We start from the raw sequence: 72,089 nt of genomic DNA, 5'->3' as shown, positions 1-72,089 counted from the left end.
CTACTTATAAATCCACAAATGATTAGAAAGGACTTTTCAGGCGCGTAATGTAGGCCAAGGCTCGCGATTATGAAATAAAGGGATAAACATGGCCAAATAAGTTTTTAAGGGTGATCGAACCAATGATCAATTTGTTCTAATGCCTTCAATCTTTCCTTGCCTGATTTGAATATGCTTGCAATTTGTCTTTTATTTTCTTTCTCTCTTTTTTGGATCACTCTAGACTGCCCATTTTTGGGTCTTCACCCTATAGTTCATTTCCATTTTTTTTATACCTTTGGTATTTCTCGATCTTCTCATTGAATCTGAAACTTTAAATTTATTTTACTTGATCAAACTTGTAGCTTGAGGATCATTAAGTTATTTTATTTTGAGGGACTTATTGTTTGTACTTCTCATCCTCTTTATTGATGTACTTTTGAACTTCACTTTGAATGCATTACTTGTTCTCTTTATTTGAAGAAATCAAAACTTCTATGAGCACAATTTACTTATTGTATTTGGAGCATCTTTTGTTATTCTTGACTTGATTTCATCTCCGTGCACTTTTTATTTGGTCCACCTTGAGGTACCTCATTATTTCTCACTTTATTCCACATAGACTTATCCTTGTAAAGAAATCTAGATTGATAGTCTTCATTCATGTGAGCAGATTCCTTTAATCTTGTCCCCTAAGTGTGGAGGGTGATCTCTGGTTAGGGTTGAATTAGAAGAAAATATTCTAGGCTCAAATAGAGATAACAAGGGATATATTTTATGTTTTTGTGAAGTGATAATAAAATAAGGTCGTTCATCATTTCATACCCAGAAGTCCTTACAAAAGAGGTATCCCTAGGGGGATGAATATTCATGATTAACTTTTATTCACATGAAAACAATGTAATTAATGCATGATATAATTATTTCAATTATTCTCTTTATTTATTATTCTTCTCTTCACTTCTGGTATGCACCAATTATTTAGACTTATCTTCGGAAACTTGATCTAGAATGCCCCATCTCATTTTTTCTTGCAGGAATGATTCGCATACAAACATAATTCTTGTACTCAATGTCTTTAGGTTTTATTGAGGTTCAAAAATGTTTGTTTTGAATCTAAGAAGGCGAGGGTGTGAATTTAAAGTAATATATTTGAAGAAACGTAATGTTATGAAAAGGTCGACTCTACCTGAGAAAGTAAAAGTATGAATTTTGTACCTCGAAAAGGATAAAGATATCACTTTGATGTCTCAAAGGGAGTTATTTTCAAGGTTCAGCCTTTTGGTTGTAACTATAAATTATTTTGGGTAAAGAATCGAGTGATGGTACTTTTGGCTTTGGATGGAATAAGGAAGGTCTAATCTTACCACTTGTTAAATATCTATAATTCTTGAAAAATTAAAAGAACTTTCAATTCATTTGATATTCAAAGAAATACAATATTAAATTTTGATCATTACTCATAACCTTAGAAGATAGCACAAGTTCAAGAATCAAACTATTTACAAACTATTTATGAAAACAAGAAAGAACAAAAACAAGTTCAAACAAGACAATGCAAGTGAAACAAGTCTTCATGATGGATGGAATAACTTCTACTTAATTTATATTAGAATGCCCCATTACTCATCAGATATCTAGGTACTCAATTGGATTTGATCCGGGTTCCTACCCTCTAACACCCCATTTGCTTCTAAAAAGTCTGAAATTGGTGTCTAAGATGCCTTGAGGGTTATATTTAACCAATTTGTTCTTAGAAGCATAGGCTAATCTTGAACTACCTCTCCCTCAACCATCTTGCATCGATCTTTATTCTTTTTTTCATTAGTAAAATGGGCTTTCTTTGGTTCAATTATTCTAATCTCCAATGGGCAAGGTATTTCTAAATTTAAGATCTCAATACCCTTGTTCTTCGCCTTATTCCCTTCAACTTTAAAATTAGAGGGATCTAGAATTACATTCTTACTACTATAACCTTTAATGGGACACCCTAAGGATTCATCATGATTTTTTACATAAACCTTATCATAAGACTATTATTAATATGTAAATAACAATGGCAGAACATAATGTAGCGCTACAAATCTAGCTCCAAACATTTCAGAATGTAATTTCTCATATGAAAATTGGGATGAGCAAAACTAGAAACTCTAAGGAACTATCTTCTCATTTATATTTCCTTGCAATTAGGGATCGCCTATGATTAAAGGGATTCTTGATCTTCTATCTCCTTAGGTCCATTAGTAAATCTCAAGCTTCATGGGATTTCAGGCTTTCCATCTTTAAAGAACAATAGCCCATTCGAAATGAGTTCCTAAACCTTCAATCTTAAAGGTCAACAATTCTTTGTGGCATGACCAAACAAAATAAGATAATATTCACACAAGTCTTTGGTACCCTGCCAACCTGGTTGTTGATATACACAGGATCTTGGTTGAGTTACTGCTAAAAGGTGATTTTTATGAGAAAATGTGACAAATCCGAGTATGAACCAAAGAGTAGAAAAAATGGTGTCTTTTTTCTTTTTCTTTGTTATTCTTTGTGGCTCTCTTGATTTGTACTTGAACTTTTTTATGCCCCTTTTCTTCGAATGAAGCTCATCTTTTATAAGAAAACTCTTGTATTTCATTGTTTCCTCACTCACCATCATTTTACCAGTGTCTTTCAAGAACACGTCTGATTTCTGAAACTAACTTTAGCTACTTTACTCCTTAATAGTCTCTTGATCAATTGCTAATGTCGTCTAGGCCTTACAACTAACATCTAGATCCTTATTCAAAATCTTGGATTTTTCTTGTACCATAGGTTCCTCTAACGACTTCTCTCCAGAGATCACACCATTTATCATCTTCAATAGTTTGGGCATATGATCTCTTGACTCCACTTGAAACTTCTTTGCCTCATCGATCATTTCTTGTTGAGTCTTGAAAAGTTGCTCCTAGATTCTCTCGATCCTAGTAACATGTTCTAATATCTCATTTATTGCTTTCAATCTTTCTTCAGATACGATCAGGGTGACCTCAACTCACTTTCAAGGTTTCTATCACAAAATCCTCCACGAGTTACTTCCATATTTTCATGATTAATATATATGTAAATTCTTGAATAATATCATGAAGGTAGAGATACGAATGCACAAATGTAAATATTCGAATGTAAAGATGCAAAAAATGCAAAGGTAATGATCCAAAAAATAAATGTTCATAGAACAATTCTTGAAGAACTGACAATGTCTCGATACCATAGGAAAGCGAAAATCAAAGATTACGGATGAAATCTATCTCTATCTCCCAGTTGTTCAACTCCTACATGTAGCTGGATGATGCATTGTCTTTCGTCAGATTCTAGCACTTCAAATATCTTCATATTTTATACTTCCTCTCCCATAGCGAAGATTTGTCGAGCCAGTTTGTGACCTCTAACAATTTCCTTTAGTGTTGAATCTTCTTGATTCCAACTTGTCTCCTTAGTAGGTGGGTTGTTACGTTGCTTGTACTCTGTACACGAAGAAATCTTTGAAATTCTTTCTAACCCAACGAAAAACATTTTCATTTGAAGAACCTTCTAAATGACCAATTATTTCAAAGATCAATACCTTTGATGAGATGTCATCTTTATGCAAAAAACAAAGCATGAAAAAAATACACTACAAGACAAAAGACAATCCAAGTTAGTAGAAACAATAATTGAAGGAATGTGACTCATTAAATACAAATGAATAATTGAATATGACTCATAGATGAGTAATCAAATAAGTACTATGAATAAAACACACAAAGGGATTTAAAAATCCTAACCGCATACATTCTAGTTCTCTTAAGGTATTCACATGGCTCTAAAGGGGTAGACTTGCTAAACTCTCTATATGAAGTTTAGTTCTAAGAAAGGTTCCCAAACTTTCCGTATAACCTGCTAAGGTATATAGAGACTTCGATTCTAGCCCATTATAGACTTTGTGAATTGAATTCAGTCTAGGGGATCAAATCACTAAATGAGTGTCAAAGAAACTAGTATTCGGGAAAACACTTATAATACATTCCAAAGTTACTTTGTCAGACCTACACGAGGAAAACCATTACTCTTCAATGATGCGACATTTTCCCTTACTTGTGGCTTGACTCTTTATTTTTCTTTAGAAAATAAAAATCCCTAGTAGAGTTGCAATCTGTAACAACCGACCCATTGGGGGAAAGTTGACTAGTTGCAAAGATGGGGGTTTTAAAGTTATTTTTAAATAAAATGTTGGGAGTCACCACCATTTATTTTTAATGTGCGATTAGAACATGATGACAAAAATTAAAAAATACTTGGAAAAGGTTAGAGCTGCCATCGACCTTTGGGATTAGGTAGGTCGAATACCTAGGAAATTGCCATTTTAAGTAATTTTAATAAAAAAAATTAAAAGGACGTGAGTGGTATGCGTTTAAGAGATTCTGGTTCCATAAGTTAATTACGCTCGGGGAAGGATTAGTAACCCCTCAATGGCCAAAATCGGTACTATTAATTACATTATTGTCTATATTATTATACATTTAAGAATTTGAATTTATAATCCCTTAATCATCAAAATATTTTAAAAATATTTTTAGAGAAAAATATCATTATTATTTATTTCTAATTAAGGAATAAAGTAACTCCCTAGTTGTGTTGAGAGAATTATTTCTTATGTTTTAATCATAATATTAGAGGTTTTTTCGTTTTCTAAGTAGTTAAAAAAATCAAAAATGTCTATTATTATTTCTAATTAATGAAAAAAGTAACTCCCTAGTTGTGTTAAGGAAATTATTTCTTATGTTTTAATTGAAATAATATTGACATTTTCGATATTTTTTAGAAAATTAAGAAAAGTACAACATAATTTTTTTTAAATTAATGAAGAAAGTAACTCGCTAGTTGTGTTTAGGGAATCATTACTTGTAATTGAATTAAAAATGTTTTAAAAAGATATCATTTGAGTTTTGATAAAAAAAAATAATCCCAGCAAAGACTAAGAACTAAATACTTAATCTAATTAAAATTTATTTATTAATCAATGGGACCTAATTTAATTTTGATCACTTGAAAATTATTTATTTATTTATTAATATTAAAATTGAACATCCAGTTATGTTATGAGCATTCTTTTCAATTTTAGAAAACAAATAAATATTTTTAATTAATCTCAATTATGTATTTTAAATGAGTTTCTATTATTTTTAAGGATACTAAACTTAATGGTTTATTTCAATTGAATTGAATATTGAAAACACATGAATTGCAATTTGATAGTGACCAAAATAAAAAACAAACAAAATGCCACATCTTGTACTAGAAACATACATGAAATAGAGGATTTATGAAACAATTTACCCAACCATTTCCTTCTAATATAAAAGCCAAAATTTTAGAACAATGTTCATTTTCTTCCAAAAAATTCTCCTCCCGTTCTCAATTCTCTCAACTGAAAATATCTCCCTCCCATGTTCTTCTTATGTTCATCCTTATTCATCCCAAAACTCATCCTAGAACCTCATTTGATCTATCACCAACACCCAAATACTTCCAAAACATGTTTCTTTAAGATTAAACACACAAAATACCTAAAAACATGACCTTGTTCATCCCATTTTTACTGTTCGATCTGAAACACAAACCAATATAGTACCCAAATTTTTTTTTAAGTTCTACAACCCAAAATCCCAAGAACACCTCCAAAAATCCTAAAGTGTTCTTCCTCTATCCTAACATTAAACATGGTTTCAAGAGAAATCACCCATATTAAATATCCTAACTACCCAAAATCATTACCAAACCTCCAATAGACATCGGCCACCGACCTTCATCAGGCCACCACATCACCACCAAAAACCACCAACCGTCGGCCACCCAAATTCGAAGATCGCCCCTTCTACTTGAAATAAATAAAGGACCAAAGCAACAAACAAAACTTACCTTCAATGGAAGTCTTCAAGCAAATCCCAAACCTCCGACGATATTTCGATAAGACTCCATCGAGGGTATATTCCTTCCTATTTATTCTTTCTTATTTTCTTGAGTGTAGTCGATGCTTTTTTAACCTGTGATGACTATAGTGTGATTAGTGCTCATTTCTACTAATAAATGATCTTGATTTGTTACTAATCTCACTAAAAGTTTGTTACAACCGATTCTTCCAATAAATTTCATTCTTGAGATGCTAGAAGCTTCATGAAAGACAACGATGAAGACCAAAAATCGGTGCCTGAAAGACGATGGCACGTTAACTACATGCGCCGGTGGTGATAATAACGCGCCGATGAGGCTCCGACGATACTTCGATGCTAACGTGGCACTCTTCTAGCCTTTGGATCTAGATTTAATCAATGGTCCACACTAATTTGTGCTTTTTTTCACTTGGATGGATGACATGGCATATTCTTGAAAATATCAATGTCATTCATTTTTATGGACCCCACCATTAATACTTGTATCTTCCCAAAGCACCAAACAATCAAAAGTCCCTCCAAAACACAAGCAATGGGTGACAAAGCAAGAGCAAAATCAGGGTTTATATATTTTTGAAGTAAAGTGGGCTTAAAATAAATGGGCCTTGAATATTTTTTGTAAATTGGGTATTTATTTTGTAAATGGACTCATATGTAAATGGATTCATTTATTTATTGACTCTATTTATGTAATATATTGGGTTTATTATTTATAAAATGAAATGGGCTAACATAGTTGACTTTATTATATTAATATATTATATTCTAATATACAAATTATATTGTAATTAATATGAATACTACATGCACATCAAATTAATACAAAACACATTGACAAATATGTACATCAATAGTATGTAATATGAAAACCTTATATCATATAATATGTATTTAATATGTAATAATAATGAAACAAACTATACATTTAACACAAAAACTATACATCACTATTATATTTTCAAAAACTACATGATAATACTAATATCATATTTAAAAGCTAAAACGATACTTATTCTGTAATAAATATATTAATATTATATTTAACCAAAAAAATTTATTTAAAACTATATACTATATATTTATTTATAAAACCATAAGGCCTATTTTTTAAAAAATTTGCTACCACAACCAGGATAAAATGGGTAATGACAGTTGCCCCTCTTTGCTCATTATTGTGAAACGGGAATGAAGCAAAGATAAAAAGTACCAATTTTACCCGGTTAACCATTATCACCATTCTCCAAGTTCTTTTCCACATAAAACCTTCAAACTCTGATAACATTCAACTCTAAACCCTAAGTGAACCCTTCTACAAACTCTTCTCATTCTTTAATTGAATTGGACAAAATAGATGAGATCTCCTATATGAACCGTCCATTCTTCCATAAAAATAAAAATAAGGTCAAACGAGCCCTTTTTTAAAACATGTTCTTATTCTATAACTATCTTGAACAAAACCGATGGAACCTTCTATAATAACATCTATTCTTTCATAAAACCAAACAAGGTCGAACATGTTGATTCACCTCATTCTGTGATAAAAGCAAGCAAAATGATAATGTCGGCCCACCTTATGTTGTGATGGTATAAGACAAATGCTAATGTTGACCTACCTCATTTTGTGATGGACTCTAGCAAAATGGAGTACTGATTTAACTCCTCTGTGATGGAATCAAGTACAAGGATTATATTGTTCCACCTCCTTCAGTGACAGAAATGAAAAAAATATTGATGTCGATCTACCTCGTGCTGTGATAGAATCTAAAGTGACGAGGATGTTGATCTACCTCCTATTGTGATAGAATCGAGCAAAATGACCATATTGATCCACCTCATACTGTGATGAATCGAACAAAATGTCAACGCTAAGCAACCTCCTACTATGATGGAGTCGAGAAAAAAAGTGTTTATCTAACTCCTACTGTGATAAAATCAAGAGCATTGGTATTGTTGTTTTACCTCATTTTGTGATGAAAACGAACAAACAATTGACTCTGATCTACCTCTTACTTGCTAGAATCGATCGCAACAAAGGTGTTGATCTACCTCTTACTGTGATGGAATCAAGAAAAATGACTACAATGATCCAACCCTTTCTTTGATAGACAAGCAAAACCACCATATTGATTCATCTCCTTCGATGATGGAAAAACAAAGGATTACACTAATCTAACTATTGTTGTGTTGGACAATTGGAATGGGTATGTTGATACACCTCATTCTGGGATGGATAAACAAAAAGGTGCCTATCCAACTCATTTTGTGATGGATACAAGCATTGAAAGTTGATGTTGAAACCGTATTAGTTCTCCTTTGTGAACATCTCCAACTTCAAACAAATTCATGGCTAGTTTAATAATTCCAAGGTATTGAGTTCATTGTTGCACTCTAACTTTCGCTGGGGAATGTATTCTTTGAAACCATGTTATTCACGTAAAAAATATGAAATGTTTGAATGAACATGCATGCTCTTATTTATAGATTCCTAAATATGAATGCATGAAAACAATTATATCAGGACAACTATTTCTGTCATCTTGGAAGACTTTGCCTCTTTGCTTCTTCATTGCTTAATCTCCATCTTCACGATCTTTTAGGGTTTTAACCCACGATTTTCATTTCATGACTTCATCTCATGTTCAAGATAAAACCCTTTTATGCCTTCCCATTAGGTTTCTTCCTCAATCTTTCTAAAGCGTCCTTTCGGGTTTTCACTTTAGATTCTCTTTTCTCAAAGCGTCCTTTCGGGTTTTCACTTTGGCTTCACTTCTTTTTCTTTTCTTTTTTCTTTCTATTTTTTCTTTTTCTTTTTCAACAGAGATTATCAGGCTTTCCACAAATAGAAAAAACTCTATAAAACTTATTTTGGGGAGAATTAAAATGTCAGCTTCTTGGACTCTACTTCAAATCTCAGGCTTTCAAAACTTCTTCTTTTAATAAGTTCAACAGTCACTTTTTATCAATAAACACAAGTGTTAATATCATGACCATAGTTCATATCTTATATGCTTAAAAGATTAGCTCAAAGTAATGCTAATAAATCTTATGTTTTTATGTGTATACCATTTTGAGTCACTCCTAAGATGCTTAAAAAAGCTCAAAATGAAGAGAAACCAATTTATTGATGAAAATTTGGAATTTTACAAAACCATGGAAATCATTGAAAAAGGTAAAAAAAATCAAGAAACAAAGTACAAATTCCTCCAACGATTATTAACATGAAAGTTCCTACACTAATCAACTCTAGAGCGTTGAGGTGAGCCTATGTCTAGAAGATCTTGAACGTTGCCAAAATGTTTGCAGATGTGAAGATTCTCCCAAAATATTAGACTCTCAATAGGATTTAATTGCCAGATGCCTAGTATCAAATGCATTTGAGTCGTCATTTTGAGTTTTCAACTCAAACCCTTCAATTGGTTTCAAGACGTCCTTTACAGATTTTCATCTTGAACCCTCCTTTTCTTTTTTTTATTTATTTTTCTAATTTTTATTTTCTTCAAGCATAATATTTCTTGAGAGAATATGAGTTTATGGGATTTCTCAGCACACCTCCATTTATTTCTTCCATAATCAATGCTCCTCCGGAAAAAGGCCTTTTTGACAACATATAACCCTTCCCAATTAGGCATCCAATTCTCATAGAAGTCTTTTTGAATTGGTAAGATCTTTTTAAGCACTAGATCACCCTCTCGGAACTCTCTTGGATGAACCTTTTTACCATGAGCTCACATCATTCACTTTTGTTACATCTGACTATGAAAGATAGCTTTTAGTCTCTTTTCCTCAATAAAGTTTAATTGATCATATCAAGCTTGATCCGACTAAGCCTCATCTAAATTTAACTCTTTCAAAATTTGAAGTGATGGAATCTCCACTTCAATAAGTAGCACTGTCTCTATCTCGTAAACTAAAGAATACGGTGTTGCCCCTGTTGAAGTTCGCACTGGAGTACGATATGCAAACAAAGCGAATGGTAACTTCTCATGCCAGTCTTTATAAGTGTCATTAGTCTTTGAGATAATTTTCTTAATGTTCTTGTTAGTCGCCTTTACTACCTCATTTATCAACAGATAGTAGGTTACAGAATTATGGTGCCTTATCTTGAACTGCGCACATAACTCTATCATCATGTCATTGTTAAGATTAGTGGCGTTATCTGAAATAATCCTCTCCGACAACCCATATCGACATATTATCTCATTCTTTATGAACTTGAAAATTGTTAACTTCATGATATTGGCGTATGAAGCAATCTCTACCCACTTAGTGAAATAATCGATAGCCACTAGAATGAAACGATGACCATTAGAAGCCTTTAGTGAAATTGCTCCAATGACATCGATGCCCCACATAGGAAATGGCCACGGTGCAGTCATTACATTCAATGGTAATGGATGCATATGAATCCTATCGCATAGATATGACATTTATGACACATTTTCACATGCTCAATACAATATGTTTTCATTGTGGACCAATAATACCCACATCTCATTATTCTTCTGGCCATAGAAAGGCCATTCACGTGTGTTCCACATATCCCACCAAGCACTTCCTTAAAAATACTTCGTGCCTCTCGAGAGTTAACACATCTAAACAATATTTGATCCCTACCCCTTCGGTACAAAATTTCACCATCAAAGACATATCATGCAACCATTCTTCTTACCGTCCTCTTATCAATCTCATATGCCTACTACGGATAAGTTTGATACTTAATATATTGTAAAATATCATAATACCATGGGCAATCGTCTGCTTATTCTTCTAGACAATAACAATATGATGGAGTTTTATACACTTACATCAAAATTGGCATCGGATATACTCTTTTTGTGGTTTGAAACATTGTAGCCAATGTAGCCAAGACATCCACCATTTGATTTTCCTCTTTGGGAAGATAAACAAAAGTGGTTTCTTCAAATTCTTTTACAAACTCAAGGATCAAATTTTAATATTCAACCAATTTGGAATCCTTTGTTTCCCATTCACCCGCAACTGATATACCACTAACGAGAAAACTACATATACTTTTAGCACTTTTATTTTTCTTTCCAAGGCTGATCTTAACCCCATAACACATGCCTCATATTCTGCCATATTATTTGTGCAAAAAAAACTCCAATCTAATTGTAAACGGATAGTAACCATTTTTTGGGGAAATTAATAAGGCCTCAATTCCTCGTCCTAATACATTGGATGATCCATCAAAATACATCTTCCATGATTCATTGCTTTTAACATATTCTTCCTCGACAATGATACACAAAATATATTCGACAGGAAATTAAAGTTTAGGGGATCATAATCATCCAAGGCATGACTCGCAGGCAAATTTGATATAACACTTCCTTTTATTGATTTTTGACTCTCATAAAAAATGTCAAATGCTTACAACAACATTTTCCATCGAGCCATTCTTCCAGTTAACATTGGTGATTCCATCAAGAACTTTAAAAAATCAAGTTTTGAAATTTACCATGTGGTATCATACAACATATACTACCTTAGCCTCCGGGTCACCAACACCAAAGCACAACACAATTTTTAAATTAGCGGGTACCTCAACTCACAATCAATAATTTTTTTGATGAAATAATAAATCACTCTTTCTTTCTTCCCAGACTCATCATGTTGCCCCAACACACAACCCATTGAATTCTCAAACACTGATAAGTAGAGAATTAACGGTCTGTCAGGAATTGGAGTCATTAATATTGGAGCATTTCAGAAATACTTCTTGATTACTTCTAAAATTTCTTAGCACTCAGGATTCCAATACCCAGGATTATTCTTCCAAAGTAACTTGAAAACTAGATCGCACTTATTAGTCAACTGAGAAATGAACCGAGAAATATAGTTTAACCTTCCCAAGAAACCTCAGACTTTTTTTTTTGCGACAAGGAGGTGATAGATTTTGAATTGATTTTACTTTATCTAGGTCGATTTCAATCCCCTTTCTACTGACCACGAAGCCTAAAAGCTTATCTAACGTTACTCCAAAAGTACATTTTGCAGCGTTGAGCCTCAATTGATAATTTCTCAACCTTTGGAATAATTTCCTCAAATTTTGAGTATGATATTCTTTTGTCTCAGATTTAGCAATCATATCATCCACGTACACCTCAATTCCCTGATGCATCATATCTTGGAAAAGGGTCACCATAGCCCTCTGATATGTTGCTCCGACTCTTTTGAGCCCAAACGACATTACATTGTAACAAAACGTTCCACACATGGTCATGAATATTATTTTATTCATATCTTCTAGATTCATCTTGATTTGATTATACCCCGAGTAACCATCCATGAATGAGAACCATGAATGTCCAACGATATTGTCCACCAACATATCAATATACGGTAAAGGAAAATTATCTTTAGGACTTGCTTTATTCAGATCTCTATAATCCACACACATGTGCACTTTTCCATCATTCTTACGTACAGGGACTATATTAGCTACCACTCGGGATATTTAGCTGCCTGGAGGAATCCAGCTTCAATTTGTTACCTCACTTCTTCCTTAATCTTCAATAACATTTTTGGCTTCATTCTTCTAAGTTTTTGCTGAAATGACTTGCACTTGGTCTTTATTGGAAGTCGGTGCATCACCATATATGTATCCAACCATGGCATATTTTGATAAGACCAGGAAAAGATGTCCTAAATTCATATAACAACTCTATCAAAGCTTGCTTCGTCTTTGGTGACATTGTAGTGCCAATCTTCACTTCTCTCTTATCTTCATTAGTCCCTAAATTAAGAGTCTTAATTTCTTCTTTATGAAGAATGATTTGCTTATCTTCATTTTCCACCAGACTTAATAATTCGGTAGGCACTTTACATTGTACCTCATTTTCACACTTGTTAATCTCTTCTAAACATAAAAGTCTGTCTAGATCAATCTCACGATTAGTTTTATAAACATTTGTGCTATTAATATTGGAACACCTGTGAAGGAAATATGGAAAGAATATATACTTTGGCAGAGAAATGAAACAAACAAAAGAAATGAAATGATAGAACTCATAGATAGTGTTGAATTGGATCAAACTTGGGATAGTGTAGAATTTCGTGCCCTACTTCTCGATGGAACTCACAGAAAATTTCATTTTCAACTCGATTACACATTAAACCCTGACTGATCAGCCCTACCTCTGTTAACTATTTGAAAACCCAACTCAATGAGGATTTATCAGACACACATCTTTTCAATCTCTTGTCATTCTCTTCATGGACGACATTAACTCCTCGACCCCCATGATTTGGCAATGGGATTATTCCACATATGGGATATCGTTGAATTTTATCATCTTTGTATCAATCAAATTCTGGACAAACTTCTTTAAGACAAAGTAATTTTGATCGAATGCCCCATAACATCAGCGTGGTACTCACAATGATCATTTGCATCATACCACGGGGGATAAGGTAGCTAAAGTGGTTTAATAGGATAAGGGCGCACCAAGTCCACCTTTAGAAATGCGGTGTAAATCTCAGAATATGGTGCTTGTACTGGTGTTAATGCCACTCTTTATGATTCTCTTCTCTACCTTTGATACTCATTATTATTAGAATCAAACTCCACTATAGTAACCCTCAACTGATTAATCATCATATTCTTAGCATAGCCCTTATTATAAGTACTTATAGTATTGACTTCATTCTCCTTTTTTTAATGTTCTTTTCTCACCCCCGTCTATTTTGCCATTTTTGATGGCGGCCTCTATTAATTCTTCAAAAATTACCATGTCAGCAAAACTTTTGGAGGTACTACCAAACATGCAATCCAAGAACGAGCCTTTTAGAGTGAGGAGGAATAAAATTGTAATTTCCTTGTCCATCAAAGGTGGTTGGACTTAGACAACCATATTATGCCACCTCTAGGCGTACTGGTGAAAAGTCTCATTAGGCTTCTTTTCCATGTTCATCAGAGCCACTCTATCAGGAATCATATCATTAACATGTTTGTATTGTTTAAAAAATGCCCTTGATAAATCCTTCCATGATCTAATGTTGATACGACTCAACTAAGCATACCATCTCACTGTAGAACCAATGAGACTATCTTGAAAATAGTGGATAACTAATTTTCATCCTTTAGAAACCCAACCATCTTCCTCAATACATGGTCAGATGAGCATATGGACAACTAGTACGGTCACACTTTTCGAACTCAGGGGATTTAAACTTGTAGGGCAAAATCAAATCTGGCACAAGACTCTATTCTTGAGAATCCATGCCATATACCTTATTTGATTCTATTGCATTCACTTTTTCCTCCAGTTTCTTGTAACGATCCTTGTATTGTTTGGCTAACTCAGTCTTGTCCTTATCAACTTCATTCATAGCTTTAAAATTTGAAATTTCATCTTCATTGAATTTAGAGCTTTCATTCAATTGAGCAGGATATTTTGTAGATACTCTAACATGATTTAATTGAATTCCCCCTCCGACTAACACTTTTTTTGTTGTTTCTTCATATAAGATTAGGGCATTTTGTATTTGGCCATGTTCGATACCCTTTCAGAACCCTTCTCCTTAGGGTCAAGGACACCTAACATAGCAATAATTTAGCTTACTATATCTTTTTGAGCTTTAGCCACTTGTTCTTTCAGGTAATTTTGTATATCTTATAGGCGATCCTCTAAATTATTTTGAGCTTTCTCCATATATTCCATTATTTTTTCCATTGTTTCATTGAATTTACTTCATGTATTATATGAATCTGATGGTTTTGAGCTAGTATTCCTTCAAATAACGATTTTTATTTAGTGTTAATGTATGTAAAAAATGTAACAACGCAATACAAATAAAATATAAAATGCATGAATACAAAGGTATCAATCCAAAAGGTTAACTATCATAGAATACTTCAATTCAGAAAGCAAGGTTTAAGTACAATATGATTTGACTCTACAAGTATGGCCTGGCTCTCTTGATCATATCCAAAATCTTTTCAACTAACGTGAGGACAATTTTACTCCATTTCGAGATCGAGTCAAAGTGTGAATCGATGACTTTAGCCCTGATAGCCAACTCTCCTAGATATTCAGCTACTTCACTCATCTATATCAATGCTTTTAAAACCAGATAACTCCTCACTACAATTCGATCCTCATATGTATCGATCATATTCTATCAACCCTCTTTTTTTTTTTTGCTAAATTCATGCTCTAAGTTGATCACCTGCTCCTAGAAAATTCTTAATTCTTTTTCAAAATCATCTCACCGACTCTGTAGTAAGTCAACCAACTCATTGAGATCTTCATGCCTTCTTTGAGTGTTGTCATAGAATAAAGACTACTCTAATTGTGTGAAGTTTCGGAGAAACTTGACATTCTTTATTTGATACCAAGCCCTAATCTCCTTACCCTGGGTTTTTTCTTTTTGTAACTTTCACTCCAAGACTACAACCTGATCAGTCTGATTATGGTACCTCTAAATCCAATCTTGAGTGAAATCCTACTGGACCTCAAGCGCGGTGTCCCTATGTTTTCTTTTCAATTCTTATATTTTTCTCTCGATCTTAAGTCGCTTAAGCCTCTTCCAAGAAATCCCTAGTTGGGTGAGCAAGTGATTTAACTCAGCCACAAAGTTGGCCACTGAAACAGCTTTGTCAGCCTCTATCTTAACCACACTATTTTCCTCTTATTTCAGATCCCTCTTTAGATCCTAAATCTAATTATCAACATCTTTAGCTCAAATTATTGCTCGACTCTTGTTAGTCTATAAATCTTCTATCTTTCTTTGTTGACGATCATTCTCAGCCACTAACTGTTGGACTCATTGTTTCTCTACATTTAGCTCCTGAGTCCACTGGGCAGTGGTTTTACTAGGCTTGGGCACTCTTCTATTCTTTTGGAGATTTTGATAACATTTTTTCAGCTCATTCAATTCAGTTTTGACTGCCTCTTTACTTTTATTCACCATTTAGAATTAAGCAGTGTAGATTTCAACCTCAAGGCCATTCAGATACTCAGCATTCTCAATTTCTCTAGTTCACCAACTAGAGTATTTTTCTCGGCTTCAAATTTGTTTATAAGAATCTCAACCTGGGATGGAACCACCTGAATTACTTCTTCCATTTGGACAAGCTCACTCTGATCTAGGAGCTGATCTAGTAGGGGGACATTTTCATTCTTTCGGGTATGCCTCAAAATATCATAATTAGGGGTTATCATATCTTTGTCGGCTCAACTTGAGTGCATAAAATATCTTTCCAAGTACCAAATACTTCCTTAAGGCATTTCTTATAGTTGTCACTAGAAAAAACTAAATCGGATGTATGAATTCCCACGGTATTTGAGATAAACTGTCGTCCACCAAACTGTTGGGAAACCAATAATGGAGCGTTGCCAATACTACCCCAGAGTCCAAGTAGAACTACTCAGTTTCTCTTTTCATATATATATAAAAAATCTCTTCGAATTTGCGAAAGGGCCTGCCACACTATTCATTCTTCTATGAGATTTTTGAATACCCTTATGTAGTTATCTTTTGAGATTTCTTCTGGCCACTTTTTCTTGAAGAAGTCTTCCAACGGGGAGTAATATGTTTTAAGATGACGTTAAGACACAAGGCCAATCTTCCAAAAATGACTCTGAATCCACACATATAAAATTTGGTCAAACCCTAAGAAGCGATTTGATTTTTTATTTCGAAATACTTTTAGGGAGCAGAATGTCTCAGCAAGTATGACTAGAGCTGGATTTATTCCTCTTAGAAGTTGCTTGAATAACTCGACTATGGCGAATTCGATGTAACCTAAAGCTTTCTAGAAAATCACCAAACCGTAAATCCCTAAGGCCAAAATATCCAAACGAACTATCTCATCGAAATGCCCCTAAAGTACCTATAAAACCCTCAGACCGACGCAAGTGACCCGATCCGATCAGAGATGTCACATTAGGGCCACCGGAGCGACCCACAATAAAAATCCAAGAATTTCTTTTGTTAAAACGTGTAAAATCATAAAATAATTCATAAATAAAATACAAGTTCAGAAAATCATTTATATAATAAAAATATAATTCAACCTATATGCTACCTAATTACATGCATCGTAATCCGTAAGCAATGCCGGTGGAACTCCTTTACATATGTTGATACAAGCACAGGATCAAACTCTTCAACCTGAAATGATGAGTAAAAAGTGAGCTTTGGGAAGCTCAGTAATACAAAATTACCATATGAATGCAATAGGTCATCGGGTATACGGTAAAGCATAAATACCTTAATGGAACAATCATCATCAGATTCTAGAGGTGAAATCAGATTCCATTAGCTAAGTCTTCAGTTACAAACATGAATTTAAGGTCTTAAGGAAGTATTCAGAGAGACAGATTTAGAAGATTGAATTGGGGAGTCTAGTGTGTTCCAACAAAATAAAGAAATCTATACAGATTCTTTAAAAATATTAGTAGTTTAAACTATATTTTAAAACCACTATAATACCCTCAAATCGAATACCAATATGCAGTTCCCCAGAACCACATCCATAAGGACTTACCCTAGGCACATTAGGCGTAGGTGCCAACCTAAGGGAGTATGTTGGGGCTTGAAAGCCAACCTAATACCACCTTATGTCCGTAAGGAATTACCAACTTGATCAGAGTTGAACCTCCATACTCCAGAATCCTACCTAGACAGTATCCCAGTAAAAATTTGATTGAGCAGTAAACTGTAATATCAGAATCATGATCTAGTAAAATCTCGTAAGTGTGATAATGAATTTTATTTATATCACATAATTTCCCTCCACCTGTACACCCTATGTAGTCCCATGATTTACCCAAGGGAATGCCTTAGGGCCTTAAAGCCTACCCAAGGTCACCTTAGGTCCATAAGGAATTACCAGCTTAATCAGAGCTGAACCTCTATACTCCAACCTACCCAGATAATACCCTAGTAATCAGTTTATATAGTAAATAGTAGATTCAATGATCCATAAATCAATAATGATTATATTTTCCAGTGAAAATAGATAACTAGAGAGCACATATCAGGTAGCCATAGTTCATAAATAGTAAATTAGAATATCAAACAATTAAAAGATTCAGTGAAACAATAACTTCAGTAAATCATATTTTATGACAGATAAAATAATCATATAACACATAAGGAACACACTAGAGGATCCAGGTATTCTCTAGAGGTAGTTGGTATTTATCAGGTAGGGAACCATAAAACTTTTGTAATTTGATAAAATTTCATAAATAAGATCCCTATTAAAAAGGGGTTTGATAGTTAACAGATTAATCAATCATTCATAAAATGATACATCAGGGCCATTTAGTGTTTGCATGTATCTGAAGGGTATTTAATAAATATTCTATCAGACTTACTTAAGATTCAGGTATTCGAGGGCTGATTCCGTCAATCGGATTCACAAGGGCATTATAGTTATTTGATTCTAGAGAAATTTGATAAATCAGTTTAATAATGGTAAGCAGCAATTTATAGAATTTTAGATTTCAAACATCTTAGCAGGTTTCCAATTCCAATCGCATTGTACAAATCCCAGAAAAGGCAATACTTATTAATTATGCAGGTAGAGAAACTTCACGAATATTTATTTCTTAAAGTTGGTTGTACTGCATAATCGAATTGATCACTTCAGAAGCATCTTTGGGAGGATCAAGAGGAGATGAACATGTATTTATGCAGTATTTATTTACTTCTCGTATTGTAACAGTATTAGGGTTAATCGACCTACTAAGGTCGTACTCTAAAACCTCAAGAGTGCATTTAAAGCTTCACCAATATCTTCAGAATTTATCCAGGACATTTGCTCAATCCAAGTCATGAGGGTATTTAGGTCATTTTGGTATTTGAGGTTGATATATTCATTTCAAAGCCTGAGGGTATTTAGTCATTTTAGGGCTTGGAGGTACTTTGGGTTATTTTATACTTCAGGGGTATTTTGGTCATTTACAGTTCAAGGGTATTTTAGTCTTTTCCTTTAGTTCGGTCTTTCCATTTAATTTAATTTTTCTAAATAATTCAAATATAAATAGTACTTCTGGTGTTTTAGCCATTAGGTTTTTGCTGATAAATCATTAATTCTAGGTCTTGTACCTTCTCGGATGTTAAGATCTGATTATCAGTGACTTTCCGAATATATCAGGAACTTAATAGGTGAATCATTAGTTTATTGGATTAAATATGAATTCCCTAGGTATTTTCACTATCAGGGTTAGTCTGGACCATTTTTACCTTATAGGGATAATTTAGTAATTTCTTAACCAATTGATTTCGGTATTAAAACTTTTAACAAAAAATAATTAAAATTTAAAGATTCTGAGGTTGATTGCTTTATTAGTTAATCACTGAACCTGAAATTATTTCTTATCAGTCTTTTAGTGTCTTATACGTGTAATCTGAGTCTTATTCAGCTTAATTGCTTTTCATCGCATTTGGATAGAATATAGAAATATATTAATTACACACATGTAACCAAACATATTCATCTATGGATAAACCAATGGCAACATATTCCATAAAGCATACATAAGGTAGAAATGTATTACCTCAATTTTCAAGCCATAATGTTTAACCAATTAAACTCCATTTGATCGCCCTCGAACTTTAATTCCACATCCAATAATGTCTCGGATACATGGTAAAACCAATTACATTAGAAACGAAACATAAACGTGAAAATTCATATTGAATTGGGAGATAAAATGCCAAAAAAAATAGCTTACCAAGTTTGAATTTGGAAAAACGGACTTTGGTTTCGGACTCAGGACGTCAAAAAACATAAAATATGATTTTTCAGAAAATTTGACTTTTTAGTCAAAGTCAATGCTGGTCAAAGTTAATGGTCAACTATGGTGAGGGAAACGGTCAAACCAACGGTCAGTCAAAGTCAACGAATTGACTTTGTTCGAGTTGACTCAACTGAGTTAACTCAGCTTTACCGATTCAGGTTGACTCAGTCGGGTCAAACATGCCCGGTTCAGACTGGATTGGGCCAGTTTGGCCCACCTGGTCCGTTTCTAGAAGAAACCACGGTTGGAGGGGAAGCCCCACAAATACGCGGTGATGCGTGATGGCGTGAGAGATGGCGAAAACGGCCAGGGTGACATTTGAACACTCTGACATCACCAATACAATAAATCCAAGCCACATCAATGCTCAAATTGCTAGAAAAATATCAATAACTAAAGATAAATAACCGAACTCTTACCCCGGCAGTGAAAAAATGAAATTGAAAACTTCGACGAGACCCACCATTCGGATCACAGGCGCACGATGACTGAGAGGCTAGCTGAGGCAGGGAAAAAAGTAGTGGTGACGTTAGGGATTCGACAAACTCTGGTGAGCTCCCCAAGGCAAATGATGGCAGCTATCACCGATCGACCTTAGGGGTTTTGCTCAGGCTGACGAGGTGCGTCGATTGGGAGGGTCAGTGTCACTTACCGACGAACAAAGATGGAGAAGCAGTGGGGGAGGGGTTCGAACGGCTTCACTCTTGATTTAGGCCTAAATAATTTCCAAATCGAGGTCATCGACGGTTGGGGACGGTCACGGGCGGATGTCAATTCAGCTGGTGGTAACAGCGGTCACTGATGACGATCAGAACGGGTGGTTGAATAGGGCAGCTTGAGGATCGGGGAGTTTTTTTTTGGTTTCTAACCAAACCAGATTATAACATATATTTATTAAATTAGTCAAAACAGTGACCTAAGTTGGTTGGTATGGTGATGGCCGACCATATCCTAGGTCACGGGTTTAACACCTCTCAGCCACACTTAACCCTTTTTGCAACTAATCAAAAAATGGGATATTCATAGGGCTAATCCCTAAACCTTTTATAATTCAAAATTAACTCTAAAGTCTTAAAAATTATTCATTTTAGTCCCTTAATTAAATTAATTAATTTAAATAAAATAAAATTTAGCTTAGAAATTTGAGGGGTGACAGTACCTCCTTAAGATTGATCCATGAGAAGCCCTCTCCTTCATCTTTGTACCTGACTCAAGTGGTTACCTAGACTTTATGAACTCCAGCAATTTCGGGCAATTTTGGTTTGAACGACTGAGTCTTGATAGATCTGACATAAACTGTGGTATCTCGAACATTCTTGATATGCAGCAAAGCGATGTACTCTTCAATTATGGGAACCATGTCTTCCCCCATTACAAGTAAAGTAGACATATCTTGGATTCTAAAATTGAATCAAAGCTCTCAACAAATTGTCGTTCACCTCTACAAATAGCAGGTAAATGATATCTTCTTAGCACTGATAAAATTTTTGCTTTAAATTTAGTTCCAAACTTTTCCAAATCTCTCGGAGATAGGAGATGTCATTTCATTGTAGGGAAACAAAAGTGTAATCATGCATAACCGGGACAAAACTAGCAGGAAAAATATTTCCCTCATAGCATTGCAAATCCTCTTACCACTGACGTACTTCAGAGATAGGGACATCTGACTTGTTTTCTTTGCTTCCATTTACTTCAAGTTTTCCAAAACTAATTGGTGACCAGAGATCGAATACCAATGTTTAAATTATGATAAGATACAGACGATAGACATAAAATTAAGAAAATAAACAACCAAGTCAGTAGAGAGAAATTAACAATAAGTCCTAGTCCTCATGATATCTAGTTCACATGCGAATTTAGAAATAAAATTAAAAAATAAAGGTAGAGATGATTTCTCCTTTGTGTACTTATTTGAGAACTTAGGGAAATTTCGGCAGAGTTTCGCATCGGATGGATCTATGGTTTATTATATGCTGACTTTCGGTCTCTAAAGGATTTAGGTACTTAAATCGTCCTCGCTGTCGCCGCCTTGGGCTAGTCAGACCCTCGATCCTTACCCATTATAGGTTTGCGGATCAAGTTCAATTTTGAGGAGATGAATTTCCCTATATCTAACATGCGGAATAAATTCTCACGAATACATAGGTACTTTAGACCTCGAAGGCTAGTCGCTAGGTCTAACACAGAGAATAGATTAGCATGAAGACATCGCTTTCACCCCCCACTTAATAAGGGGCAACTCGGGTATAGAGCTCATGTCATGAAATACACGGGAGGTGTGTGAGGAAAAAATCTCAAACCTTTAAATGAAGAAACCAAAAATAATAACCAAATAAATCACACAATCTCGGAAGAAATCTAATATATGAGAATCTCTCAAATCAAACATTAGTACAACTATTTATAAGAAATAAAAGAAGAAAAAGAAAAGAAAAACTAAAGAAATTAAATATATAGTGAATTAAAATTAATTCTTAAATTTTAATTAGGGACAATGTATAATTATTTTTACGACCATACTCACTAAGAAACCAGAGATTCTCTGTTTATCTCCCCAGTAAAGTCACCAAGCTGTCATGACGACTATTTTTCGCTTAGCGATCATTTGGGAGTCGCGTGTTTGACAGAAATTAAAAAATGGTTGGAAAAGGTTATAGTCACCATCGATCTTTGGTATTAGGTAGGTCGAATACCTAGGAAATCGCCCTTTAAAATAATTTTAATAAAAAAATAAAAAGGACACAAGTGGTTTACTTTTAAGAGGTTCTAAGTCCGAGAATCAATTACGCTCGGGGAAGGATTAACACCCACGCAGCGTCCGAAATCAGTACCGTCAATTAAGCTATTGTCCCTATTATTAGAACTTTAAGAATTTGATTTTATAATCCCTTAATCCTTAAAATATTTTTTAAAATATTTTTAGGGGGAAACACCATTATTATTTATTTCTAATAAAAGAAGAAACTAACTCCCTAGTTGTGTTGGGAAAATTATTTCTTATGTATTAATCAGAATATTAGAAGGTTGTTCAGTTTCTAAGTAATTAAAATAACCAAAATATATATTATTATTTTTAATTAATGAATAAAGTAACTTCCTAGTTGTGTTAAGAAATTATTTCTTATGTTTGAATTTAAATAATATTGACATTTTCTATATTTTTTAGAAAATTAAGAAAAATACGACACAATTTGTTTATTTTTAATTAATGAAGAAAGTAACTCTCTAGATGTGTTTAGGGAATCATTTCTTGTAATTGAATTAAAAATGTTTAAAAAATATCATTTGAGTTTTGATAAAAAATAATAATTCCACCAAAGACTAAGAACTAAATACTTAATCGAATTATTGAGAAAATGATGAATTAACATTTATTTATTAATCAATGGGACCTAATTTAATGTTAAGTGACCACTTGAAAAATATTTATTTGTTTACTAATATTAAAATTTAACGTCTAGTTATGTTATGAGTGTTCTTTTAAATATTAGGAAACAAACAAATATTTTTAGTTAATCTCAATTATGTATTTTAAATGAGTTTCTATTGTTTTTAAGGATACTAAACTTAAAAGTTTATTTATAATCTAACTAATCTAATTAATTAAATAAAAATAATCTAAATCCTAAAGGCTCTAATTAAATCTAATAAGTGACTAAAACTAAAGAACCTAAAATCAAAAGGCATTAGCATATAATTAAACAAGTGATTAAAATAAGAGGATTAGAAACTAGTGTTCACGTGAAATAAATAGACACATTAATAAATAAAATTGAAAGAGAATGGTCAAATTGAATTGAATGTTGGAAACACAAGAATTGCAATATGACAGTGACCAAAATAAAAAAACCGAAATGCCACATCCTGGACTAGAAACACACATGAAATAGGGGATTTATGAAACAGTTTAACCAAACATTTCCTTCTAATATAAAAGCCAAAATTTTAGAACAAGGTTCATTTTCATCCAAAAAATTCTCCTCCTTCTCTCAACTGAAAATATCTCTCTCATGTTCTTCTTATGTTCATCCTTATTCATCCCAAAACTCATCCTAGAACCTCATTTGATCCATCACTAACACCCAAATACTTCCAAAATATGTTTCTTTAAGATCAAACACCCAAAATACCTAAAGAAATGAAATTGTTCATCCCATGTTTACACTTCGATCTAAAACACACACGAAAATAGTACCCAAACATGTTTTTAAGATCTACAACCCAAAATCCCAATAACACCTCCAAAATCCTAAAGTGTTCTTCCTCTATCCTAACACTAAACCCGATTTCAAGAGAAACCATCCATATTCAACCTCCTAACTTACCAAAATCATTACCAAACCTCTGATGGACATCAGCCACTAACATTCATCCGACCACCACATCACCACCGGCGACCACCAACCGTCGGCCACCCAAATCCGACGACCGCTCCTTTTACTCGAAATAAATAAATGACCAAAGAAACAAACAAAACTCACCTTCAATGCAAGCCTTCAAGCAAATCCCGAACCTCCTACGATATTCCAGTGAGACTCCGACGAAGGTATATTCCTTACTTCTCACTTATTTTCCTTATTTTCTTGAGTGTAGTCAATGCTTTGTTAACCCATGATGATTATAGTGTGATTAGTACTCATTTATACTAATATATGACCTTGGTTTACTATTAATCTCACTTAAAGTTTGTTATAACTGATTCTTCCAACAAACTTCATTCTTTAGATTCTAGAGGCTTTCTTCTCACTTTAACATTTTTTTGTGATTTTTAATGATTTTTCTAGTTCGAAACGATAATGACCGACGATCAGTGCCTGGAAGACGATGGCACGTGAACTACACGCACCTGTGGTGATAACGACGAGGCTCCGACGACACTCTGGTGCTGACATGGCACTCTCCTGGAGGTTAGATCTAGATTTAATCAATGGTCCACACTAATTTGTGTTTTTTTCACTTGGATGGATGACATGGCACATTCTAAAAAATATCAATGTCATTAATTGTCATAGACCCCACCATTAAAACTTGTATCTTCCCAAAGCACCAAAAAGTCAAAAGTACCTCCAAAACACAAGCAATAGGCGGCAAAGCTAGAGAAAAATTAGGGTTTCCATATTTTTGAAGTAAAGTGAGCTTAAAAATATAATGGGCATTGTATATTTTTTTTGTAAAATAGGTATTTATTTTGTAAATTGACTCATATATAAATGGATTCATTTATTTATGGACTCTATTTATTTAATATATTTTGTCTATTATTTATAAAATGAAATGGGCTAATATAGTTGACTTTATTATATTAATATAATGTATTCTAACATGCAAACTATATTGTAATTAATATGAATACTACATGCACATCAAATTAATACAAAACATATTAATTAATATGTACATCAATATTATGTAATATGAATACCTTATATCATATAATATGTATTTAATATGTAATACTAATGAAACAAACTATACATTTAACACAAAAACTATACATCAGTATTATATTTACAAAAACAACATGTTAATACTTGTAGACACCCGTTTTTATCCGAGTCTCGAAAACAATATTATTATTATTATTATTATTATTATTATTATTATTATTATTATTATTATTATTATCATTATTATCATTATTATTTATTACATATCTTTTTTGTAGGCCCGGAGCCCATATTACAAAGGAAGCCCAATGGAACTAGATTACAACTAGCCGACAATGACAATACCTGATTAGAGCCCTCAACCCAACCCGGGTCCAGGATCCGACCCGGCCTAATCTTCAACCCAAATCAGGTAGGGTTTAAAACCCTAAACATATCATCTTATCACCGCCAACAAGGAGATTCGAACCATCCACCTAGGTGCATGTGATGCACGCGCTGACACTTTAATGCGCAGACCGGTGCGTGAGCCACCGACGATGTTTCCCAAAGCTACTGAGTCATCAACCTGTCATCCTCGGTGCACCAAAAACCCCAAATCAGTCAACAATCAACAAGTCAGAGAACTCATGCTTAAATCTCGAAATTTTAATATTTCTACCCAAAAAAAATATCAGAAACCCATCCCCCTATTTTTCTAGATTTCATCAGGCCATCATAATCCAAGAAGTAACCATAAATAAAAAAATCAGAATAGAGAGAAAGAAAAGGGGGAGCATTCGGGGAATATAAAAAAAAAGAGCCAAATCAAAAAAATATTCAAAGAAAAAAATGACAAGGAAAATGAGAGAAAAAGAGGGGTTTTACCTTGAGTTTATAGCATCACCGGCGATGAGGGGTTGTGTCGAGCATTAAAGGTTTAATTTTTTATTTTTGGGGTTGATTTGTGGTTCTTTAGGGATGATTTAGTTCAGTTTAGGGGTGGTTGATGATTAGAAGAAGTTAATTATGAAGGTTTAGGGGTCATTGGTCCCTCATCAGGGCCATTAGGAGCGGTGGCGTGAGGTTTTGTCTAGGGAAAATGAAAAAGATTGAGGAAAAGATGAGAAGGGAAGGGGTAATTGAACTTCTGAGAAAAAGGGGAAGGAAAGAAATGGGTTAGTGCTTTCAAAAAACCCTTTAAAGTTGATTATATCTCAGCTTCAACATGACGACGTTTAACAGGGGAAGGATCAGCATGTTTTAGGGTTTGGGCTAATAGCTTGTTTGGTCCCTTCCCTTTTATAATCTCACCCGTGTCTTTTAAATTATTGTGGGCTAATTACTTTTTAGATCCCTCCTCATTAATAAATCCTTATTGTAATCATTAATTTAACTTTTTAATACTTTATTTCAAAACTCTACTCTTTAGATGTTTACATTTAAGTCACCATCACATTTATCATGCAATGCTTGCTAATATTCGAGTTTGAACATGTGTTTTCTGATTCTTTTGTTTTAGTCACTATTTAATATTAATATATTTAAGGTTAATTATTATTAGTCCTTTTATGTTTCTGGTTTATTTTATTTCAGTCTTTAATATTATTTAGGGGTTAATTTCGTTTCCAGTATCTATACTATCTAATTTATGCGATCTTGGCTCTGATTTATTTATAATTATTGTTTAGCCTTTGAAGTTTTGTTAGTGCCATTTTGGTCCCTTATGTTTGTGCACATTGGTATTATTATTTCCACCTTGTTTTTATAAATAATCATTGTTTTTTATATACGAAAATGAGAAAATTTCATTGTGAGGGAAATCTATGAAGATATCTCCCAACTACAAGGGAAGGTATTTTTTTGAGGATTTTTCGCATAAATGTTTTTTATTCAATAGTTTTCTTTACTTTACGTTTATTTATTTTGATTATCTTTTACCTCTTTTCACTTTTATTTTGTTTTATTTTATTTTATCTTTGCGAAAATTGAGAAATAACGTCTTTTGTAAGGGGAATCTATGAAAAGTCTCCTAACTATAAAGGAAGTGCATTTTTAAGGATTGTTCGTAAAAAATGATGCATTTTCTCTTATAAAAATAATTATAATATTTTTTATTCTATAAAAAATATATTTTCAGCTATTTAATCTTTTTAATTCATTGCATTCATTTTTTAAAGTTGTTTTTCGAAATTGACACTTATTTAAATAAATTTGAACAAATATAAGGATCATAATTTAAATATGTTTTTGATTTTGTAAGTCCCAATATTTAAACATCGTATAATCGTTTAGGTACCGAAATTTGGGCGTTGTGGGGGCGCTCACCCTTCCCCACATGTAATCGTCTTCCGAACTCTTAAAAATAAATTTTTGGTAAAACTAGACCATTCTTTCTTTTAAGGTTTCTGACCTCCCTAACTTAAAGGTTGGTGGTGACTCCAAAATCAAATTGTGGTTTTCAAATAAAAGTCAAAATTGTTTTTTTAAAATAATATTTTAATTGTTTCGAAAAAATGGTTATGATAGCTTGGCGACTCTATTGGGGACTTAGAGAGTCATGTCATAAACGATTATACGTTGTTTTAATTCTTGGGAATTACAAACTTAAATTGTATTTAATTTACGATCATTTTGTTTATTTCGAGTTTTGACATATCTTGCATTATTATACTTTTAACTAATCAATTTTTTCATTTTAGTGGTCTTCAGAGTTGAACAGATTTTGGGAACTTGTGAAAGTGTTGTCTTTTGTCGTGTTTAAAGGTTTGGGAGTTTCTTCTCACACACAACATGTGCAGTTACATACCATAAGCTCACTTACGAGCTTTTTCCTTTTTTAAGTTGAGGTGAAATCTTAGCCTACGTGAGATAAATTGTTTCTCCCCATGGGTTTTAGCAAGTAACCTTTGGGGTTCATATACCTTATGTCTACCTGTGATAAATTTTTTCTCTGAATGGAAACAAGGGAATGTATCCTCTCAAATTGAACTCAATTCGTACGAGCCTGTAATGGGCCAGGGTTGAGGGTTTGACAGCCTACAGAGGCACCAACATGGACAATTCGAGTACCTTTTTCTTAGAACTCAACACATCATATAATAAGCCCTAGTAACCCAACCCAATAAAATTTGTGTTTAACCTCTGTCCATCAGTAGGTACCCAAAATAAGTGTACACAAAGGAGAAGCATTTCTGAACCTTTTCCTTTTGCTTTAAATTTTGTTGAATAAAAGCATGTGAATTAGATATTATGCGGTTAGGATCAATTTCTTGAAAATAATTATTTTTGGTAGAAATCATGTTTGGGTAGGATCGCTATTTTAATAAAAGCATGTTGGGGTAGATATCATGATTGGGTAAGTGTTATATTTATCTTTATATAGCATCTTTTTATTTTATTGATTATTTTGCCCACACTAACTTATTTTGTTTTCTTTTGTTTGTGTCATTTTTCTCATTGCATTTCATCAACATTTTTTTGCATCCGCATTTGCATCTTTGCATTCTGCATTGCACTCAAAGGCATTTTACATGCATTAATCATAGACTCATGGGTATATCTCGTGGAGGAACCTGAGGGAGTGTTTCTAACTGTGCAACTTCGTTCACACAGTACTGAGAATGGAAGCAAAATTTGAGAGGTTGAAGAAAGAGTTGGAAGAGAATTTGCAAAGGATGTAAATAGAGTGGGAAGCTAAAATGGAGCAAGAGCAAAAGGTGATTGTGGATCACATCTTACAAAAACCAAAATGACTTGGTCGATCAAATTGTAGTCAAACTGACTGGGCTCAACCAAGAAAGAGGAAAAGAGAATATTCCATCGACTATGGGAACCTTTGAATACGTGAGGGCACAAGCTAATTCAGGGCTACTCATTTCGCCCGAAAAGCTTCCAAGCCACCCAGTAGGCTTCTCTGCCACTAAAACTCAAGCCACCATGTTAAATCCTCAGGGTAATTCTACTGATCACCACATGCCACATTCTGATGAGATGAAAAGAGCCAACAATAAGATCCCGTAGAATTTGAAAAAGTGGTGCAGAGAGACATTCAAGGGAATGAGATAACATAGATCTCACAATGAAATGGATGCAACAGAATAAGTTTTAGTTCCTAACTTGGTGCTTCCACCCAAATTCAAGATGCCCGACTTTTAGAAGTATAATGGAACCAGTTGCCATAATGCTCATCTCACGATGTTTGTTCGAATGATGATTGGATACACCAATAACGATCAAATAATGATCCACTACTTCTAAGATAGTTTGATTGGACCCGCTTCTAAGTGGTATAATTAACTGAGTTGTACTCAAGTTCGTTGCTGGAAGGATTTGGCTAGTGCCTTTCTGGGCCAATACAAGCACATGACTGATATGTCCCCTGATTGAACAACGCTGCAAAATATGGAGATGAAGAGTAGTGAGAGCTTCTGATAATATGCTCAATAATTGAGGGATTTGGCATCTCAAGTGCATCCACCAATGATTGAAAAAAAAGTTCATCACTCTATTCATTGACACATTAAAATCTCCGTATATTAATTACATGATAGGAGTTGCCACTAAGAGCTTTCTGTCATCATCATGTGTGGAGAAATATTGATAGAGCTGTCAAGAATGGCCGAGTAAGAGGCACTAGCAGTACTAACATTGAGGAATGAACTGAGATTAACATAGTTGGATCTTATCTAGCTAATATGAGGACCAAACCTCATAAGGTGTTCCGAGAAAAGAGTCAAATTGATCCAATTTCAATGATGTATGAGGAATTGCTCCCAATGCTAGTTGAGAAGAACCTTGTAACTCTAGTTCAATTCAAACCAAGAGAGGCCCCATATCCTGAAATCGATGGTATTAACGCCAAATGCATCTATCATATTGGGAGTTCGAGGCACACCACTGAGAACTATAGGGCATTGAAGAGTAAGGTCCAATATCTGATTGATTCAGGGGCATTGACATTTAATGTGTAATGGGGCATTCGGATCAGGAGTATGATGGGGGATCTATCAGGAGTTTTGTTGCATTCCCATCAAAGCATTCCATCTTGTTTGAACTTGTTTTTCTATCTATGTTTAAATGTTTGTAAGTCCCTTGACTTTCGAACATTTTAAATAAAATGTTTCCATATGAGGAAATGAGCAAATGACAAGATTGTCATCTTAATTAAAAGCTTTGAATGATTGAGGTTGTAAATCTTTGACAAATGACAAGATTGAACCCTATAAAACAAGAACCCTTTTCTTACTCCAGACGATGCACCAAAATACATACCCTTATCTTGCAGGGACTAAGCTAGCCTTCTCCTCGTATGAAGAGTCAATCAAAGGGCTTGGCATTCATTTATTTGTTAGGAGCGGACAAAATAAGGCATCTAGCACATAAAATCGCAAAGTTAATTGTTTTATACTTCTGTTGATGATGTTTAATGATGATCACGATCTTCACAAATGGAATGGTCAAGTAGATGAATCTAGTTTAGGTTAGTTGCTTGGAAATTGAACTCTAACGATGAGCTTTTCTAACCTTTAACAGCACATGGATTATAACATGTTCTTCTTGACAATCTTAAGAAATGGAACCCGTATAAAAAAATAATATAATATATATATATATATATATGTATACAATAAAGCTGAGTTATTTTGCTAAAGTAATTGGTTATAGAGGAAACTCGAAAGCCCTGACTTTATGAATAAATTACATTCAAACCATGAAATTAATTGGGTACTTGGCAATTCGGTGTTTGCTCCACTGTGATTGTCAAGTCAAAGACTTTGTGATAACATGAATCCTTCAGCTAGACAAATAAAGGCAATTATAAAATATATGTACAATAAAGATGAATTCAGCTAGCCAAACAATGGAAAATTAAGTCAAATTTACTAAAGAATGAGTTTCGGTAAATATGGACTAAGGGAGTTGAGGAACATCTGTTATATTCAACTTCACACGAGCACTCAGAAATCTCATTTTTAGACCGATATTTCTATACTACCTTGGCTAGATGAGCCTACAAAGCTTAAACAAATGGAAGATTTCAGATATCTAAAATAGAAGTGTTCTAAAATGTCTAGCAATTAACTATGCTAGTTCTGTCATTTTTTTCGCCTCCGATTAAAATTCCAGACAGGAAAAAGGGGCATGCCATAATCTTTACAATGACTAAGAAAAAGGACTAATCGATGAAACAAACCATAAAATTTAGGTATTTAACCTCAAAACCAACCTTTCGATCTTGATATTTGTCAAAGATCCGTATATATGAAAGATTAAAAGAGCATTTGATTCTATTGATATCCAATGAACTCCTGTTTTATGATTTGCATCAATTGTGAAACCTAGAATGAGGCAATATTTTTCAAAATTCCTTTTGATATTTTTTAAAAGTTTTGAAAATTCAAAGGAAGAAAAGCATTTTCAAAGAAGATAAGTTCTCTAGAAGTATCTTGGAATTCAACTAATATTTCTTTGAAGCTCAAGATCGAAGCTAGGGCTAGGGAAGCCAAATTTTAGGGCAATTTTTGATAGGATAAGGAAAACAAATGGTCTTAGATCGAAGTTTGCAAGAGTATACCCTAGTGGAAAATGAAGACAACTAAATCAAACAAAGAATGAAGACTGCTCACGCAACCATTCCCCTCACAAATTAACGTATACATACATCAACACATAAATACATGACATGTGAAATTTGCATCTTTGCATTCATCATCATATACAATAAAAACAATCAGACTGTCTAGCGTCTTTAAGGGTGTTTTTCTCGAAACAAAATTTTGTCTTGCTAGAGACAGTTATGTAAAAACAAATTTTATCTCGCTTGAGACAATTTCTCTCAAAACAAATTTTGTCTCACTAGAGACAATTTTTCTCTGAGATACAAATTTCAAAAAGTTGATCTTACTTGAGAGTTTTCTCAAAACAAACTTTGTCTCACTTAAGACAATCTTCCTTAAAACACCATTAAGTTTGTTTCCCTTGAAACAAGTTTTGTCTCTCTTGAGATAGTTTCCCTTGAAACAAGTTTTGTCTCTATTGAGACAGTTTCCCTTGAAACACCCATCTTTGAGTCGTTTCCCTTGAAACGAATTTTGTCTCTTTTAAGATAGTTTCTCTTGAAACAATCATCTTTGATTCTATTTCCTTTGAAATAAAATTTTGTCTCTCTTGAGACAGTTTTCTCTTGAAACAATCATCTTTGAGTATGTTTCCCTTGAAATAAATCCCTAAAGATGGCATGTCATCCTCATCACGTAGGAACCGTGTCATCCACCGATCATACCTCTTTATCACATAGGAGTCGTGTCACCCCTAGATAACCAGTCGTCCTCATCATATAGGAATTGTGTTATCATCCCTAAAGATGATATACCATCCTCATCACATAAGAACCGTGTCATCCACCGACCAGACCACCTCATCACGTAGGAGTCGTGTCACCCCTAGATAACCAGACATCCTCATCGTGTAGGAACCATGTTATCACCCTCCCTAAAGATGGTTTGTCGTCCACAGCATATAGGAACTGTGTCATCCATCGGCCAAATCTCCTCATCACGTAGGAGCTGTGTCACCCTTAGACGACTAGAACTCTTTATCACATATAAGTAGTGTCGTCCCCAATAACAAACATAACCAATTTTTTTAAAAAAAAAGAATCGGACAAAAACTTGTTATCTTTTCGTCTTTGCCTTATTCTTGTTAACATAAGAATGTGCAAAGAGGGGCAGCTATAGACACCCCTTTTTGTCTGGGTCTCGAAAAAAAATTATTATTATTTATTAAATATCTTTTTTGTAGCCCGGAGCCCATATTACAAAGGAAACCCAATGGAATCAGATTACAACTGGCCCATAATAGCAAGACCCGATTGGAGCCCAACAGCACTCAACCCGACTCAGGTCCAGGATCCGACCCGACCCAATCTTTAACCCGAATTAGGTAAGGTTTTAAACCCTAAACATATCATCCTACTACCGTCAACAAGGAGATCTGAACCGTCCACCCAGACTCGTGTGATGCACGCGTCGACTCTTCAATGCCCAGATTGGCGCATGAGCCACCGACGATGTTTCCTGAAGCTGTCGAGTCATCAACCTGTCATCTATAGTTCACCAACAACCCTAAATCAGTCAATAATCAACAAGTCAGAGAACCCATGCTTAAATCCTGAAATTTCAGGATTTCTACCCTAAAAAAAATCAGAGACCCATCCCCTATTTTTTTAAATTTCATCATGACATCGTAATCCAAGAAGTAACCATAAAAAAACCAGAACAGATAGAAAGAAAATAGGGGAGAATTTAGGGAACACAGAAAAAGAATAGAAAGAACCAAATAAGAAAAAAAATATTCAAATAAAAAAAGAAAAGGAAAATGAGAGAAAAGAGGGGTTTTACCTTGAGTTTAGAGCATCACTGGCGACGAGGGGCTGTGTCTAGCATTAAAGGTATAATTCTTTATTTTTTGGGTTGATTTGTGGTTCTTTGGGGATGATTTGGTTCAATTTAGGGGTGGTTGATGATTAGGAGAATTTATTTATGAATGTTTAGGGGTCATCGATCCCTAACCAGGCCCATTAGGAGCGGTGGCCTGAGGTTTTGTGTAGGGAAAATGAAAAATAAAAGGAGGGAAAGATGAGAAGGGGAAGGGGTAGCCGAACTGTTGAGAAAAAAGGGAAGGAAAGAAATGGGTTAGGGTTTTCGAAATAACCCTTTAAAGCTTATTATATCTCAGCTTCAACACGACGACGTTTATTAGGGGGAGGATCAGCGTGTTTTCAGGTTTGAGCTAATAGCCTGTTTGGTCCCTTCCTTTTTGTAATCTCACCCGTGTCTTTTAAATTATTGTGGGCTAATTACATTTTAGATTCCTCCTCGTTTGTAAATCTTTATTGTAATCATTAATGTAACTTTGTAAAACTTTATTTCGAGCCTCTACTCTTCCAGTGTTTACATTTAAGTCACCATCACATTTATTGTGCAATGTTTGCTAATATTCGAGTTTGAACATGTGTTTTTCTGATTCTTTTGTTTTAGTCGCTATTTAATAGTAATATATTTAGGGTTAATTATTATTAGTCCTTTTATGTTTCTGGTTTATTTTATTTCAGTCCTTAATATTATTTTTAGGGGTTAATTTCGTTTCCAACATCTATACTATCTAATTTATGCGATCTTGGCCCTGGTTTATTTATAATTGTTGTTTAGCCTTTTAAGTTTTGTTAGTGCCATTTTGGTCCCTTATGTATGTGTACATTGGTATTATTATTTCCACTTTGTTTATATAAATCATCATTGTTTTTTTATATACGAAAATGAGAAAATCTCATTGTGAGGGAAATCTACGAAGATGTCTCTCAACTACAAGGGAATGTATCTTTTCGAGGATTTTTCGCATAATTTTTTTTATTCAATAGTTTTTTATACTTTACGTTTATTTATTTTGATTATCTTTTACCTCTTTTCACTTTTATTTTTTTATTTTATTTTATTTTATCTTTGCAAAAATTACGAAATAACGTCTTCTGTAAGGAGAATCTATGAAAAGTCTCCTAACTATAAAGGAAGTGCATTTTCAAAAATTGTTCATACAAAATGATGCATTTTCTCTTATAAAAATAATTATAATAATTTTTATTCTATAAAAAATATATTTTGGGCTATTTAATCTTTTTGATACATTTCATTCCTTATTTTAAGTTGTTTTTTGAAATTGACACTTATTTAAATAAATTTGAATAAATAGAAGGATCGTAATTTAAATATGTTTTTGAGTTTGTAATTCCCAATATTTAAACACCGTATAATCGTTTAGGTAGCAAAATTTGGGTGTTGTGGGGGTGTTCACCCTTCCCCACACGTAATCGACTTCCGAACTCTTAAAAATAATTTTTTAGTAAAACGCATACCATTTTTTCTTTTTAAGGTTTCTAACCTACCTAACATAAAAGTTGGTGGTGACTCCAAAATGAAATTGTGGTTTTCAAATAAAAGTCATAATTATATTTTAAAAATAATATTTTAATTGTTTCAAAAAATGGTTATGATAATACTAATATTATATTTAAAAGCTAAAACTATATTCATTCCACAAATATTATATTAATATTATATTTAACTAAAAATTGTATTTAAAAATTATATGCTATATATTTATTTATAAAACCATAAGGCCAATTTTTGTAAAAAAAAAAAAATTGCTACCGCCACCCTATAAAATGGGTGATGACAACCTAAAATCAGATTTTTTTTTTAATAAAACATTTTTATTTTATAAAAACTACCAAATTTTGGCCTACGAAAAGCATAAATCAGGTTAGAGAGTTGGTTATGCGTGGGGAAGGATTAGCAGCCCACAACGCATAAAAATTGATACCTAGTCCATAACCCTATATTTGAAATTGGACATTTTGAGCTCAAGAATGTATTTAATTTAAAATTCATTACGTATGCAAAGTTTGGAAAAATATATCAGTTTAATAAGACCAACAACGACCACCCTCGAGCATTTAATGCGAAAGCTTCGTTATTGATCTATGTAAATGAACATTATCTTAAAGTTTAAGGAATCATGATATTGAGTTTTGAAAAGGATATTGATTTATTTCGGGAATTACCAATGGTCACCCTGTGAGCATAACACGGAGAATACACTATTAATTTCTTGATAAATGAACATTGCCTTGTTATTTTTTTTTAAATTGAAATGCAATCAAACAACCATTTAGAAACTTAATTACTAGGTGGGTTAATTGAGGAAATCCCTAACTTAATTAGTCAAACTATGAAAATTAAAAACCTAGAGGAATAAACCTAAAATTGGAGGCTCTAATATTAATCTTAATTTATTTTAACCAATTATTGAGTCGAATACTTGGGCTTTTAAATGCAAGAGCCAAATCAAATTATTCCCTAAATTAAGAAACTATAATGAAAATGAACCTAAAATAGAGGCTCTAATATTAATCCTAATTTATTTTATCCAATTATTTAATCGAATAATCAAAATAGACCTTCGGGCATTTTAATATTAGAGTCAAATAGAATTATTCCCTAAATTAAGAAGTTCATATCTAAAGTGTGAGAAATTTAAATCTAAGGGAAAAATCTCACATCAAATAATTTAATCTAATTTAAACTTAAATGAAAATGAATATGCAAGCTAACAAATTAAAATAAACTTGTGGACTAAAAGAATATGACTTAAATTAATAAATTAAAAGAAAATAAATATATTCATAAAGATATTAAGGCGTAAGTATATATATGCACACATCAATGCATTTAATACTATATATTATAATAAAACAAATATGCATAACTAGGAAAAGAACCATATTTAATAATAAATAGGTATACACTAAAGAGATTAACGCAAATACACCTCAAATCAATTCTAGACGTTGGGGATGATCATGGAGTCAATAGAGTCGTTGTAGTGTGAAATCCACTTGAAAAGTCTGCTGGGAGCGTATTGGTATCGGTACTCCTTAACAGGGGTATCGATACAACCTGTTATAAATTCAAATATTTTGACCTTTGCAATCCAACAGTATCAATACTGGCCAGGGAGTATCGATACTACTTTGTAGTATAGTATCGATACCGTCCAGGGAGTATCGATACTACTATGTAAAGTAGTATCGATACCGATCATGGTATCAGTACCCAAATTGTATTCTATTAAAAACTCGGAGTCAAAACTAAAGGGTAGTATCGGTACCATTAACCATGGAATCGGTACTACTATGTATAATGGTATCGATACCGTGTAGGGTATCGGTACCCATTTTAGCTTCGATGTTTGGGGGTATCGATACTGTTCAGGCAGTATTGGTACTACCCTATTGAAATCTCAATTTTGACTCAATTATGGTTCGAAATACTTTGTAAAAATTGTTTCAAAAATATTTAAAATATAAATCATAATTTTTCATTTAGTAAGGAGTAAAAATTGATATTTGAAGACTTTGAGTAATATTTATAATATTTGAATAATTAAATCGAATATAATTTTTAAATCAAATATAAATCTTAAAATTCATTAACATATTTATTTGTTATATCGAAATATCAAAATGTTTTCAACAATCTCCCCCTTTTTGATATAACAAAATATTTTAGAAATTTTAAGATTTCTTTTGAAAAATCACTTTGAAAAAAATTACTCCTCCTTACTATATTATGCCCCTTTTTGTTAAATCAAAAAGACTCTATATGTTTTAAACAAGATAGCCAATTGATTAATATAAATATAGTTGCTAAGATCATAAAAGCCAAGAGAATTGTTAGTCATTAGTCGACATAATCAATATTCATAATCAATATGCAATAGGGATTGGTCATAATATTTCTAATATATAAAAGTGCATAAACTAATGAAATAAACATTCAATTAAGTTCAAAAATACTAATCATTCAAAATCAAACATCCAAAACACTCCAATATCCAAACAACCAAATATTCAAATAACCAAATCTATCAAAATGTTTAAACAATGCATAGTTTTAAGACATAGTTTAACCAAAGAAAACTAGCAAGATAAGGTCAGTCATCCATCGGAGGATCGGGAGGAGATATATGTGCTCGTATCGCAGCCACATCTCGTGCAAGATCATCAATCCTAGCGTTGAGTGCTTGATTTTCCCGTTGTTGCTCTAGATGTTGAGCAGTGAGTTGGGACTCTAGGGATGCAAACCTCTAGTCTAATGTCTCCATGAATGATCGAAAATATGAAGGCATCAGACTCTCTTGCCTGGCTGGCTCATCATCATGCTGATTTAAGGGATCGTCGATATCCCGTAAAAGATCTTCAAGCTCTTGAGCCAGAGCCGGAGTCAGAGTCACTCGTGAAGAGCTATCACCGGGAGTTTTCCTCGTTGAGTGAATCCAAGTATCGTTGTCTCCACTCCATCCTAATTTTCGTAAAGATTTGAGATTAATTTCGATGGTCAAAGGGATGGATATGTCTAGGTCTACCTTAAGACCGACTTTGATGAACATGTTACTTAATAGACAACCATAAACTAAGGTTTCAACTCATTTTAAAGGAATATTGTTTACGGTTTCTATAAGTTCCCCAAAGATAATTTGAGGCAAATTTATTTTCTTATTATGTTAGATACAATGGATCCACCATAAGTCAAGAGCTCTAAACCTAGAGTATTTACCTCCGGATGGTCTAAACCACCAAGAGATCATGAAGTGAAGGAAACGCTCTTGATAGTCTAGTACACTTGCGCTCTTATTGACTTTATATTGGGATGGTACTAAATCTCTCTCATTGTCTAACCCTTGATTATATAATCCAAAGGTTGTAGCTATGTAATCCGAGTCTATGTTAATGTATTGAACCAAGAGATAGGACCGAATATTTTCATTGGCGGTTTGGGACTCGTTTTGTATGCAAAAGGCATTGGAATAAAATATGCGTACGAGTTGTTGATAGACAATAGGTTTGACTTTAAATAGGTTATCAAACTTCCACTCTTTAAGGGTAATGAGGTACTTGAATTTCATCTCTATCGTGGATTGTAAGGATGGGATACACTTTTCCCTAATGTTGTATGACTCAAATGGTTAACGTACCTAGAGTAGAGACCTTTACGGTTAGGTTCGTTAAAGCAAGAGTTAAGAATGGTCATTTCAGGTTTATTAGGGATTGGATTTAGAGGTGGAATAGGAGGTGGGTTTTATGGTTGGTTTTATCGACTAGATGATGACATAGGATGTTTATGATGAGACATAGTTTAAATCGGAATAGGATGGGATACCTGCAATTAAACAACATATGTATGCAACAATTAATCCCAAAACTCAATATGAGTCCTCAAATTCAAGGTTCTCTAAAATCTAATGTCTAATGGGAAAAATTGAAAACTATTTTGAAAACTAAGTTTGAAAAATAATAGTATGTATAGTTTTCATGGAAACAATGTAATTAAATCAAAAAAACAACAATTAAATCAAAAACAATATTTTTTATTTCGAAATTTAAAAAAATTAAAAAAAATTGTGTCTTGATGAAATTGGTTGTATATTCTAGTGTAAAACTATAATCTATGAAATGTTCAATCACTAATTTGAACTAAAACTAACTAAAACTACTCCTATGTTCAAAAATCAATAAAATAGTGTTTCAGAAAAATTTACCTTGAAAAATCGGATTGAGATGGATGTGTTGTTTGCACAATTTTGATGATACTCGTCTGATTAGGAGTTGAAGAACAAAATATTTCCGACTTGAAATGATAGATTTGAGAAAAATGAAGAGTTGGGGTTGAGAGGAAGGAATGGACGAGCATTTTGATAATAAGGGGTTTTGGCAATTTATGAAGAATTTTAGGGATTTATAGCCTAAACCCGACAGGTAGTATCGGTACTCCTCGAGGAGTATCGATACTTCAAGGTATTTTCGTGTAGTGTCGATACTAGGGTATCGATACCCATTGAAGTAGTATCGGTACTGTTAAGAACAATATTGATACCTATTGAAGCAGTATCGATACTATTCTAGTAGTATCGATATCTAGAAAGAGTAGTATTGGTATTGGGTGACCAGTATCGATACCAAGTGCACAAAATGGTCAAAAACCTGCATTTAAACACTTTGCATGCAAAATTAATCAGCTCAAGTGGTGTAGGCAACTCATATTACGAAAATTAACTATGTTCAATTAATCAAATCATACTTAAGTCTAATTTGAACATATTATTAATTTTCACTAAAGATCATAAACTCTCCTTAACTATTAGCAAGAAGGCATTCAAAATTATTATTTTTACAAGCATTTTTCCTTAATCATTAAAAGTGCTAAAATTATTTTAAACACTAAATCAAGGTAGGTTGGTTAAACCTAATTCTCTCCTAAGTGTCCAAAATTTTTCTTTATCCAAAGGTTTTGTAAAAATATCAGCTAATTGATGCAAAGTATCTACATATTCTAGAACTACATCTCCCTTTGTGACATGATCTCTAATGAAATGATGTCTAATTTCAATGTACTTAGTTCTAGAATGTTGGATGTGATTTTTAGTGAGACAAATAGCACTAGTATTGTCACACTTGATAGGAATGGTACCTACTTCAATTCCATAGTCTAAAAGTTATTGTTTCATCCATAAAACTTGTGCGTAACAACTACCGGCTGAAATGTATTCCGCTTCAGTGGTAGATAATGCAACACTATTTTGCTTCTTTGAAAACCAAGAAATTAGCATATTTCCTAGGAATTGACAAGTATCAGAGGTGCTTTTCCTATCTATTTTACATCCTCCATAATTCACATTCGAGAAGGTGTGCAAACTAAAGCTAGAGTCTCTAGGATACCAAAGTCCTATACTAGGAGTGTCCTTAAGGTATCTAAAGATTCTCTTAATGGCTTGTGGATGTGATTCCTTAGGGCATGATTGAAATCTAGCACATAAGCAAACACTAAACATAATGTCCGGTCTACTTGCGGTTAAATAAAGCAAAGAACCAATCATTGACCTATAAAGTTTAACATCAACACATTTACCTCCTTTATCTTTGTCATGCTTTGTAGATGAACTCATAGGAGTGGATTGGGGTTTTATATTCTCCAATCCAAACTTTTTGAGCATATCTTGAACGTACTTTGCTTAATTGATGAAGATGCCATCTTTCCTTTGCTTGATTTGGAGCCCCAAGAAAAATGAAAGCCCCCCATCATGTTCATCTCAAATTCACCTTGCGTTAGCTTTGAAAATTCTTGACAAAGAGCATCATTAGTAGAACCAAATATTATATCATCAACATAAATTTGAACTACTAATAAATATTTACCTTTTCGTTTCAAAAACAATGTAGTGTCAATTTTCCCTTTTGAAAAACCTTTTTCAATTAAAAAGTTTGACAATCTTTCATACCAAGCTCTAGGAGCTTGTTTTAAGCCATATAACGCTTTTGTCAATTTAAAAACATGATTTGGAAATTTTGAATCCTCAAAACCATGAGGTTGTTCCACATACACTTCTTCTTTTATAAAACCATTTAAAAATGCACTTTTAACATCCATTTGATATAATTTAAATTCATTGAAACATGCAAATGCCAACAACATTCTAATTGCTTCCATCCTAACTACAGGAGCATATGTTTCATCAAAGTCTATTCTTTTTTCTTGAGTATACCCTTAAGCAACAAGTCTAGCCTTGTTCCTCACTATGTTACCACTTTCATCTAGCTTATTCCGAAACACCCATTTCGTACTTATAGTAGACTTATTACTTGGCCTTTCAACTAATGTACATACTTTACTTCTCTCAAATTAATTTAACTCTTCTTGCATAGCCATAATCTAATTTTCATCGGTTAATGATTCTTTAACATTTTTAGGCTCTATGCATGAGATAAATGCAACATAATTACAAATATTCCTAAGAGAAGATCGAGTAGTTACCCCTTTGAATAGATCACCTAAAATCTCTCCATCCTTGACATAGTTGTACTCTCTTGGGTATGTGACTTCCCTTTCTTCAATGGCTAGATTCTTGAAGGCATATTGAGTTTCCTCATCCTTCGCTTCTTCCTTTGATGATGATTATCCCACATCATTTGCATTTATTATACCTATGTCATCATCACAAGAATCCTTCCTCAGAAGAGGATTATCATCGAAAACAACATGAATAGACTCTTATACCACTAAAGTTCTTTTATTAAATACACAATAAGCTTTAGAATTTAAGAAATAACCCAGAAAAATTCCTTCATCACTTTTAGCATCGAATTTTACAAGATTGTCTTTATCGTTGTTTAAAACAAAACATTTACATCTAAAAGGATGAAAATATGCCTAATCTTTACTAGGTTAATAACATAACAAGCGGTATTTGTGGTTCTGCCTAAAAATATTTTGGCAAATTATTTTCACAAAGCATGGTTCTAGCCATTTCTTCTAAAGTTCGATTTTTCCTCTCAACAACTCCATTTTGCTGAAGGGTTCTAGGTGCTAAAAATTTATGGCTAATCCTATTTGAATTACAAAAATCTGTAAATCCAAGATTTTCAAATTCAGTACAGTGGTCACTCCAAACACTTGAAATGGAGTAACCTTTTTCATTTTGGATTGCTTTTGAAAAAGTGATAAAAAAATTTAATGCTTCATCTTTAGTACTTAAAAATATAACCCAAGTAAATCTAGAATAGTCATCAACCAATACAAAAGCATATTGTTTTCCACCCAAGCTAGTTGTTCTAATTGAACCAAAAAGATCTAGGTGGATCAATTGTAATACCTTACTAGTTGATACATCATTAATGGATTTAAAGGAAGCTTTCTTATGTTTACCTTTTGTACATGCATCACAGATTTTATCAAGATTAAATTTCAATTTTGGCAAGCCTATTACTAAATTGCCTTGATTTAGTCTTTGCAAAACACTCATGCTTGTATGTCCTAGTCTCCTATGCCATAACCAACTATCATGTTCATCTTTGGAAACTAGGCATAAGTTAGTCATATTAATTGAATCTAAATGCACCATATAAATGTTTCCTATTCTATGACCAATAAGCATAATCCTATTAGATGCATTGTCAACAACTTTACAATCGTTTGTTTCAAATAAGACAATGTATCCTTTATCACACAATTGACTAATACTTAATAGATTATGCTTTAACTCATTCACATATAATGCATTTTCTATTTGTATGGAAGAGGTATTACCTATAGTACATATACCTTCAATGTAACCTTTTGAGTTGTCACCAAAGGTTACTACCCTTCCATTTTTATCAGTAAGCTCTGTAAACTGGCTCTTGTCTTCGGTCATATGTCTTGAGCCTTCACTATCTACGTACCATGAATTTGAGCTTGTATTTCGTACCTTGAAGTAATGCTCTTTTTCCTACAAATATAGATTAATTTTTTATTTTTGGTACCCAAATTCTTTTGGGTCCATATTCATTAGTCCCTAAAAGCCTAGTCCCATTGGGTATCCATTTGCTTATGATATCCTTATCTTTTGTAATATTAAGAAATTTAGTAACCCATATACTCCTAATGATCTTATCATTCGAGGTTCTTTGGGGACCTCTATGATTGTAAGTTTTAAAACACTTTCTAATATAGTTGGATTTTGAACCTTCTCCTTTTTCAAAATGTTTTGATCTAACTTTATCGAAAGAAGATTTAAGATCATCAATTTTCTTTTGATAATCATACTGACTATTGAAAGTAAGTTTTGCAAATCTGGTTTTTTTCTTTTCAAAATCTTCTATTTTGATTTGCAATTCTTTAATTTTACTTTCAAGATCATTGTTGGTCTTGGATATGAGATCTTTTTCATTTTTCAATTTTGAAATATCTTTCTTGTATTTTGAAAATAATTTCTCATAATCCAAAGCCAACCCATAATATTTCTCTAATAACTCATCAAAAGAATAATCTTCTAAATTAGATGAGTTAGAGGCTACCTGAAAATCCTCCCCGAATGCCATTAATCACAAGTTTAGTACTTCTTGTTCCTCTTCATCGGATGATTCATCATCGCTCCAAGTAGCCACGTGTGCTTTATGCTTCTTCTTTGAAAGACTCTTCTTCTTCAATTGTGGGCAATCATATTTCATATGCCCAGGCTTTTTGCATTCATAATATATGATTGGGTCCTTCTCCTTTGACTCATTTTTGAAACCTTCATTTCGTTGGAATTTTCTTCCTCTATTGGGCTTCATTAATTTTCTGAGTCGTTTGGCAAGTAATGTCGTTTCTCCATCCTCGTCGTCATCAGAGTCACTCTCATCTTTGGTGGATTTGAGAGCAACCCCAACGTTCTTCTTTTTCTCCGTCTCCTTCTTTGTATCGTTCTTCTTCTCGTGATCTACCTCATCTTGAATCAACATTTCATGAGTGAGGAGAGAACCAATGAGCTCATCGAGAGTTAAAGACTTTAGGTCTTTACCTTCTATAATTGCAGTCTTCTTCGATTGTCAAGCTTTTGGAAGAGAATAAATTATCTTTCTCATAAGTTCTCATTAGGGATTATTTCTCCAAAGCCCTTGAGACCGTTGACAATTACCAAAAATCTATCCGTCATAGCTTTGATATCTTCATTTGGTTTCATCATGAAATTTTCATAGCTATGGTTAAGAAGACTAATTTTGGTTTCTTTTACCTCGTCAGTTCATTCATGTGTGACTTCAAGTTTGTCTCATATCTCCTTGGCTGCTGAACAAGATGATATTCTCCCGTATTCATCTGGTCCAAGTGCACAAAAAAAGAATATGGATTGCTTTTGAGTTGAGTTAGAATAATCTCTTCTCTTCTTCACTCCACATTTCTGGTTCTTTGGATGGTTCAGAGTATCCTCTCATCATGATTTTCCATGCTCCCATACCACTAGCTTGAATGAATAACTTCATCGTGTTCTTCCAATAGGCATATTTAGCTCCATTGAAGAAAGGAGGCTTGTTGACGGGCTGAGAATCAAGAATGAAGTCGAAGTTTAATGTAGAGGTCATTGATAACATGAATATCGATTGAACTCTTCCCGGATCTTCTCAATAGGTGGTAAAACCTTCAAATGAGACAAGCTCTAATTCTAATTGTTGAGTCTATCGATTGGATAAATTAGCCAAGAGGGGGTGAATTGATAATTAAAATTTTGGTGGAAGCTTTGACAGAAAATTGAAATAATTTGCACAGCGATTTAGAGTGGTTCGACTTTCTCAACCAAAGTCTACGTCCACTACCTTAGCTATCCACACTAAGGATTTTTCACAAATTCACTAATTTTTCTTTCTTTTGAGGACAAAGAGTAACCTTACAACTCCCTCAAGAATTATACCCCAAATTCTTAAGACACTCTCTTCTCAAAGAGAAACTTATAAATTTTGCAAACTTGCAGAAAAAATCACAAGGTAAGATGTTTGCACAATTCTATAACAAAGAAAGAACACTAAAAAATGAATACAATTTAGCACAAATGGTGTTCTTGAAAGCAAAATGAATATTGAATGGATGTTGGCTTGAATTGCTAAAACTTGATGTTTAAGGCTTTCTCTCTTGTTTTTTTTTTCAATTCTTAATCACCAATGGCTTCAAAACTTGTTTAAATACACCTCATAACAATTCTAGACGTTGGGGGATGATCATGGAGTCAATAGAGTCGTTGTAGTGTGAAATCCACTTGAAAGTTTTATCGGGAGTGTATGGGTATCGATACTCCTTCATAGGGGTATCGATACTACCTATTATAAATTCAAATATTTCAACCGTTGCAATCCAACGGTATCGATACTGGCCATGGAGTATCGATACTACTTTTTAGTGTAGTATCGATACCGTCCAGGGAGTATCGATACTACTATATAAAGTAGTATCGATATCGATCATGGTATCGATACCCAAATTGCATTCTGTTAAAACCTCGGAGTCAAAACCAAAGGGGTAGTATCGGTACCATTGACCATGGTAACGATACTACTATGTATAATGGTATCGGTACCGTGTAGGGTATCGATACCCATTTTAACTTCGATGTTTGGGGGTATCGATACTGTTGAGGTAGTATCGGTACTACCTTGTTGAAATCTAAATTTTGACTCAATTATGGTTCGAAATACTTTGTAAAAATTGTTTTAAAAATATTTAAAGTATAAATCATAAATTTTCATTTAGTAAGGAGTAAAAATTGATATTTGAAGACTTGGAGTAATATTTATAATATTCGAATAATTAAATTGAATATAAATCATAAAATTCATTAACATATTTATTTGTTATATAGAAATATCAAAATGTTTTCAACATAAATAAAAAGGAAATTAAAATAAAATTGGAAATGAAATTAAAGGTATATTATTTAATATAGGCATCATATTATATAGAACATTTATTTACATATATATATTGAATATATACATTATAGCGCGTGGATCATAACAAATATATATGGTAATAATATTTACAAAATACATATGTAATATCTTACATTATATAACAAAAATAAATAAAATGTATAAAAATTAATATAAAACAAACTAAAATATGGTAAGAAATTAAAACATGTATGAAAATTTAATTATATAAAAGGTAATATGCACATGAGGTAGCATAAGGTATAATATTAATATAAGAAAGTAAAAAATATGAATGATATTTAAAAAGAGAAAATACTTTATTAGAAATAGAAAGATATATTCATAAAGCCATTAGTATGAATACAAGTAAACAAATAAATGTGAAGATGGCCAAGTTTAGTGTGGAGATAACAGGGTTAATATAAAAGCAAAATAAAATTAATAGACAGTAATAATAATATTAGAAATTAAAATAAGGAATAAAATACACAACAACAACAAAACAGTAAACAATTTGAATTAAATAAAATAATAAAAATGATTAAATTGTAACTAAAATAGAAATATTAGATCAAATTCAATACAATAGAAAAGCAAAGCATCAGTGATCAAATTGTGAAAACGCGGGTAACATAAAGGAACCTAAAGCTAATTTTCTATTTTCCTAAACCACCATAAATTAATGAAATATAAAAAAGACAAATAGCACAAATAGGACATGTGTTCGAACAAAATAATAAAAATAGACGAGTATGTGACTAACTTGTAAATTCGTACTAAAGTTGGAGTGACTTATATGCTATTTACCCACGGGATCCAGAGCCTCAAAACGACGTCGTTTTCATAGGGATATAAATCTTGAAATTAAACAAAAAAAAAGTTATTTCCCATTTGTATTAAAAAAAATCTCTCTTCTCCTTCCTCCTCTCTTCACCGGAGTTCACGTTTTCTAGAAACCGGCGACTCTCCACTGCAATGGCTGCCACTGATTGGCACCGATCATCGCTCGCCAAGGACAAAAGAGGGAGATGCTACTACCTTCCTAAGCCTTTTCACACCCTGAGTACAGATCCGGGCTCAAATTGGCCTAAACCCCTTTTTATCGTCGTAGATCTACAAGGAAATCCTCGGTTTTCATGACTCTAACGGCCCCTTTTCTTTTCTTTATTTTTTGGTTTTGTTTCAAATGGGTTCTCAGTTTGTGGGTTTTCGAGTGTTCGAGAAAAGGTTTTTCTTTCTCACCTCTACTTTTGTTTGTTAAGAATAGAGAAAACGATTCATTGCTTGTATTTTCTGTTTCGTAAATGATAGAAAAGAAATCACGTTTCCATTTCTTTCGAAAAAATGGGTGAAGAACCTTGTAATGCTTCGATCTTTTCGAAATTGAGGGGAAGATCAACCCCGGTTTCATTTTCTTGTGGGGTTTTTATAAACCTATTTCATTACAGAAAACGAATATTCAAAGAATCTACAGCTCATCCCTTCTGAACCATTCTTTTTTCTGTTAAATATACCAAACTGAATAACCAAAATTATTCTCTTGGCATGCATTGCAGGAATCAAGAGTTTGATGTGGAGCATCTTGGAAGTTGCTAGAATATAACACAACTGGGGCGTGAAAGGCTTGGGCAATAGTTAACGACGGCAGAGAGCTTCTTCGTTGGCTAGGGTTTGACATTTCTCATATGGGTTTAGCATGTGGGCTAATTGGGTTTCAAGTTTAGATCATATGGGTTAACAGAAATGTAAAATGGGTTTTTGGTAAAATCGGGTTGTTTTGGAATTGTTTTGGGTTTGTAAGTGTAATCAGATTAAGCCTTTTAAAGTAAATGGTTTGGGATATGGTAGATTGGTCACAATAGAATATTAAAATTATATGAATTATAAATGGGATACCAGATTATAGGTTTAACGTTTGGGTCGTGGGTTTGCAACGGGTCCGAGTTTAATAAAATTGGGCAATTTGGTTGTGTAAATAGATTTAATGGACATTTGAATTTTTTTGGACTTCATTTTTTTCACAATGCTACATGAGTGAAACCATCTAAATTTCCACTTATAATTTTGGCCACCCACAACTACCATTTGTAATTCCTTTAAGCAAGCCTTTCAAGTGATTTAGAGCTTTCTCAACCCACATGTCACAAACCACTCTTCGTATTTGCAATTAGAATCTTCAAATGGGTCTTCGATTGCCTTCAATTTGATTTGAATTAAGTTACCCGGATAAAATTAGGTTATGACAGCATTGTTGTAAGTTTTTTGGATGGAGCCATTGAGAGAGGAAAACTTGCTAAGTTAATGTTAGATGCATCGATCTTATTTTTGTGAGAACGTTAATTGCATGATTGAGTTTAACTTTCCCATAATCTTTACTTGAGCCTATCCACTATTTTTCATTGCCACTGTTGTGATTCCTTCATCCTTTCATATTTTTATTCTTGTATTTATTGTACTTTAATATTTTTTTCTTTGTTCACAACACCTTCTACACAATTATATTATTTTATTTAATTTTATGACAATTCTTTGAGTAATACTAGTCTCTATGAATACGATACTCAGTGCATTAATTTGCATCCACTTTATTACTTGATACGATAATATATGCTTGCACTGAACACTATTACATTTATTTAAAGAATCACAATCTACCTGCAACCTTGACAATACACCATTTAGTGAGTGCAACGGTCTCAAATTCTCAAAGTATTATATTCTTCGAAAGCACTTACTCCGTGAACTTAATATAATTCATGTTTTGGTTTAATGCATCAATCAACAGAATATTGATTGTCAATTTCTTTAGCGCATTAATAAATTTCTTGAATTGTTGATCCTCCTTGGTTTTCTTGAATTGTTGAGGAAATAGAAGTGGAGGCCTTGAATTATATTGCACTGGCAGTGTTGTTGGCATTGTTGGTGGCAATGTCTCAGAATTACTCTTTACCTTACATCCTTTGTTATGACATTTATTGCTGGTGTCTCGATTTCCACTTCCAACTTCTTGCCTTTAGATTACTATCCATGTCTCTTATCATCCTCTTTTTTGTTTTCATTAATTAATTTTCCAAGGTGGAGTCCACTACGTGTTGTGATGGCTTTGCAATGCTTATTGCAATAAGCTTTCCATTGAATTTTCTGAACTTCAATATCACTTGGCAATGCACCTTGTGGTATGTTTCTCAATGCATTGGCCAACTGTCCTATTTGATTCTCCAATGCTCTCAACGATGCTAACTGAATTTGAATCACATACCTCTAGGCTTTTTAAATTACATGACTGCCCTTGATAGCTTTTCTGGTTGTGATATTGTTGTGGCTGCACCACCTGATGATGTGACTGTTAATGTTATAACATTGGTTGCTACTGAGTATACTATTGTTATAGATAATGTTGTCGTGTTTTCCCAAAATTTGATTGTAATGTCGTATTAGGGTTGGCTATAATATGACTTCTCCAAGATAAGTTGGGATGATTTTGAAGTTAGCATTGTAGGTGTTCCTATATGCATTAGCATTATCATTCCTGTTGTAATTCCTTACAAAATAGATATACTCGGGGTTTTGTGGACATTCTTCAAAATTATGGTTATCACCATAATAAACACAATTAAAAAAAGATGTAGCTTTTACCTCATACATACCTCTAGGCTTTTGCATTTTTTTTTCATCATTTCAGCCAATGCTATTACCCGTGTAGTCAGTGAGTTTAGAGCATCATTGTGCACTATCGCAACAACGCATCTTCCCGACATGATCCTTGTGTTTGGATATTGATAGTCATTGTTGGAGATCCTCTAATGGATATCGTATGCTTCATTGTAAGATTTATCCAACAATACTCCATTAGTTGATGCCTTCATAACCATTCTCGTTTGTATATTAAGACCATTGTAGAACATCTTCATTTGTGTCTAGTGTTAGAAACCATGCATCACGCATTTGCACAACAAATCCTTAAAATGCTCTCAGGCTTCATAAAGGTTTTCATCTTCTATTTGCTTGAAAAAAAGTGATATCATTTCTCAGCCTTGCATTTATTTTGGAAGGGTTGAATCGTAGCAAAATGTTTTAGGCAAGATCATTCCATGATGTTATAGTAACAAGTTAGATCAAAATCGCTAAGATAATGCCCAATCAATTGTCGGCCACAATTCTCACGGCTTCAACACGCTTCTCGTCTAAGTGTTGTTTTCCCTAAGGAGTTTAGGCTTCCCTGGTTAGCGGTAAGAGAGAAAAATAAAAGTGTATATGAAAATTAGGGTTTCTAATGGTAAATAAAGTGTGTAAAAATATTATATTTATAGCATCCCAAAGTCAAACTTCCCACCTCCTTGAGCGTATCAAGCTTAAAAAGAATATTTTGTTTTAGCTTTAACATCTCTTTCCTTTCTCCTAGCTCTCAATCACAATCATGAACAATTTTTTTCCTCATTAAGGTTGATATGATTTTAGTTTTAAAGAGATGTATTGTTAAGATTTTGAGTCACAATTACAAACCATAAGGAATAGGTGGGTCTCGCAGTGATGAACTCAACTCGGATTTCTTAAATGCAACTCAGAAACCTGCAAGTTGACAATCAACATTTAATTCTTTGAACTTTTTTCTTTAATGGGGCAAATCCTTTTGGACAAAAAGATACTCAGTTATACTTCCATTTTTCTTTTTGGGAATTCGAAGATCCCAAAAACAAAAGTGAAGTTCTTTTTTTTTTGTCAAAAATAGAAAAGGAAAATATGCTTGATTGAACAACTGACATAATGTCTCCTAATTTTTCATCTTTGATAGAGAGAATTACAATATCAAAGATGATTCGAAAGAAAAATTATTATGTACGTATATGCTCAAGGTGATGGTGTCCTCCCTGTAAACTACTTGTAGTCTTTATTTCTATTATTTCCTCCTACTTGATTTGATCCCCTGTCCTTGTTGTTCAGTTTTTCTTTGTATATATGTTGTAATCACCATTTTTTAATTACTATAACCCTGGAAGATTATTGTTACATCTACACCCATAGGAATCTAAATATTCTTGTTAAGATCCTCTCCTATATTGCATTGTATGCACGAGTTGATTGCTAACTATCTAAATTTGAAACAGAAATTAGTGTTATTCAAACAAGGCTTATATTATAAATAGGTACCTACAATATATTCTTTTTTTCATCTAAGTTTCTAAAATATTTTTTTGGATCAAAATAAGTACGTAAACTTTTTTTTTATCAAAATAGGTACCTAAAGTATTTTTAATCAAAATAAGTACCTACAGTATTCAATTTTTTCATATAAGTTATAAAAAAGTTAACATGTGACATTAATTAAAGAATATTTTAGGTACTTAGATGAAAAAAATTGAATACTTTGGGTACCTATTTTTTGACCAAAAAATATTTTAAGTACCTATTTTGACCAAAAAATATTTTAAGTACATATTTTAACCAAAAAGATAAATTTAGATATTTATTTTCATAAAAAATTACTTTAAGCACTTAAATAAAAAATGTGATATACCTTATATACTTATTTGTGATATAAACCGTTTTTTGTTTTAGTAATATTATATCTAAAGATGTTTTGTTTTCTATATTTTATAAAATTAAAATTTAATTTATTAATAGGATTAATTCAAATAATAAATAGTTCGATATCATTTAAATATATTTTAATTTGAGATCTTATATATGCAAAAAAAATTGTAAATCAATACGAATTAATTAGGAGAAAATGTTTGAGAATTGAGAGGATAACAAATTTTTATTTTCATTTGTTACAACCAATTAGATTTGTGTTGTGACATTTGTAATTTCCTGAAAAATATTTGTGAATTTGGGCACTCGTGGTGGTCTAAAATACCACGTTGTTTAGATTTCATCCCCTCATCCACGTTCCTAATTTCATTACATATTACCCTCTTTGCGTTATCTCTTCCACTCCCAGCATAACCTAAACCTACAGTACACTCTGCAACAAACGCGCTTCATTTCTAACCAAAACTTTTTTCCAGACAAACAAACGCTACTCTCTTATAACAAGTCATTTCCTACTTAGAAAACCCTAAGCCATCATTCCGTCTTCTCACAGTACTTGTTTTAAAAAAGAAAATCAAATCTCGCTTTTAGCATCTCGATCTCCGCCTTTTTTACTACTTTTAAGAAGAAAAAATCGTATATTTGTCGAATCGACTTTTTTTTTTAATTTGAGGCGAATAGGGAGAGATGGTGAGAGGAGGAAGCAGGAGAGACGAAGTATCTATGGTGATCAACAACACCAACGTGTTTGCGGCTCTCGAAACTCTAAGGAAGAAGAAAAAGTCTGACAAGGACCGAGGTTCCTCTAAAAAATCTTCTTCCAAGTCTCAGCAATCGAAAAAAGAACCCGAGCAGCAGGTCTTTTGGGCTCCGGCGCCGCTCACTGCCAAATCGTGGGCCGATGTCGATGATGAGGACGATGATGATTATTATGCTACAACCGCTCCTCCTCAGTCCGTTTGGGGACCCTCCGAGTCGTCTCAGGCTCATGAAGATAAGACAGTCAACGTTGAGGTGAATTAAATTATTGGTTAAACGATCAATTCTCTTTGTTTTCTTTTCTATTTGAATCCTATAGAATCAGTTGGCGTAAATTTTTAAAGTTGAAGTTGGATATTATCTTGTCTTTATTTGAGTGATTGTGGATGATTATGTTATGGGAAATTGTGGAACGGAAGCAGTGTAAATGATGATTGGACATGAACTTTTTTTCACCCAATAATTTGACCAATGGTTTTATAGCTAAACCTGATGGCATAATTTTCTATTGATTTGGCCCGAGGTCCAGATGTTTGGGCTCTTATATTATACCTCGGATTGAATTATTGTATTCTTCAACTTTGTTGCTATTTTGGTTTTTATATTGTTAATTATTTTTAGTAATAGCTGTTCATATGAGAATGCTTCTATTATCCCTTCAGTGTTGCTAGAAGTTTTTCATAGAAATTCACAAGATGATGAATCGTGCTGAATGGTATTTATGGGAACTCCAAACTTTTCCAGGAGACTGGTAGAGTTGGTCTATGCCATTAAATATTTTCCAAAGTAAAATTATTAGTACAAAAAATATATGGATCTGTTCACTTGAAGTGAAATAAAATTATGCAAGTTCATGATGAAGACTGGACATTTTGTTTATCCTTAGAATGCTTTTTTTTCTGGAGGATGCTAAATATTCTGATTTATGTACGAAGAAAGGAATCATGTTAGCATTACCCATTAAGGAACCTTACTCTGGAAAAGAAATAAAGGAACTTACATTTGATAAATGGAACTAATGCCTGATGGAACTGAGGTGAAAAATGAATTTATTGGTATCTCTTCATAGAAGAGTTGTTTTTCTTCCTTTTATTTTTATGTTCTATTATCATATTATAGAAATTGTGGGTGGTGTATCCTAGCTTCATTTGTTCGTCTTTATATTTTATTATAATTCAATAGAGTTCATTACTATTTACTAGTAGAATGGTGCTTACAGCACTTGAGGATCACTTGGTTGTAAGCTTCCACAAATCTAGACATTTATGTTATGTTATTGACTTTCTCTCAAGGAAACACCACTCCTGCCATATCGTTTGATGTGGATATTGCTATATCTTTCTTTTTCTTTTTCGACAGATTATATAGGAACAATGGTATATTTTGCCATTACTGTAGTTTGATTTTGGAACTTTAAAGATTTCCTCCATTTCTTCTTACATCAATAGCTTAAATCTTTAAGGTGCCAGATTTTATATTATTCCTCTCTTGCTGTAAGTGGAACTTTATCAAATGCTTCTTGCAATTTAAGGTTGAAGAAGCAAGGGATGAAAAAAGTGGCATAGTTGTGTGAATAAGAGAATGCCATATAAGATATAACATTGTGACTACTGTTATTAGCAGAGATCCAGATTGTTTTTCTTGTGGGCCCTCCCAAGTCTCAGGTCCATTTATGCTTTTGTTATTCTGCCAATAGGATGAATCCTTTGAGCATAAATTGTTTGTCCTGTTAATTTGGATGGCTATAGTTGATACGGGATGAATGATGGAAATTAGTCTGCGTTTTGACAAGGTATCTCTTATTAGTCATTAACTTTTTATTTGATCTGGGATGACAGGATAGTGAGAGCGAAGAAGATATTTTAGATGAAGGTGATGAAGATATAGAGGAAGATCATGACCATGAACCAGAGGTTCAGGTACATCCAGAGCCTTTACCAAAAACGGCTCCTGAAGTTCCTGCACCACCTAAGGAGCCGGAAAGACAACTTTCAAAGAAAGAGAGGAAGAAAAAGGAACTTGCTGAGCTGGAGGCTCTTCTTGCTGATTTTGGAGTTACACAGGAGAGCAATGGCCAGGACGAGTCACGTGGTAATTTAACCAACTTAGCGCTTCAATTACTTCCTTTAGTACTCTCTAATTATTTGCTTCAAACATTGTTCCCCTAGTTTTGGTGGAAAGTAGGTGTTTTTGTTTTTTATTACTTCTGTCGTGCCTCAAAAGCAGTAGAATCATATCTTAGATGGTTTTGTTTGACAAACAATATTTGACTATTCAAGTATTGTCTTTTGGGATGTAGTACACGACGACCTTAAAGTTGTTTGTGTCCAAGCTTGAAAATCTGAAAATCTATCTCTCGAGTGAATGTATTCAACCTTTTTTATATCTACATGTTATCCTTTTTAAGGTTGTGTTATTTGCTTAGTTGTAAAAAAGTACTGTACCTGATGAAGATGGCTTTTCTAGTCCAGAACAATTCCGATGCTCAAATATGTGTACATTGGAAGTCTCTTTTGAGCTAGATCGTTATCTCTTATGTCTGCAGTTGTTGCACAAGAAAAGAAAGATGGAGAGGGAGAAGAGAAGGACAATCCTCCAGGAGAGTCTAAAAGTGCCAAGAAGAAGAAAAAGAAGGATAAATCGAAGGAGGGTAAAGAATCACAGGATCAACCAACTAGTACAGATGCCACCAACGGGCCAGATGAAGCTGCTGGAAATAAACAGGTTGAGGAGGATGCATCAGCTGTTGATGTGAAAGAGCGGCTAAAGAAGATGGCATCAATGAAGAAGAAAAAATCTAGTAAAGAGATGGATGCTGCTGCAAAAGCTGCTGCACAAGAGGCTGCTGCAAGAAGTGCAAGGCTTGCTGCTGCAAAGAAGAAAGAGAAGAACCATTACAACCAGCAGCCAGTGCGGTAAAGTCCCCCTTTTTGGTCTGCATTACATATACATATGAAATACACGGTGGGCTAAAGGATGACTGTTTCACTTTTATTTGAAGACTAGAAGAAAGTTTCATCTGTTTTTGCTTTTTGGATCTTATTGTTGCTCGGTTATCATGGATTTGGGACAAATTATTGTTTTTTTTTTGGCTAAAAATTCTTCATTGGACTACATTTGAAAATGTTTTGTATTACATTTTCTTGCTGATAAGTTTTTGTGCATGGGACAATTATATGCTTGATGTGGCGGAACAAATCCTGCTATTAGTTACTATTATCGGTGAGAATCAGCACTTCTGTCTTGTCACTAATTACTCATTTTCACATGCAGCGTCATGTGGCTCATAAGCTGATATTGTTCACTTTAGTTGTGGGTATTGTTGTCTTTGGGTGTCTTCTGGCCCCTCAAGTCTTTGCCAAAAATGAACCTGTCTTTGCCAAAAATGCACCTGTCCTCACCAGTTCCGAAAATCAGACTTCTTGCATATGTGTGTCCTCGGGGACCATGCTGCGGGATGTAGTGTGCAAAAATGAAAGCACCTGATGAGTTGGTGATTCGTGGCAACTTCTAGGAGGTCTATTGGCACCTAGTCCCTATGAGAGGTCTAGGTTTTTCTGTTAAGTTGGATTCAATGGGTAAGGAAAATAAGATGGGTGCAGTCGATACTTGGGTTGGATACGGGAAGCTAAAAACAGATGTACAGGAATAGAACTGCAGTATCGGCCCGTGAGGAGGTTACACAGTCATGTGTCGTTACTTTGGTTGGTAAAATAATGTGGCACATTCATTTGTCAAGAAATTGGCAATGTTTTTCTTACACACTTGCCACATATTCTAAAGTAGGTTTAACTGAAAATTAAATATTTAAATGGTAACTCTTTTTGTTTTGTTTTAAGTATCTAGCTTTTTTTTATAATGCTTAATGTTTTATGTTCCTATTAGTTTAAGGTCTATTGTTAACATCCATTAAAAATGTCAAATGAATGTATGATACATTACATAAATTTTAACTTTTTTTAAAAATAAAGTTTTTATTTTTATTTTTTCAAAAATTCAACTTTTAAAATTCACTATTTCTAAAAAAAAAAAACTCTGAAATCTCTAACTTTCCCCCTACTACTTCATCTTGTAATAATGAAGTATAATTCACGACTCAATGTTGGAGTGAAGGTGCACATATGAAATGTGTTAATCAAATCATATGTTATACAATTGTTTAAACCAATAATTTCAAACGAAAACAATACTTCCTTTTAAGCATGAAGCCATTCAATGAATTTTTTGTAAAACTATTTTATGTATCATATATTTAAAATATTTTATAATATATATTTACAAAAAATAAATAAATAACAATATTTTATTTATTTTAAGAATAGGTGAATTTCGCTATATGTTAACCTCGTTGCGTTTTCGTCAACAAACCTTCCTCAAATTCGGAATTCAGCCAGATGAGCAACCCATTGGTCATTGCCGATTCTTTCTGTTAAAAAGAGAAAGAAAGGGAGGAAAACATTCAAATGAGGAATCAAGAACAACGGAGTCGCTAGCATTCTCAAATTTTCATGCATTACTTTTCCAGGTTTTTTTTCTCTACCTAAAAACCTGAGGGTTTTTTTGTTTGTTTGCAGAAACATATTGGAAGTTTTATGATTGTTTTGGAATGTTTGGAAACTTTAAGGTACTTTAAATTGAAAGCACTAAGAATAAAGAGGTTATTGGTCCCCACAGAAATGAGTGTATGAGTTGAAGACGAGAATGAGTTTCATACTCACTTCCCCATTTCTTGGAATACCACTTGGATCTTCTTTAAGTGGTCAAAGAAGCAATGTAGATTGCATTGTTTTTAATAGAGGGAAGCTCTTTAGAAGAGCAACACGCAAGCGTGTATCCTCTAAGAAGCAGAATGATTGGATCAAGCGAGCAACCAGATTTTCCCTTTTTTATGGGAAAAACATTGAGTTGTTTAATAAAACTATTGGATTGAGAAATTGGTTTGTAGCTAAAGGTCTTAAGAAACCTTTTGCTGGGAGTAAGGTTCTACTGAGTTCATTGTCTCCATGGTGGAAAGAGGGTTTACTGTTGGTTAGATGCTCCGTTCTCACTGCTGTTTTGTCTGGTGTGTGTTTATTGGTTTGGAATGGACAGAAGAAAGCTAAAGGTTTTGTGGAAGCAAAGCTTTTGCCTTCAGTTTGTTCTGTGCTTAGCGAATACATACAGAGTGAGATTGATTTTGATAAGTTTAGGGGAGTTTCTCCATTAGGTATCACATTGCAAGCATGCTCTATTGGACCTCACTGCGAAGAGTTTTCTCGTGCTGAGATTCCCAGTATAAAAATTCTTGTCCGGCCTTTTGCAAGTTTGAGGAGAGGCAAGATTGTAATAGATGCAGTTTTGTCTCATCCAAGTGTGTTTATTGCTCAAAAGAAGGATTATACTTGGCTGGGGATACCCATTTCGGAAAATAGTCCACGGAAGCATTTATCTACAGAGGAAGGGATTGATTATCGTACTAAAAGCAGGAGGAATGCCAGAGAGGAATCAGCTACTCTCTGGGTTAGAGAGAGGGATTATGATGCTAGGAAAGCAGCAGAGATCTGAAGATGACACAGTTAAAGGATAGGTCCCTCAGCTGAAATGACAAGCTCAAACTTTCATGCATGGATGAGAAGATGCATTGGAGGGATCATCATTGTGTAGACGCCAGTGTTGATTATGACACAAAGCATGCAGAATTAGGGAAATCATGGTATAAAAATTACAGGTTCAGGGCTGACATTGTGGTCAAAAGTTATACAAGGACTTAAAAGGAGTCGATTTAAGAAAAAGTTCAATAGGAGTGACACTTCTTCTGCCAGTGTAGCTGCCAAGAGACATTCTTGAGCGTAGTGCATCAGCAGCACTGACATATTTCCAGGCTCTGTCCCTAAAGGACTCTGGTGATTATTCAGGGGCATCTGGAACTTATGATTTATCAGTTCTTAATACCCTATTGGTTAAAAATGGGGATGATTCTAGTGCTGGAACTTCTGTTGACATTAGTAGTGCTAAAGGAAGTTTACTCAGTTATAACCAGCATGGATAACAAAGTGAAAATAAAGAAAACCGATGTACTAACAATAATGACACTTTTGGAAATATCCATTTCTCACGACTGTTGAAAGACTTAGTGGATTCACAAAAGTTTGCAAAATTTTCCTTATGTTGGAAATACTAGCGGAGATGCTAAAACCATGGGTTCTAAAGTAGATGGGGAGGACTTGTTTTATGATGCTGTAAATATGAATATGGATGAGAAAGCATCCGAGGGTGAAAATAGTCATGCATCTCCTTCTACTTTCATTAAGCCTGACCACACTCCTTTAGCATACCATTCAGTCACATTTTGGCCATTGGGCTTGAAATTTAGACTGCCTTCTTTTCCTGACTACATAGGGAAACAGGTTTCCCATTTCTTATCTGGATCCTTTCGAAAGCTTAAATTTGTTGTGGCCCCAAAGGTTGAAAATATTATTGCAGAGCTTGTTGGTGGGGTAGATGTGATGCAAACTGAGGGCATCTTGAGGACACTTCCAGTTACTGTGGATTCTGTCCATTTCAATGGTGGAACACTGATGCTGCTAGCATTTGGTGACAGAGAGCCCAGGTGCGAACTCCTCTGCTACCCTTTTGCTTCATGCATATGTACATTATTTTCATATATTTTTATGATTTCTTACTTATGTACCTTGGACCAGCAGTACAACTTTTCCTAGTTATTAATAGTATTACATAAAACCTTTTGACTCTTAATTCTATGTGGAATACAATATATACACACACACATAAGATCAAATGATTTTCACAGGGTAATTGATAGAGGAGAAGAAAACAAACCCAAAAATGATAAGCCTTTAGGCAAGGGAGCTTTGCTCTCTTGTGGCATTTTGTCTCTTTCACAAGTACTTAATTAGTTTAGCTACATTTGGAAACTTCTTGTGGTTCAGTTTAATGCATGTTGTTGGTTTCCTCTGAATTCAGGCCTAGAGTCGGTCAGATTTGCTGAATTCAGTCCTGTGGTTATCCAAACAAAGTATTTGAAACGTTTTGAAATAGGAGATTCACTCTTGTAGTACAATCCTTCCTTGAAATAATCCATATACACTTAGTCAATTAGTTTTTTTGTCTATGGGTGCATTTACCACATCAAGTGGAAGTTTTAAGCAAGTGATTCTCTCTGTTATTCCCATCTTTTAAAATGGTTGATATTGTTTGTAGAGAGATGGAGCTTATCAGTGGATATGTGAAGTTCCAAAATCACTATGGTCATGTGCACGTACAACTCAGTGGCAACTGCAAAACTTGGAGATCAGATTTGGTGTCTGAAGACAGTGGTTGGTTGTCTACAGATGTTTTTGTTAATATTTTAGATCAGAAATGGCATGCAAAATTAAAAATTTCCAACCACTTTGTTCCGGTAAGATATAAAAATGATGCGATGATTAACCTCTGTCTGCATTTGGTTAAGCATGAGCTTGATATATGGTTGTCTTGATTGTCTTTTCCTACAGCTTTTTGAAAGAACTTCAGAAATTCAAAGTCACTGGTGAGGTGCTTTTCTGACTTTACCTTTTTTATAAATAATAACATAATTGTGCGTCTTTTATGGTATTATATAAAACTACTTTTAACATTTTGTTCTGTTGGCTGCAATATGGTTAATCAAGTCATTTTATACTCATTCTGATACCATGTTCAAAGTTGCCTTTCTGAGTGACTAGTAATATACCTATTTGTTGTTTATTATCTCTTTTGTCCGTTTTTCTATTGACTTTTGTGTACTTAAAATTCATTGTTGACTTCATATAAGTTTCTGAACGACTTCCATGTTTTGCTTTTAATAGCATGACAGATGAAGGATGGGGTAGATGTATTAGCATCATAACTCTGGTGTTAGCTTATGGAGTGGCTGATTTAATTTTAATATTTGAGCTTGCCAGGGATTGAACCGGACCACCAAGAGTCCAGCATTCTATGAACAGACCTGATGACTGTTGGCTCATAGAATGGTTGATATTTATGAGTTTAGCAGCATGATTTGAGTCCATCCTACCCTGCCTATGGAGGGACAAGTTTTATGAATTGACACCATGGTATCAGATAATATCATTTTAAGCTTTAGAGCTTCTGTTTCCTGCCTTAATAAGTTGCAAATTTCTTTCAAGTTTTGTGACTTTTTTCTATGAAGGAAAACAAATCTTATATAAGTGAGCTAAACAAATAAAATTTAAAGATATTTTTAGAATTTAATTCAGATTGGTTCAGTTTCAACGGAACTTGGTCCGATTTCTAAAATCTCAGTATATTGTCTATCAATGGATAGTTCTTGTTTCCCCAAACTGAAGTGAACCATATTGTTACCGCTAAACTCAGTTATTGACCATCAACCAATGGTTATCTTCTCCAAAAATTAAATTGAATGATACCATTATCACTTCTATCTAATTTTCATACTAGGACTTACTGGTCGATATCTATATACTGGTCAACTTTGTTGAGGACTTTATTCTGCTATGGAGGGAAAAAGAATTGAATACTGTAGTTACAGTGAGAAGTAATGATTGATTGATAGATATCCTGGTCAACTTTGTAATTGCAGGTTCACTTGTGCATGTCAAGAGGGGAGACTTTTCCCAATCTTCATGGACAACTTGAGGGTTGGCTTTTCAAATGTATGATTCTCCATCATGCTTTTCTGTATATCCTCTTTCATCTTCTCTATACCATTACCTGCTTCCATATCAATTCAAATATTTCCTGTAACACACCAATGAACTTAGCAGTATCTAGTGGTAGTTAATACTGCAAAACAAATATTTATGTATGAACATACAACTCATTATTGTATATTGTTGCATGGTTTTTAATTTACCATGTTCTGTATACTTAATGCCCATATGATGCATGATTAATTTTTGATAATGTGGTACCGGCACTGGAAAAACATTATTTTTTCTGGGTTGCTTGCTTGTTTGATATCTGAAAGTCAATTTTATGTATTTGTTTCATGGTTCAGACTTTTCTATGTTTTCTAAAGTTACCGTGAACATGATGCAAAAGTACTTCATTTCTGTTTTGATGTTTTGTCGAGATACTCTTGAATGTTTTGTGAGTTTTAGAGAGGAGTTTTCTCTGATTTTATTTCACTTGAATACAAAAGAAGAATTCTTCCTAATTTATAGAACTCTAGAGCCACAACCCTAAGCAAAATCCTTTAAAAAACTAATTTAGAGATAAGATAGAATCTTATCCTTTAGGAAGATAAGACTCAGATTTTAAATTACTAACTAACAAATATGCATGGCATCTATAATCTACGTGTTTTAGTTTCTTTTAGGTGCTTACAGCCTACGGGTATGCTCCAGCCTTTATGATTAGGGCATTAAATGATTCATACCTTCACGGAGGTGTTATAATTCGATCAACTTACCATAACTAGAGTAGGTAAGTGTTCTGTGTTTGTAGTTTTTATGGACTAAAGAGTGGGATAAAGAAAAGAATTTGATTCTTGTATTTGTCTTACTTGGATGTTGAAGAGCAGAAGTGTGTGTGCAGTTGATAATTTCCTCAATAGTGAATTCTTATTTTCTTTTTCCTTTTCTTTCTCAATTGCTAACAAAAGTTGCCCAACTTTGTAGCCTAGGGGACTCACCTCTTGTTCAGGTGCACTGTTTTTCTCTCAAACTTTAGCAATCCAATTCTAGTGTAGGACAAAAGCTATAGGCTTGGGTCTTGACTTTTTGTAATATGCGAATTGCAAGAATGCTCTTACAGATGTCTACACCATCCTTTGTTACTGGGGCAAAATGAGATTACTTTTTTAGTCTGGGTGGTATTATGGGGATATGGTTTTCTTTAACTTTAATGTTTCGCTTCTCCTGTCGTTTTACAACCAGAAGTGGTTGAAGTAGAGTTAGTTGAAAGGTTTTTCTTCAAGCAATTGTGTTCAAAGCATCTGATAAAGATGGTCTTGTACCACAAAATGAACTTATTTGCACCTATAATTGATCCAGGAAAGGAGTGGCCGTTTTTCATGAGGACATGGTTTTTTCTTTTACAGGACCTTTCGGCAAGTTTATGTTTCCGAGGTCAGCGAATATTCCTGCATAATACAAGTGACTGGTTTGGCAGTGTTCCTTTAGAAGCTTCTGGATATTTTGGCATCCATCCTGAGGAAGGAGAGTTCCATCTGATGTTTCAGGTATGCCTTCACATATATTCTGGCCAGACTTTATTCAATGTTTTGAGAACGTGGTTTCTGAATTGACCTGTGTTATTACACTGAAAGAACTTATATTTTTCGTCATACTAAAACTGATGCTAATATACATTGCTAAAATGAATATGGATTTGAATGTTTATGCAGTTGAACTATTGGATAATTTTCATGTAATTGAAAAAGTGGAAATCCATTAGTTTGATGGCATACTATTTCTCTTTCTTGAGCATACTATTTGTTAAGTAATGTTATCCATATCAGTCAAGTCTGGGCTAAGGAACATTGTTTAGGTTGGGCTTCTTCTCACTTCTGATTTGGTTTCAAGTAGGATAATCAACTTAGCATGAGAGCCCGAGCTTTTTGTTGCCAAATTCTTTTGTTATTTATTTCATATTTACTCTTTGTTGTAAAAGAGGTAGGCTCATTCTATTTGTGTCAGTAGTTAATATTGTGCCTGCATGCTAGTGGGATTGTTTGTGGTGTTTTATTCATATTGGTCGATTGCCTACTGCTAATTGATTTATGTATGATGTTTGGCATGATCTTCACGTCCAATAAAAAATGATCTTCCCATGAGTTTTCTGCCCCTTTAGTTGATATCATATTGAAGACATCTTGAATCGAAGTTCCTTTTTACTCCACGAGAAGATAAAGTTGTTATACTATAAACTGTTAGCCCTGATTTATTACTTTTTAAAATTTTCATTTTTTCCTGAGTTAGTGGTAAGGGTGCTACCATTTCTTATAAAAACCAATTATAAAGTTCCTTTTTCTTTGGTGACAACTTAGTATTCTTCACCAGTTTTCTGATTGTGTCACCATCTCTTTATTTCCAGGTTCCATGTGTGGAAGTAAATGCTCTGATGAAAACTTTCAAAATGAAGCCTTTGTCATTTCTGGTATGCATGTTATCATCATTGTAACTTTTCTAACTGCTACCATCACCATTCTTAGTTATTTTGTATGACATGTTTTGTGGGACTTTTTCATTTTTATCAAGTGATGCCTCAATTGTTATTATGGTCATTGTCTTTATCATCTTCTTCCTCATTAATTAGATCTAATTAGTGTAGTATATTTTATTTCCTCCACTTATATTTCTATTCTGTTATACTTCTTGAGGAATTTAGTAATATGGTTCTCTTATCTCTCAATTTACTGTACCTGCTTTCTATTATGATTGCAGTTGGCTGGTTCGGTGACGGCTATGTTCAACTATCAAGGTCCACTGACAGCTCTTACTTTTGTGGGGAGTGGAATGGTTTCTAGAAAGATATCTTACTCGGTTTTTTATGTCCCTTCATCCTCTGCATTTGAAGCAATGTTGAAAAACAAGGAGGCTGGTGCAGTGGCAGCATTTGACGGTATTCCATTATCATATCTGTCTGCTAATTTTACCTTTAACACTGATAACTGTGTATGTTGTTTTAAATAGACAAATTTGTGTGTTAAGATGAATTTCTCTTTGAATGTTAATGCAGTGGATAGCTCTTTTCTGAATTCCGTGTCATATGTGATAGGTTGCCGACTTGTATGGCATCAGAGCTAGTATGGTAGATGGTGGGGAAATTCGAGGGGCAGGAAATGCATGGATTTGTCCAAAGATATTTTTGTAATTTTCTTTTCTTGCCCAATTGGCTAGGCTAAGAGAACACTTGATTGTCATTGGATTAGTTCATGTTGAATGTATCTCCATTCTACTTCATTCCTTTTGTCTTGATCTCTTTGTTGGCTATTATATCTTTGTTGGCTATGATATCTGAAATTTGCTCTTATTGTCTGGACTTTCATGGTTGCTTATTTGATTCTTCTCATTGTTGGTCTTATTATAACGAATTTTATTTACTTTTATATCTTCTAATCCAATTTTTTGTAATTTGTTTTGTCCGGATGGATGTCATTTTTTAATATCTTAGCTTTTGTGTTCCCTATAACTAGACAGGGAAGTGGAAATACAAATAAACTAATATATTTAAAAGTCATTTCTGATGTGAAATTACTTAAATCCACAGGGTGAGGAAGATAATACAACAATGGATTTTCTCAGGAAATTTGTCCATTGACAAGATTATGCAACGATATATACCAGATTATGTTCATCTTATTCCACTCAAATTAGGGGATTTAAGTGGAAAGACAACTTTCTGGATCACTTTTGAAACCATAAGCCGTAAGCCAATTGACTTGCCTTCTTTATTTGGGTTGATTGACGAGGACAAATAGTTTTATTTCCTTAATATTCTTTTTGTTTCCTCATTGGAGTTGCTTATGCTTTAAGTTGGTTAATTCACACTCCTTTTGAAACTAGGAAGTTTGATATCAAGTGGCTGCTCCAAAAGCTGAAGGGTCATTAAGTGATGCTCGGGGAGATATAATGATTTCACCTGATTGTATTACTGTTAATTCTTCATCTGTTGCTTTTGACTTATCAACAAAAGTTCAAACTTCATACCTTGAGGAATACTGGCGGAACAAAAAAGAGATCAATGAGAAGATTGATGTGCCATCTATTGTTGGAGTGGAGTTGGACTTGTGAATGCGTGGTTTTGAGTTTTCAATCTGGTCTCTTCTTATACGTTTGATCCTCCAAGGCCTACTCATTTGAAAGCAACTGGAAAAATAAAATTTCATGGCAAGGTTCTGAAGCCTTCTATTATCTGTTAGAAAGAGCTTTGTCCCGATAGGCAACCTGAGAAAGTGATGGATAACAGAAGCAGACAGAGTCTTGTTGCTGAATTGTCAGTCTCAGGTCTCAGACTGAATCGATTAATGTTGGCACCTCAGTTGGTTGGACAATTGAGTATATCTCGAGATTCTATCAAGGTAGTCTATAAACTTTCAACATAAGATACTACAACATTGTTTTGTATGTGTTCATGGTCTTGTTAGACTGATTATAGTTTCCCATCATGAGGAACTTAAAACTTTAGTATGCTCTATTAACATGGTTGTATTAGTTCGTGCAATATGGGCAATATAGCATAGAGGTTTATTTTCTTTTTATTCTTCAACAGTCTGAAAGGGAGGGGAAGGCCAAAGAAGATGAGTACAAACTGTGAATGGATGTTACTTTTATTGAGAATACTTGGGATTAGAGATGCACATAGCCGGATTTAAATCCGATCCGGATCGGATAAAAACCGATCCGATTTTTTCACTAAGCCAAAAAACCGGTTTATAAAAAAACCGGTTCGGATCATAACTGGTTTGGAGGGCCGGATGATGTAACCGGTGTAACCGGTTTTTTAAAAAAACCGGTTTTTAATCCGGTAAAAAATCCAGTCATCTAATTTTTTAAACCCCAGACCGGATTTTTTTCGGGATAAAAAACCAGTTTTTTATACGGTTTTTTTCAAACCAGTTTTTTATCCGGTAAAAAATCCGGTCGTCCATTTTTTTTCCCAAACCGGTTATACTATCCGGTTTTAAAATATCTGATCCGGTTAAAAAAAAACCGGTTTTTCCCAAATCCGGTTTCGGATATTTTTTGCGCAAAATCGGATATTTGGATTTTTTGTGCACCTCTACTTGGGATAAGGACCAAATAGGTGACGACCTAGTGTGGTTCAAAAGAGTAACGAGTAAAGAAGGAATTTTTGAAAATGTTTGAAAATTATTTCTAGTATATGACTTAAGTTTTTCAAAAGAGTAAGGAGTAGAGATTGAAATTTTTGACTTTAAAAAGAATTTTTATATTCGAACGGTTGAATGAAATATAAGTTTGAGAACTGAATTAAAAATAATCTAAAAATTTCTTTAAACTTATTTACTTTTGGTATATCAAAATCTCAAAACATAGTTCAACAATCTTCTCTTTTTTTATATAACAAAACTTTTGAAAAAATTTAAGATTTTTAAAATGTATTCCCTGTTATTGTAACATTTTTTCCTTTTTTTTTGTTAAATCAAAAGATTAAACAAGATATAAACACAAGCTGTGAATAAGTATGCCAAAAGAGGTTATTCAACATAAAATATTATTCTTAAATAATAATCGTGGTCATAAAAAAACATGTCTCAAATATCAAAATTATAAACCATAACAAGCATTCCAAATGTTATAAATATAAAATAAAAGCATCCATGTGTATAAAATATCCAAAATCACAACTGAAGCATGAAAACTAACATCCAAAACAGAAAGATTAAAATATCCAACAAAGTCTATATGCAAGACCGAACATGAGAACAAAAAAACAGTCAATCAAGGAAAAGCGATCAGGTGTCCAACGGAGGATGATCATGATTCGAATACGGAGCGCGGAAGGAAGCAACATCGTGAGAAATAACGTCGATCCTATCCGTCACCTTGTCCAATCTAGCATGAATATCACATCGGGAATCCACAAACATCACCTCCAAAGACAACTGTATAACACCAATTTCAGAAACTTGAGTCCCCAAAGCCATAAAGCGAGACTATGGTAGCAAACCTCATGTACATCGTCTCCATGAACGTCTGGAAGTAAGGCAAAATTGCACTCGCATCCTCACCACTGACTCGAGGGTGATCGGCGGGAATGCGATTCACGAAATCATCGACATCTCATATCAGATCATCGTCTTGAGGCTAAGGTGCATCAAAGGTATAGCCTATAGGTTGCTTCCCTTTTCTTGTCCACGTCGTCCTAGGCTTTTCCCATCCCGATTTACGAAGAGATTTAATATCAATGTAGGAAGATAGGGGAATAACGAGATCTAGAGAGGCATTGATACCGACTTTGAGAAAGATATGGCTAAGAAGACAACCATAAACTAGGGTATCAAATTTCTTAGATTGGAAGTTATTAATGACATCGACAAGCTCACAGAAGATAATTTGGGGAAAATTTATTTGTTTATTATGTTGAAAGCAATGAAGCCACCAAATGTCTACAGTAAGGAGGGTGGAGAATTTACCCCCGAATGGTCGAAACCACCAAGTGATAATAAGATACAAAAAACGCTCATGTATGTCTAGGGTATTAATACTATGACCAACCTTACAGGTGGAATCAATAATATCTTTATCATTGTCTACACCCTTAACCTCTAGACCTAAGTCTTGGGCAATGGAAGCAGCATCTATGTAAAGGTATTGCCCCATGAGATATGAGCAAATACAAACAATGCCATTTAGAGTTTGATCAACAACACAAACATCATTTGAACAGAAAGTACGAACAAGTTTTTGAAAGACAACGGGTTTGATTTTGAAGGCGTTGTCTAGTTTCCAAGATTAGAGTTGAATAAGGTATTTGAAATTAAGCTCAGTCATGGCTAAAAGAGAAGGCATACACTCGCCTCTAAGAGGTAATGACTCAAAGAATTGCAAGTATTTATGCCAAAGGTTTTGGCGCCCGGGTTCATTAAAACATGATTTTTGAATGGTAAACTCATTTGGATTAAGAACGGGGTTAGGTATAGGATTGGGAGGAGGATTTTGAGGAGGAGATGCTCAGAAAGGTGGGTAGGATCGGGAAGAATGGGCTCGTTTATACATACTGGGACAAAGCCAAGATAGAGAAACCTGCAAAATGTCACAATATATATACGCAAGTTAACATCAATTCTCAAAACTAAAAAGAGTCCTCAATAATAAAGTAATGAAAATTAAATAAAACTTACGGGTTTTAAATACATACACAAGTGTAAAAAGAAATGTGGAAAATAAGTAATATATTTATATTAAAAGGTAAATATAAATATGTAAATATAAATATAAATGTATATATAGAAGTATATATATATATATAATTGTACATATAAAAATATATGTATACATATATAAAAGTATGTAAACTAAATATGAACATGTATATAGAAATTTTGAAATAAACATTAAATATATGTATATATATACACTAAAGAAACTAGCTTATAATATATATGAAGTATACTATCTATATAAATATGTATATGTAAAAGTATATATAAGAGATTAAACATAAAGTAAAATTCGAAATATATATATAAAAATTAATTCAAAATAAATAAATAAAATAATGAAATTTGAGTAAATCCAAACATGTTATAGTGCGAAATCATCTATAACCAAAGCCCAATATGTATTTCAAACTAATTTGCACAAATAAATGATAAAAATTTGAAAAATAAATGTTAGGGTTTGAGAAGGGTTTTACCTTGAAACTTTGATTTGAGAAATAAATGAAGGAATGTAGCAAAAAAATTGATGATATGCAGGTAAAAGCAATGAAATCTAATAGAAAAAGACCCGAAAAAGATGGAAAATGGCGAGGATTTGAGAGGGGTGAGATCTTTTGTTGCCGAATGCTGTTAGGGTTAGGAGAAAAAAAAGAAAATTTTGGGGATTTTGACCTTTAAAGCACATATCAGGCCCCGACTATCGGTACTCATTTAAATGAGTACCGGTAATCTTACGCTAAATGGGATGATATTGATACAACATATCGATACTCTTAAAGATACTATAAGAACAATATTGGTCCTGGATGAATATTATCGATATCGATGAAGAACAATATCGGTACTAAATGAATAATATCGATACTAAATGCACGAAATGGTAAAAAAAATGTAGCAAATAAGTCCTAAGATGTCCCTTCTATAACAAATTAAGCACATTAAATATATAAGACCATATAAGACAATTATGACCAAGATACAAGAATTATTCATTTATACAAGGTTTAACAACAAAGACACATATGAATGCTAAAGTGCATGAATTTCTAGTTAGAGTGTACCAAAAGGTCAAAAATTCATAGTGCATATTTTAGGGCATCAATAATGGTATATAACTCTAAATAGACAAGGAAAACATTTTCAACCAAAGAGATACACATTTAGGCATCCTTTGAGCACTTTATTAATTTAACAAAAAATTCTAAACTCTCCCTAACTAATTGCATAGTAGGCATCAAAGAAGTCATTTAACATGTTTTTTTCATAAAAACATAAAAGTGAATAAAATATTTAAACAAAAAATTAAGGTAGGTTTTTCAAACCTAATTCTCTCCTAAGTGCCCAAAATATTCCTTATCTAAAGCTTTTGTAAATATTTCCTTTCTAAAGCTTTTGTAAAGATATCCACTACTTGATGCAAAGTGTCTATATACTCTAGAACTATATCTTCCTTTGAGACATGATCTTTATTGAAATGATGTATAATTTCAATATGTTTAGTTCTAGAATGTTGGATGGGATTTTTGGTGAGACAAATAACATTAGTATTGTCACACTTGATAGAATAATACATGCATTCTATTAGTTGTTTCATCCATAAAACTTGAGTGCAACAACTACCGACCAAAATGTATTTCACCTCGGTGGTTGATAATGCTACACTATTTTGTTTCTTTGAAAACCATGAAATCAACATACTACCTAGGAATTGGCAAGTACCAGAGGTGTTTTTCCTATCTAATTTAGAACCTCTATAATTTGTATCCGAGAAGGCATGCAAGGTAAAGTTAGAGTCTCTAGGATATCAAAGACCTATACTAGGAGTGTCTCTAAGGTATCTAAAAATTCTCTTAATGGCTTGTAAATGTGATTCCTAAGGATATGATTGAAAACTAGCACATAAGTAAACACTAAACATAATATCCGGTCTACTTGTGGTATGATAAAGAAATGGTCCAATCATAGACCTATAAAGTTTAACATCTTCTTTTACCCTTCTCCTCATTGTCAAGTTTTGTAGATGAGCTCATAGGAGTCGCTTGAGGTTTCACATCCTCCAATCCAAACTTTTTGAGCATATATTTGATGTACTTAGCTTGATTGATGAAGATAACATCTTTCCTTTGATTGATTTATAGTCTTAAGAAAATTGAGAGCTTCCCCATTGTGCTTATCTAAAACTCACATTACATAACTTAGCAAATTCTTGGCAAATATTATCATTAGTAAATCCAACAATAATGTCATAAACATAAACTTGAACTACAAACAAATCTTTACCTTTAATTTTTATAAATAAGGTAGTGTCAACCTTCCCTTTTGAAAAATCTTTTTCAACAAGAAAAAGTAACATCCCAAAAGGGGTCAGTGATCAAAATGTAAGAATTCAAAATATAGTGGTTTAATTGGAATAACTTGAAAAGTTTAAGGATTTATTGTGGAATTTTGTTTAGGACTTGATATCAAAATTAGATTATTGGAAGGGCACTATGGTATTTTCATAATAAGGATTTTCCCCTTTTTAAGGGATATAAAACACTTGGAGAATGGAGAAAAGAAAAATAAAAGTCTGCAACCTTGTTATCTTCTTCCTCGTGCTGAGAGCTCCAGTTTTAAATGTTAGTGATTTCAAGATGTTTTTTTTGTTCAAATTATAGTTTGGTTTTGAATTGGGGGTTATATAAGCTTAAGGAAAGATTATGGTTGATTAAAACTAAGGGAGGAGTGAAATAATGATGGAAATATATAAGGGGTTTTAAGGGAATTGTTGATATGGTTTAGCTTTTAGAATTTATTGATAAATTTGACTTGTCAAAGGTCTAATTAAAAAGTTAAAAAGATTAGAAATAATTAATAACATGTTTGAAAATATGGCATGATTTTGAGATTCAAGTGTTCAAGTGAGATTTTGGATATTTAGGAGTACTAAAGTGAGAAAAGTTGGTTTTGATGAATGAAGTTGAGTTTAAACGCAGATGAAAGTAGGAGATTTAGGAAAGGTTTAGTTAAAATTTGAAATAAAAATTTTAATTTCGGAGCAAGGGTATCGATACTGGAAGAATAGTATCAATACTTTAAGCAAAATCAGTTTGAGTTCAAGGAATACTATCAGTACTGATTGAGGGAGGTACCGATACTGAAAGAGGAGATCGATACAAAGAGTAAGATATCAATACCATATCAGGTTGGAAATTCCAGAATGCCGAAATATATATGTACCGAAGTGGGTATCGATACCATAGAAGGGAAGTATCGATACTGTAGTGGAAGTACTGATACTAGTGCCCCTGAAATGATAAATTAAATATTTCTTTCAGCTTAAGTTATTATGATTGGTTATAAGCAATATGAATTGCGGTATTCATTTTCGATTGTTCTTGTGTAGGCATTGAACAAAGTCAAATTCCGGACAACTGGACGTTATAGATTATCGATCAAAAGTGATAAGGAATTCAATTAGGACTTCAGTGAGGCAAAGTTAAGTGCAACTCATTTGTGTATATTCGATTCGAGGGCGGCTTGCGATAAGCCAACCTCAGAGTTTCGATCGAAAACCTTTCATTTCTTTATGTTATATTTTACAATGTTTTATTCAGTTATATTATTTAAGCTATGTTTGATAATTGTACATGATTATGAAAATGTGACATGTGAACATGTGTATACAAAAATACTCGATATGAAAGTGCCTATGTGAACAAGATATCATTTGAATAATAAAATGATAAATAATTATGTGGTTAAAAGCCCAAGGTAAATATATGAGGATTAGAGGTATAATTGGCATGCCAGAGTCAAGGGTCTATGTGGTCCTTTGGGACAAAACTATGTAGACAAATATGTGGCACTTCGGTGCAAATTATGCGAGTTGTGGTGACAACATTAGTGCACAACCTCAATGTACTAAAAACTAGAGTTCTCAGTAATATACATTGGGCCATTAAAAAACAAAGTTATATGAACCGAAGTAATGAATAAAAGAAATACTTTTGTTATGAAAGCAATTTGAATCCCTTATTAAATGTTTTATGA

The 72,089-nt window shown here is 33.4% G+C and overlaps 1 protein-coding gene, 1 non-coding gene and 1 pseudogene across 2 annotated transcripts; all 3 read left to right on the top strand.

Moving 5' to 3' along the window:
- The first annotated feature begins 49,846 nt into the window (after positions 1-49,846).
- On the top strand, positions 49,847-49,954 carry LOC120183846. The gene has a single exon (XR_005521972.1). It is a non-coding gene; the product is annotated as a small nucleolar RNA R71 (small nucleolar RNA).
- Positions 49,955-51,825: 1,871 nt separating this feature from the next.
- On the top strand, positions 51,826-55,277 carry LOC120183840 (translation initiation factor IF-2-like). The gene is made up of 3 exons (XM_039188457.1): positions 51,826-52,465; positions 54,049-54,301; positions 54,756-55,277. The coding sequence occupies exons 1-3, from the start codon at positions 52,139-52,141 to the stop codon at positions 55,127-55,129; spliced, it is 954 nt and encodes a 317-aa protein (XP_039044388.1). The 5' UTR covers positions 51,826-52,138; the 3' UTR covers positions 55,130-55,277.
- Positions 55,278-56,911: 1,634 nt separating this feature from the next.
- On the top strand, positions 56,912-65,470 carry LOC120183842 (annotated as a pseudogene).
- The last annotated feature ends 6,619 nt before the right edge of the window (positions 65,471-72,089 follow it).

This window comes from Hibiscus syriacus, unplaced genomic scaffold, assembly GCF_006381635.1.
Source record: "Hibiscus syriacus cultivar Baekdansim isolate YM2019G1 unplaced genomic scaffold, ASM638163v2 tig00112828_pilon, whole genome shotgun sequence".
NCBI classification, from domain to species: Eukaryota; Viridiplantae; Streptophyta; class Magnoliopsida; order Malvales; family Malvaceae; genus Hibiscus; species Hibiscus syriacus.
Note: the sequence above shows the minus strand (reverse complement) of the source record. Positions and strands in the feature narration are given on the sequence as shown.

Bases quoted from the DNA above. Each gene is read 5' to 3' on its own strand.
- LOC120183840 (XM_039188457.1), top strand. From the start codon at position 52,139: ATGGTGAGAGGAGGAAGCAGGAGAGACGAAGTATCTATGGTGATCAAC. The intron at 52,466-54,048 runs GTGAATTAAATT...CTGGGATGACAG, and splicing joins ATAAGACAGTCAACGTTGAG to GATAGTGAGAGCGAAGAAGA. The intron at 54,302-54,755 runs GTAATTTAACCA...TTATGTCTGCAG, and splicing joins TGGCCAGGACGAGTCACGTG to TTGTTGCACAAGAAAAGAAA.